Consider the following 72,089-nt stretch of genomic DNA (forward strand, 5'->3'; position numbering starts at 1 on the left):
CAGATATGTTGTATTGAGTACCTGTTTTGGTTAGGCCTTCGGCTACAGGCTGTCAGTAAAGAAATAAGTAACACCTGGTTCCTGCCCTCAAGATACTCATGACCTGTGGCATCAGAAACATTTCAATCAAACATAATATTTCAGGAGGGCTAAGAGAGAGATTTGCCTGGGGAGGGGGTGGGGCTCTGGAAGCCCATAAAAGGAGCCCCTAACTCAGCCTGAGGGCATCCTGGAAAGCTTGGTGACCTTTAAACTGAGTTTTGTCAGATGAGAAGCTAGTTAGGTGAGGAATGCGTTGAAGGACTCTTCAAGCAGAGGGAGAACATGGCAAGGCACATAGATACATGAGAGCACATGAAGCTTTCAGGAAACTACAAGGAGTTCAGAAAGGCTGAAGCACAATATATTTGGGGGAGAAAGACAGGATATATGGTGAAGAAACAGTCTGGAGTCAGGATGTGTGGAGCTCCGTGTGCCAAGCTAAGGAGCCAGAACTGAAGGCCATGGGGTCAGTGGAGGGTTTGGAGCAGGGCTGTGATATATATAATCAGACTTGTGCTTCAGAAAGATCCCTCTGGTAAAAGTGTAGAGTAATGATTGGCAGAGGCCGAGGCAAAGGTCAGCAAACCTTTCCCGTAAAGGACCAGGCAGGAAATACTGGAGGCTTTGCAGGCTATACAGTCTCTCTCTCTCTTTTTTTTTTCCCTCATATTTTCTTCTTTTTTTTAACATCTTTATTGGAGTATAATTGCTTTACAATGGTGTGTTAGTTTTTGCTTTATAGTGAATCAGCTATACATGTACATATACATATATCCCCATATCTCCTCTCTCTTGCGTCTCCCTCCCACCCTCCCTATCCCACCCCTCTAGGTGGTCACAAAGCACTGAGCTGATCTCCCTGTGCTATGTGGCTGCTTCCCACTAGCTATCTATTTTACATTTGGTAGTGTATATATGTCCATGCCACTCTCTCACTTCGTCCCAGCTTACCCTTCCGCCTCCCTGTGTCCTCAAGTCCATTCTCTACGTCTGCATCTTTATTCCTGTCCTGCCCCTGGCTTCTTCAGAACCATTTTTTTTTAGATTCCATATATATGTGTTAGCATATGGTATTTGTTTTTCTCTTTCTGACTTACTTCACTCTGTATGACAGACTCTAGGTCCAAACACCTCACTATAAATAACTCAATTTCCTGTCTTTTTATGGTTGAGTAATATTCCATTGTATATATATGTGCCACATCTTCTTTATCCATTCATCTGTCGATGGACACTTAGGTTGCTTCCATGTCCTGGCTATTGTAAATAGAGCTGCAATGAACATTGTGGTACATGACTCTTTTTGAATTATGGTTTTCTCAGGGTATATGCCCAGTAGTGGGATTGCTGGGTCGTATGATAGTTCTATTTTTAGTTTTTTAAGGAACCTCCATACTGTTCTCCATAGTGGCTGTATCAATTTACATTCCCACCAACAGTGCAAGAGGGTTCCCTTTTCTCCACACGCTCTCCAGCATTTACTGTTTGTAGATTTTTGGATGATGGCCATTCTGGCTGGTGTGAGGTGATACCCCATTGTAGTTTTGATTTGCATTTCTCTAATGATTAGTGATGTTGAGCATCCTTCCATGTGTTTGTTCGCAATCTGTATATCTTCTTTGGAGAAATGTCTATTTAGGTCTTCTGCCCATTTTTGGACTGGGTTGTATGTTTTTTTGATATTGAGCTGCATGAGCTGCTTGTAAATTTTGGAGATTAATATGCAGTCTCTTTTGCAACCACTCACTCTGCCTTGTAGTCCCAAAGCTACCACAGACAATCAGTAAACAAATGGGCATAGCTGTGTCCAGTAAACTTTTACTGGTGGACACTGCGATATGAATTGCACGGGATTTTCACGTGTCAGAAAACAGTCTTTCGATTTTACTTTTCAACCACTAAAAAAATGTCAAAAGCATGCCATACCAAAACAGGCGGCGGTGTAGACGACTCTTTTGAGAAGCTCGGTCTGAACGGGAGGAGAGAAATGGGAGGAGAGACATCGTGCGGTAGAAGAGGGGCGTGTGGACTGGAGGGGCGCGGGCGGGGTGCTGTTTCTTAAAAGAGACCTGAAAGCGGTTTTACAGAACAGGAAGGGGGGTGGAGAAGGAGCCGCTGAAGATGGTGGAGGGAGATGACTGTTGGAGTAGGTCCTAGAAGAGGCAGGAAGGAGGTGGCGGGATGCGGAGTGTAGACTGGGGCTTAACGTTTCAGAAGGGAGGAGGGAACAGCTCTGGCACTGCGGCTGGAGGGGAGGAGGAACGCGTGGGCACTGATGGTATATTGAAGGGAGACTGCAGGCTGAGGACGGTGAGGACTGTTTTCCTGAGGATCTTGATTTTCCCAGTGAAAAAGGAGGCAAGTCTCGAATTCCGTGTGACTTACCTGTACGAGCATCGAAGGCGGGGCTGAGGTGGGCAGGCGCGGGGCGGTGGGGGGGGCGGGGAGAGGAAGCTGTGAACCAGATGCCCAAGTGCTCGGTGAAAGTGCGAGAGAGACCAGGAAGTCGTTAGAAGACCGGGAAAGGAGAGGGTGTTAGCGCTTCGAGGCAGGGTGGGGCCGTAAGGCGCTTGGAACCACAATCAATGGGGAGTGAGCGGAGTGCCAGCTCCTTCAGGCCACCTGATACAGGGCGTGAGCGTGTGTGTGTGTGTGTGTGTGTGTGTGTGTGTGTGTGTGTGTAGGACAGTGGAGTGCTGAGGAAATAAGCAGCCTCCACTTGAAACAGCGGCAGAGCTTGTGATGTCCTGAGCAAGATTCAGGTACCGGGAAAAGGAGGAGATGGAGAGGGCATCGGTGCAGCACCTGAGAGGGCTGGGTAGTTTGTTCCTAGCGGAGGGTACTCCAGAAAGCACATGACAAGGATTGGCAGGGGGGAGCAGTAGTGAGAGGAGAAACTGGAGGGTGAGGGGCACACAGGGCACTGCTGGGTTGAGAAAGAAGTATATTCTGAGAGGAGCCAAGGGCTCATGGGGTTGGCCTGCCTGATAAAATTATCGGCCTCTCAAGATTCCTCCTGGAACTCTGCTCTAACCAGGTTGCTGGGGAAAGGGTGAGAGTGGGGATACTAAATTGCTGGGGCCAGTAAACAGAGGTAGAGTCTGGAGCTTGGAGACGTTTGTTAACTCCTGCCAGGCAAGCAATTTGTGACTTTCGTCTTGTTTTGTTTTCTTCTTGAGCTCCGAACACTAGGAGAATGAAAAATGGTTTTGTGCCTGGGCAAAACAGTCTTGGGTTGGGTGGTTAGGCCTGAAGAAGCAGGGATACTCCTTCGCTAGGTCTTCTGGGGTGACAGAGATAGGTCTGGGGAGGGGGGGCAGTGGGGAGACTGGGAAGGATCCTCACTTGGGTTTCTTGTCTCTACACAGCCCAGCCCTGTTCACACAGGGCAGTGAGGTTAGGCTGGAGGCAGGGTGTAGGGGACCGGCAGCCATGAGGTTGGGAAGGGACAGGCAGACCCAGGTACTAAGAGGAGAGACTGGGCTCAGTCACTGGCACAGCTCCTGACCCGACAAGGATAGAACTCGGAGTTAAGCACCATTCCAGCACTTTTTTTTTTTTTTTTTTTTTTTTTAGCTCACCATTCTCACAGAACTTAATGAGCTGGTTAATGGGAGTGAATCCACACTGGGACAGCTGGGAGTTGCCTGCATGTTGTTTGCCTTAGCAAAGAGGTTACATGGCCGTAACGTGGCCAAAACGTTTGAGAATCATGACTTCTAGGCAGAATGATAGGAATTGGATTGATAGCTAGTATCATCAGTGGTCTGAAAGAATTGAGAAAGACTATGTGTCGGTAGGGGTGAAATGAGCTCATTTAAAAACATTTTTAGTTTTGGAGATTGGTAGGAGCCTCACCAGGATATGCTCAGTATCCAACAGGTAGAGGCCTGAAGGGAGGGTGGCAGGTCAGGACTTGGGATTTGGAGTTCATTCCTGCAGAGGTAGAAATGAAACATTCTAGAGAAAGTCTAGAGGGAACAAAAAGCCCACAAAGACTAATGAGTGATCTGAGGAGAATGGAGAAAATAGAAATCCGCTGTTCTCAAAGAGGTGAGAACTGTGAAAATTCTGGTGTGCAAGGTTGAGCGGCTGAGAACAGGGAAAATACTCTTTGAGGAAGAGAGATGAGATATGGTGTCAAAGGTGGCTTCTGAGCTGGGGAAATCTGCTTTAAGATAGCAGGGAAAAGGAGCAAGAGGAGAAGGAGAAACTGATCACACCACAAAAGATTTCTTCCTGGGGAGGGAGCGGAGTGTTTGGAGAACAGGTAAATTTGAGCACAAACCGATTGAATCTTTGTGAGATTGAGGAGTTTATCTGCAAGAGATGACTCACATCAGGTAATTTACGTGTAAAGAAAACCGAGCATACAGACACACACATAATCCTTGCCTTTGAGTCAATTATTTGTGAACTACTACAGTGCTGTTGGTTTTTTTCCCTATGAGGACAGAAGAAGGAGAATCCGATTTAAATTACAGATGGAGATTTAGGCCCTTCCCAAGAGGACAACTTCTTATCCTGTTAAGAGACACTGGGGGACAATATTGAGATGGGTTATGAAAGATCGATTCCCCTGAGAGCTCTAAGAATAGGATCGAACTAGACAGAGCGCAATCTGCCACGCTTTGATTACGCTGAGCCCAGGTTTCTTTTCCAGAAGGCAGTGGGCTAGATTCGACGGTCTTTCATTGCCTGGCAGCGGAGCCTGAGCGGGGAGCTGGTGCAGTGGGGGACAGAAGGCCAAAGGCCTGGGGCCCAGCGAGCTGGGAGTGTCGCGTCCCCTTTAAGAGCGGCGGCGGCGGCGGCGGCGCGCGCTCCGACGGCTTCCCTGGGGCCCCGCCCCTTTCCCGTGAGCCTCGGGGAGTGGTCCGACCGCGGGCGACTGCGGGTGAGGAGCGGGGCGGGGGGCGGGGGGAGTCATGGCTCGGCGCGGCTGGCTGCGGGCGCCCCTCCGCCGCGGCGTCGGCGGCGGCGGCCCCCGGGCCCGCCGGCTCACGCGGCCGCTCTGGTTGCTCCTCGCAGTGGGAGTCTTTGGCTGGGCCGGGGCTTCGGACGGCGCTGGCGGAGAAGCGAGAGCCATGGACGAGGAGATCGTGTCAGAGAAGCAAGCCGAGGAGAGCCACCGGCAGGACAGCGCCAATCTGCTCATCTTCATCCTGCTGCTCACGCTCACCATTCTCACGATCTGGCTCTTCAAGCACCGCCGGGCCCGCTTCCTGCACGAAACCGGCCTGGCTATGATTTATGGCAAGTGCCTCAACCCCGTGTCCGCCCCTGGCGCTCCCCCCCTTCTCTGCTCCCCGGCTGCCTCGCCTCCTCTCCTGGCCCTGCACGGCCTACGTTCGGCTCCCCTTCCAATTCCTTCCATTTTCCGTCTCGCCTTTCTCCCCCACCCCCGTTTCTCTCCCTCGCCCCCCTTTTTTTCTGCTACGCCCCTCGTTTCTCTGCCTTACCCCATTTCCTCCTCAGCCTCGCCCCCCGTTTTCTCCGCCTCGCGCCCCCCCTTTCCTCTGCCGGTCCACACCTTTTTTTCCTCCGACCCCACCCCCTTTTTCTTCCGCACCCGCCACCCCCTCCGCCTCTGCCTACCGAGCTCGGGACCCGGGACTGAGGATGGGAAGGGAGTGGGTGCGGTGTCTCAGATTGGGCTGAGGACTGGGGGAGGGGAAGCCAGCATAGCGATCCATTTCTCTGGGTGTCAGTTCGTTTAAGGTCCATTGAAGCTGCAGTAGTATCTCTGCTGCTCAGCATCTGGCGTTCTTCTGGAGCCAGAGTCCACCTTTCCCCATCACCCAGATCTTGCTACGCCCTGTCCTTTGGAGGTTGAGAATGAAAAGCTGACTCCCGTGTACCCCAAGTAAAAACCTGAACAGGAAAGAAGCCGAAGAAGGCTTAGGGCATTTTTGATGACGTCCTGATGTATTGTACTATGCCTGTAATATCTGATATGGATACGTATGGTTGCCTCTTCTAATTCAGGCCGTGCCGCGGTGAGGACAAGAGGTAAAGATCTTCCAGCAGCATGTTGTACTGTAGGATGATCAGGACAGTTCGGCCAAACAGTAATTAGGAACACCACGCATATGCAGTATTATGGGTGACTTGCTGGTAGCATAAGATTATTGACAGATCGTTGGGTAAATGGCTTCAGTTCTCGTGTCTTACTGTGCTTTCTTTGCGAGGTTTCTTATTTATCTTTATTTTTTGGTCATGAGGAGAGAAGGGCAAATCAAACCCTGGACTCAGAGGCATTTTGGCCTCATGAGAGGAAAAGATGCATATTGCTGACTGTCTTAATCTAAGATGACCGCGGAGGCATATATGGCTGGAGAGATGAGGGCAGACAAACAATCCTTTCTGTGCAGTACATGAGTGAAGATTATCTTCATTTGGAACAGGCTTAAACTGATGAGCTTGTTGAGCTTTGTGTCTCAGACTTGCAGACAGGTGGGAGAAGCCTTGGCACAAAAGGACGTTTCTCCACGCACGCCCCCCCCCCCCCCCCGCCCCTTTCCAGTAAATACAGACTTCTGGAATGTGCAGCTCAAGGGTAGCACAGCAAGGAAAGGTAGTTGTGCCCATCAGGAAAATGCAGGAACTCAGGCTTATTTTTCATTTGTAAGGTAATAAAATTCTAAGCCTGTGTGCAAAATATCTTTGCTCCCTAGGATTCTTAGTTTTTAGACATATTGGGTGGTTTTCATATTTCATGGTTTTGTTTTGTTTGTTTGTTTTTTGCATTCTATTTGCAGTGCTCCTTAAGCTAAATTAGCCAGATAAGCTATATATCTCTATATAATTTCTCTGTATACCAGTGTGTGATTTATTTACTATCCTCAACAAACCTTTGCTACTCAGCCTACTATGTTATGCACAGAAAATACAAAGAAGTATATGATCCCCACCTTCAAGGAACTTATCCTTCTTGGGTAGACAGGTCATATAAAGAAAATAAAGGCATCTTAAATTCCATTAAATGCCAAGTGAGTATTACGGTGTTAAAAGAAGGAACTGATCACAGAAACCTCTTTCCTGTAGAGAGATATAGTGTGATGAAGTGGTTAAAGATGTAAGGCTTTAGACCAGAGGTCTGCAAATTTTTTCTGTAAAGGACCAGAGAGTAAATACTGTCGGCTTTGTGGATCACATCAATCTCTGTGTTGTGAAAATGTGTTGTGTTTTCTTGTTTGTTTTGTTTTTTTCCTTTCTATAAACCTTTAAAAATTTAAAAGCCATTCTTAGCTCTTGGACCATACAAAAACAGACCATCATTGTGATTTCCAACCCCTGCTTTAGAGTCAGACCTGGGTTCCTGTCTTACTATGCCGATAACTCTGTGTGATCTTAGGCAAGTCCCTTACCTTCTTACACTGTCATCTATAAATTAGGAACAATGATAGTAGCATTATTGTGAGGAAGAAATGTTTCTAGCTTAGTACCTGACCCCTAAGTAAATGCTCATTAAATGAGAGCTGCAATACTATTATTATTATTGCTGTTATAACTGCATTTTCTCAGGTTAGGCTCAGAATAGTTCTTTTAATTATTCAGTCTTGTAAGTTAAGAGGCAGATATAGTATTTTTTATAAAAATCAAATAGGGACTGAGAATTTCCCTGAAAATATTTGCTCTTTGGTAGTTGATAATCATTAACCTCCTCTAACTCTTGGGCTAAAGGAGAAAAGTGGGATTACTGATTGCTTTCCCTGATGTTTCTAAGTTAATGAAAAGTGATGGAGTACCTTAGTGTTGGTATTTTGTGAAGGAAAAGCAAGGGTATCTCTTGTGGAATATAAAGTGAAAGAGTGTTATCTGTGAGTCAAATTGGGTTGATTTGCCACGACTTGGCATTCTTTAGCCTGTCCCATTTTCTCAATATGGGTGATGGGGACTGTGGATGAACAGCCTCCTGACCAACTCCCAAGTCCAGTTTGAGAAAAGATGGGGCTGGGTCAAAGTATTTTCAATGCCATGGAAATGGACATTTGCTAATCCTAATTACCGTCTGCCATTTACCTTTTTTTACGACTCTTGTACCATTATAGCTATTACGTTAATATATTATTTTAAGACCTTTATTTTTCAGCTTGACTTCCCGATGAAAGGGCTTCTTACTCTGGGAATGTCCAGACCTCCAAGATTCAGCCCACTGATGATTTAGCTATCTAAATCCCAGAAAAATGCTACTTAAAATAAGCTTCTCCTTTATTTTTTTGAGAAGCCAGGGTAAAAAGAGAGAGAGAGATTAAGTTGCCAATGTGGTCAGTTTCTAGATTGTAATATAGCCTAATTGCCCCAGTTACAGTGTCGAAGCACCCAAGTGTTCTGTTCATTGGGCTAGCTTGCTTAAGAAGCTTAAAAGTGAGTCACCGTTAGTAAGTCTGAAAAGTGATCACTCACTGCAGTATGCTTACAGATGGTATAAAAAGCAAAAGACAGGGAAGCAATATTTATTATGCCTTAAACTACAGCATCCAGAGTCCTAAGTTTAGCTAATGTGATTTATCAATAAATATTTATTAAGTGTCTTTGATGTATGAGATATGATGAGAAATACAGATATGAGTCATCATCCCTGTCCACAAAGCACTTACAATCTAGTGACTGAATAGGTAGTGTTTATTGAGCATTATAATGTGTTAGACACTGCTTGGGTGCTCAACAAATATCATCTCATTTAAACCTCATGACAACCCTGTGAGATGGGTACTATTATCTTTCCCATTTTACAGATGAGGAAATTGAGGCACAGGGAGGTTAAATGACCTGCCCGAAGTCACATAACTTGTAAGTATTAAGGCAGGATTCAAACACAGTCAGTCGGCCTCAGGAGCCCCATTCTCTTAGCCCCTTAAACCATATTGCCTCATGTTGAAGAGATAAAACTTATCTATAAAGACAAAACAGGTTGGTATTATCATCACTACATATGAGGAAACTGAGGTTCAATGAGAAGTTATGTACCCTAGGATCACAGACTAGAACTTGATAGAGCCAGAATTCATACTTCTATCTGCCTTCCAAACTTGTGCTTTTTCTCCTACACTCTACTGTACTAAATTTAATAAGATTGGATATGAAGGGAGTTAATACTTAAAGTTACAGGGGTTTTGGAGGTGAGTTGTGAGGGAAGCTTATGAGAGAATGGAGACATAACCACCGGAGAGCAAGTTAGTAGTGATGAGAGAGCAAGGAGGTGATTAGAAAATTATAGAGACTTTGGAAATAGAAAACCCAGATTTCAGTTCTGGTTTTGCCACTTAATGCCAAATAATGTTGGGCAAGTCATTTATCCCCATTTTATAGATGAGAAAATAATGACTGAGAGATTTGTAGTAGTTCAATTAGCTTTTCAGACAGAATCTAACAGCATTCTTCAAGAAGTCGATAAGTGTTATATATGTACATACACACAATATACACACACACATAAATAAATACACACACACACATACATACACTTTTTAATCTGTAGAAATCTTATCAATTTTGGCCACACTCAATACCCCCAGTGATGTTCCTTCCATATTTTTGACTATTAGAGGCTTCTAGTGTGATAATCTGGAAGAATGTGCTGAAATCCATTAGAAAACCAATTTCCACTGTGAGACTCATACAGTGGTGGGGCCTTGGGTGATACTGAGTTCTGTATCCCTGGGGGGGGTCTCCAGCACAAGAGGGTCAGGAATGTGTAGGAGGAATGGGACTTCTCTGTTTTGTGAAAGATATCTCTTTGTGGTTGTACTCTTTGTTGCCTGTTAGTGGTAATTTTAAATTTCATGATATCAGTAGTTTTTGTGCCTCTGTCTATGTAGGAGGCTAGAATTTTCTGCCTTATCCCCTTAACAAAGCACTCCTTTTGTGTACTTTCTGTTTAGTGAGAATTGCTTTAACTCCGTGATTAGGATTTGACCTTTCACAGAACCCAAGTTAACTTGATCTGTCAACTGTATTCAAAGAAATTCCAATTTTTCAGCTGTCTGATGCTGTAATAAAAGGATCTTGATTTTTTCCAACCTAAGTAATTATTCTCCTTGCTGGTGTTCTAACTGCCAAGGTGTGTGTTTCAGATTTGTCCAAGTGCTGAGCCCTCCTCAGGGCACCCAGTGGCGTTTCAGCATTGGGTCGGGGCACGGTAGAACCAGTGGGTAGTCTTCCTTACACAGTCAAGCTTGGGGATATGGAAAGAATTTATGCTGATATTTTTACTGTTTGTAGTAGCTTAACTGTGATTTTTACACATAAATGTAATGGGACAACTTAGTACTACTGAACATCTTAATTAGGAGGTCTTGTGAGATAGTAGAGAAAAGAGCTGTTCCTATATCATACAGGCAGGATGACTATGGAGTGATAGCCTTTTCTCTCCCAGGTTATGTTTATCAAACATGGTTGATATCCAGCCATCACTTTTTAATTCTGTTTTTTTTGGAGGTGAGATATTTTCAAAGTGTATCTTTCATTTATTATTTTTAAATTTTAAATAAATTTATACCCCCTTCACCCATTTCTACCACCTCCCATCCCCGTCCCCATGTCTCTGGCAACCGCCAATCTGTTCTCTGTATCTATTGAGCTTTGTTTTTGATTTTTTTTTTTAGATTCCACATATAAGAGAGAGAATACGGTATTTGTGTTTCTTTGTCTAACTAATTTCACTTAGCATAATGCCCTTGAGGTCCATCCATGTTGTTTCAAATGGCAAGATTCCATTCTTTTTCATGGCTAAATAATATTCCATGGTGTATATGTACCACATCTTATCCATTCATCCATCAGTGGACACTTACGTTGTTTCCATATCCTGGCTATCGTAAATAATGCTGCAATGAACATAGGGGTGCATATATCTTTTTGAGTTAATGTTTTCATTTTCCTTGGGTAAAAACCCAAAAGTGGAATTGCTGGATCATATAGTAGCTCTTTTTTAAATTTTTTGTGAAACCTCCATACTGTATTCCATACTGGCTGCACCAGTTTACATTCCCACCAACAGCACATAAGTGTTCTCTTTTCTCCACATCCTTGCCAACACTTGCCATTTTTTGTCTTTTTTATAATTGCCATTCTAACAAGTGTGAAGTGATATCTCATTGTGGTTTTGATTTGCATTTCCCTGATGATTAGTGATATTGAGCATCTTTTTATGTACCATTGGCCATCTGTATGTCTTTTTTGGAAAAATGTCTATTTAGATCCTCTGCCCATTTTTTAATCAGATTGTTATTTTGCTTTTGAGTTGTATGAGTTCTTTATATATTTTGGATATTAGCCCCTTATCAGGGTATGATTTGCAAATATTTTATCTTTCATTTATTTTAAATCTGAACCTTTGTTAAAACGTTTTTTAGAGTCGATGTCATTGTACTGTTTACCAGTTACTCGTTGCTGCTCACTTAAAAAAAATACATGTGACTATAAGTTGACCAGAAGGATCCTTCATCTCTGCTTCCTCCTCCCTTCTCAGCCAACTACTGCTCTTACACTCCCCGTTTCTGCTTTATCACTTCCCACTCTGGTCTGGCTTCTGCCCCCACCTCTTCACTCAAACTGCTCTTAGCAAGGTCACCTATGACCTCCTTGTTGCCAAACCCAATGGACACTCCTTAATGCCTGTCTTCCTCGACTTTGCTGCAGCATTTGCTAGTTTTCACCACTTCCTCCTCTGTTCTTCCTACTCCTGTGGCTTTTCTTTCTTAGACTCCTTCATCATCTCCTCCTCCTCTACCAACCCCTTAATTTTGGCATAAAACTCCGAGCATATATCCATAGTCCTCTTCCCGCTTTGTTTGCTCCCTCAGTAATCCCATCTGTGCTTCACTTCAACCATCTTATGACTGCTAAGTGTATATCTCCAGTCCAGATCCACCCCCTTCCTTGAGGTCCGGATCCCACATACTCAACTGTGCATGTGTCACAGGTACATCAAACTCAACATGTCCAAAACGGAGCTGCGCATTTCCCCCTGTAAATCTGTTCCCTTTCCCACTGACTGGCCCTCCTACCCCCCGATTGCCTAGGCCAGCTTACCCACCTAGTTGCCAAGTCAGTTTAGGTTCCTCTTAGCTTTTCATCTCCCTTCCTCCCAGTCCAGTCAGTCACCACATCCTTCTACAAGATAATACTTTCTAAAAAAAATCCCCATCTCTCCCTATCTCTGCTCTCTTAGATTAGGCCCTGCACTCTTAGTGCGTGAATGACCTCAGTGGCCTTCTATCTGGCCTTTCTGACCCTCTGTAGTCTAGACCAGTCTTGCTAAAATAAAAATCTGATGTCAAGCCCTTTTACATCTATGGTTCTGTGGCTTCCTTTTGCTTTCAGGATAAAGTCTACACTCCCTTCCCCAACATGCAAGGTCTCTTGTGATTCAGCTCCTGCCAGTCTTTCACACCTCAACTCTTGCCACTTTATATCCCAGCCATACTGAACTATTTAAGATTCCCTAAACGGGCTGTGTTTTCTCACTCGTCCTTGACTGGATATGTACTACTATTCCTCCTACCTGGGAAACCATTTTCTCTTACTTTGTTACTTGCTTAGGTGACACCTCTGGAAAGGCTTTCCTAATGTCCCACTCCCTCAGGCTTGCTTAGGTACATCTTTTCTGTTTTTATAATACCTTGTATGTATGTGTATGTGTGTGTGTGTGTGTGTGTGTGTGTATATATACATATATATATATCTATATCTATCTATCTATCTATATATATATACACACACACACATATATATCGTGTTATAATTGTTTATTCAGTCTGTTTTCACCAACTGGACTGAGAGCTACTTGGAGGCGGGACCTTGTTTTCATCTGTGAACCCCGGGGGCCTACTTAGCATAGTAGTCCATTCACATATATTAAAAGAAAGGCTGACTGGTTAGGGTGAAAGAGAAAGGAGAAAGGAGACAGGAAGGTAAAATGCCACTAATAGTGGAGTTAAGGAAAGTTCCAGACGTTTGAGTTCAGTTTGCAGTTGAGGTATATCTATACAGTGGAACATTATTTGACCGTAAAAAGGAATGAAGCACTGATACATGCTGCAATATGGATAAACCCTGAAAACATTATGCTAAGTAAAATAAGCCAGATATAAAAGGTCACATATTGTAGGATTCTACTTATGTGAAATGTCCAGAATAGACAACTCTATATAGAGAAAAAGTAGATTCGTGGTTGCCAGGGGATGGGAGTCGGGCTGGGGGAAATGGAGAGTGACTGCTGATAGGTCTAGGGTTTCTTTGTGGAGCAATGAAAATGTTTTGGAATTGGATAGTAGTGATCAATATCCAACTTTGCGAATATACTAAAAGCCACTGAATTGTACAGTTTAAAAGGGTAAACTTTGTGGTATAGAATTATATCTCAATAAAATCATTATTAAACATTTTGATCAGTATAGGTTTATAGTACCTAGATCATTGTGCATATTTGAATGTCAATATGATGATCCAAGTAAAATTCCAGCAATACATTGATATCATAGTGTCAAAGTCAGGACTTCTGTTCCATGTTTTGATTTTGAAACATATTTTAAAATTAAAATCTGACCTTTTAGTATTAGAAGAACTCAATCAATCTCGAAAAATTATTGACTTTCCAATTTGTAAAATTTGTGTTATTTGGCCAGCCATGTGATTTAGGAATGACTTGAGAAATGCATGTGTTTAAATCTTGTGAATTGATGGATGGAGGTGGTAAACACATTTCTAACATGATTACACAGTTAGGTTGGGACACCTTGGAGCATATTCTGTGTACAGATGACTTGAAGGTATTGCCTCATTTTGTTACCTTCCTAATCACTTACTTATATCTTGATCTAGGGATGCAATGATACACGTTGTTACCCTAGGGAATGTTTTCCCTTCCTGTCCCACTGGCTTATATGAATATCGAACTCTTAGATTTGTGATTTTAGTAATACTTTAAAATGTAACTTCATTTGGTCTAAAAATGAGTTTAGAATCACAAGGGACTATCATAAGAGATTTTCTGTTATCAGTTCAAAGGTATGTGTGGGGTACAAAAGAAGTAGTCTCTGTCTGAAAGGAGAGCTTATATTATTCTTTTATTATTTCCAGGTCTTTTGGTGGGCCTTGTGCTTCGATATGGCATTCATGTTCCAAGTGATGTGAATAATGTGACCCTGAGCTGTGAAGTGCAGTCAAGCCCAACTACCTTATTGGTAAATGTTAGTGGAAAATTTTATGAGTATACGCTGAAAGGAGAGATCAGTTCACATGAGCTCAATAACGTTCAAGATAATGAAATGCTTAGAAAGGTAAGTTCTTCGTTAAAGGGAATCTTTGGATTTTTTTTTAAGGTATATAATAGCAGCAAAGTGGTTCAGGAGAAAAATAATGAATTTTTAATGATATTTAGAATAATCAGTCTTTCCAAATGGAGTAAAACCTCAATTAACGAATGTAATGCAAGGCTAAGGAAATTGACATGTCTATAGTTTGCTTTTCTGGTTGAGGCTAAGTACTACAACCCTTTTTGTTTCACTCTGTAATGTTTACACTTGTAATAAATGGTGACCAGCATTGAGTGAAGCAGAATTTATAAGTGTTTCTTTCAATCTGCTTATGGCCCTTAGAGTTTTATAGTACTTTAGCACATTGAGTTTATTTGATAATACCTAAAATATTCCATTAACATTTTTTTGAATTCTTTCTTGCCTTGATTGTGTTCTGTGCTGAGCACAATTTAATCTTTCTTTGATTCATAATCTGGCACAACTTCAGGGGCCTCAGCCTGAGTATCAGGTACTGTACCACGGTGTGCATGAAGCTTGATGTAGGTTGGGTTGCAGTCTTACTGGCTTCCAGACATTCCTGGAGCTGCTTTCTCCTGTCCTCCCCACAGTTGCCATCCTGAAGCTTCTCAGGGCCTCTTTGCTCATGTCTCTGTTTTCGCCCACCCTTGGCCATTTGCCTCCACTTCTGCCTTCTACATTGGCAGGACTTGGCTTTTATAGCTGCTTGGTTGTGTTCCTGACCATCTTTAATGCTTTTAAAAATTTCATACGAACTTACAGTTTACTTTGCAGAAAGAGTTTTTTTTTTCCACCTGTGGAAAATTCCAGTTCCTTAAAAGTTCTAGGAAATTAAATTTTAGCATGAGTATGTGTAGCTGCTCTGTGTTCATGTCAAATACTACGGCCTTATGAACAGAAGGGGGCGTCTGTATTATTATAGGGAATAGGTATTAAAAGGAATGGGCTGTCAGGACTAGAAATTTGACTTGTACAGAAACTTTTAACCACAATATTATGTTATATACCTTTAGAGATGTTACCTATGCAAGAAGTCTGTTTCCTCTTGCCAACAACAATGCTGTACCCCCAAATTTTATGTTACCAGTTTTGGGTCTCTTATTTAAAGCAGACATGTTCATACTTTCTCTTATTTAAAAAACTTTTGCTATCATAGTATTTTAAGATACTTTGCACAGATAGGACTTAACTGATTGTCCCAACGCTATCATCTCCTTGTCATTTGGTTGAGAAGTGGAATAACAGCTATCCTATATGAAATATTTTTCACTTACCACAGTGGTAATATTCTTGCCTTTTGCCAGTTTAACATTTAATCTTTTTTTCTTTTTGCTCATTTGATAATGTAATAAGAAATCTTCTCAGGGAATTCATCTAAAAGAACTCTTTATTTTAACAGGTTACTTTTGATCCAGAAGTATTTTTCAACATATTACTTCCTCCTATCATATTTTATGCGGGATATAGTCTGAAAAGAGTAAGTGCTTTTGTATTTCATATTCTTTGAACAACCTTAAACTCCATGGGCTTTATCATCATTGACACTTCAGAAACAGGCAGTTCTTTCCAGGTTCCCCTCCCTCCTCCCTCTCCTTATCCTTTTGACATACTGAAGTTTATGCCTATACAAAAATTCTTTCTCTTACTTATTTCCTTTAATGAATAATGCATTTAATATTAGCATAGCACACTAGAATAGAAAACCTTTTCTTTTTTAAATAATTGGTGAGTATTCTAACATGGTGTAACTTTTTTTTTTTCTGTCAGAGACATTTCTTTCGAAACCTTGGGTCTATCTTAGCGTATGCTTTTCTTGGAACCGCAATTTCTTGTTTCGTAATTGGGTAAGTACTTGAAGCTTAAAACACTTTTAGCCTTCAAATTATCATTTTAAAATAATGCATGTTTGACTTCTGCAGTATTGTATTCTCGAGTGTGTCCAAGAACTTTTGCAGTAAAATGTATTCACACAGATAAGTTGTTTGAATTTTCCTTAAGGCTAAGGCATTACCATATTTAAATGATATGCAGTAAATTTGGGATTAGTCACAAAGTACTACAGTAGACCCATCTTTCTATTCTTACTGTATTGTAACTTCTTTAACAGTTGATTTTTTTTCTAAAGTAGACATATGTTTATTGAACAGATCAATAATGTATGGCTGTGTAACACTGATGAAAGTAACTGGACAACTTGCGGGAGACTTTTACTTTACAGATTGCCTGCTGTTTGGTGCCATCGTATCAGCAACTGATCCAGGTATGTTTTACATGAGTGTGGAGCTTAAGTACTTAAGTTGTACAGTGGTTTTCCATGAACACACATGTACGTATTTCTTCCTTTGAGGTGTAGAATTCAGGATTAGGTACTCCCCATCTTACTATACTTTCCAACTGTGGAGGAAAAAAACAAAATTAATGGCTCCTTTTGGCTTAAGCACACATTTTTTTCTTTTTACTATATTTCCTATTACTAGTCCACAATTTGATGATGTTTAAATGAGGACCGTAAGGTATTTTCTTCAGAATTTCAGGTTGGTCTCTATCCCTAGTGACTGGGTATAGAAGATGAACTATATTAGTTAAGATGGGTAATAATTATACATTTCCTTTCAAGCTTCTAGAAAACAGATCCCTAAAAATCTGTTTACATTCAGCTATCTGCATTTAAGAGTAAGAAAAAAAGTTTTTAAATGATTGTTAGAAGGCTGTTGTGCTAGAACAAGTGTGATTTTGGGTCATTGGTGGGCAGTAATATACATTAAAGAATTGTTTTTATAAAATTGGCTTTCTGATTATAAAATAGTTTTGATATTAGCATGACTAGAGAATGAATTTAATTGTATTGAGTTAGATGAGTTAGATTGTAGTTTTTCTAATACAGTATTGGTGAGCTTCACAGCTACATTCAGATTAAGAACTTAGAGAATATATAGGCTGAAGAGCAGAGACTGCATTTTTTGAACTAAGGATGCAAGTTTTCTTCTACTGATACTAGATTTTAGATCCTTGGTAGAGGTTTGTTCTGTTTTACCCTTTGACCTTGTAAGTTAATAATCTTCTTTAATTATCATCCAGCATAGTCAAAGGTTATCTCTGAATTCCTGTGTTAACTCTGATAACACAGGGTGTTATAGAAAGTAGGAAAATATGCTTGTACTCTATAAGAGATGATTTTAGAAGCTCAGAGGACATTTTAGAGAGGTATTTGTATAGTTTGGCATTTTTAGAACTGAAAAGCAAATCACCTCCTTAAAGATAGTCAGGGCTGCCCCCTTACTGTTTGTAGCTGTTCCCGTTATCAGTATGAAGGTGGGATGGTTTTTGCAGGAAGCCAGTGGTCTCTGTTTTCCGTGTTCTCTTACTAGAAGCAAGGTCCTCGACTTTTCAAAATCTATGAGAAATCCGAGTCAGTTGGACTGGCTACATTACTTAAAACTGGTTTTGTTTTGGTAGGAGTATTGCCTGGATGGCTCAAGCAAAACTGTTCTGCTTATATAAAGCTGGATAGTTATATTTCTTCTGAATTATATAGGTATTTGCCCGTATAATAATTCTATTATTTTGCAATTGTTCACTTGATAGAAGGATGAGCCATAGGTTCTCTTTTTAAAATTCTACAGCATTGCTCCTGCCCTCATTTCCTCCTTCTCTTGGTTAGCTTTGATATCAGGATATTCCAGATGAAATGCTTTGCAGTAGAGACTATATCTTTTAAAATACAAGCTTCCTGTTTTTTGGTTGGCATTTGAAGAGGCTCTCCCAACTCTGGTTATAATAATCTTTCATGTCTGCTTGGGTTTATTTAGCAAGCGAGCTGTACGTGACTCAGCAATTAAAGTTATAATGCAACTTCAGTCTCTTCTGATTTTCTAAGAATTCTCATGTAATTGTTTCCTAAGAGAAGGTTTTTTTTTCTTCTCAAGCTGTTATAGCCTGATAGTTGGCTTCTTATTAAGTTAAATATAGCAGCTGTAATTCTGGTCATAAATTTTATCCCAACCGAAAACCAAACTTGTGTTTTCATTTCCTACTGTCTTTGCTAAACTGATGTGCTTGAAATTTGCAAGTCAAATAGAAGTGAGTTGTAAGGCTCCGAGGAAAAAAATGAAGCTTGCAGCAGGAAATGCTTTTCATAATAGTCTTCTTCATCAAAGATTAATGATCACCTGGTCTGTAAGAAATTCTGCATGTATTTTTTATGGAAAAGAAATGTACAAGACAAGATTATTAGCATTTGCATGAAGAATGTAGGCCAACTCAGTCCTCCAAGGTTATTTTCAGCTGTTTGTAAGAGAGAGAAGGGAGATATTACAGGTACACAGTTATGGAAAAGAAAAATATTGACATAAAATTACTGAATCTTTGATATGGTAAGAGAATGTTTATTAGGATTGAATTCTGAGAGGAAGAAATGAATTTCTAAATAGCTATTACGATCATCTGTGGAGGGAAAAATGTTATATTTGTAATGTCTTAATATTCCTCTGACTCCTTCTACTTGCTAGTGACTGTTCTTGCCATATTCCACGAGCTTCAAGTTGATGTTGAACTCTATGCACTTCTTTTTGGTGAAAGTGTCCTCAATGATGCTGTTGCCATAGTGCTATCTTCGTAAGTGTTTGTTTTCTTATTATATTCTGTATATTGAATGTTAGGGTTCTAAGAACCAAAAGTCACTTATTGAGTGAAGTGCATTATGAATGGAAACATTTGAAAAACTGAAGCATTTGTTTCCTCTTGAAGAAATATATACTTATAGATAACATGGAAAATGCACGGAAGAAAAGGAAGGGAAAAAAATGATATGTACTCCTGACACCTAAAGACAATTACTGTAAACATTCTAGGACATTTTTAAAAATTCTTTTTTTTCTATGCATAGTATTTTTACATAGTTGTGATTGTAGTGTATGTACAATTTTGTATTCTGCTTTAACATTATAACATGGACATTTTAGTTTTTCATCAAATTAAATTTTTGGCGTAGATATATATTCACATGGTTCAAAAATCACAACGATATAGAAAGGTACACATTGAAAAGTCACGTTCTTACTCCTGTCCTCATCCACCTGTCCCCGTAGCCCCTTATATAGGTAACCATTTTATTAGTTTCTTGTGTATCCTTGTATTTCTTTATTCAAATGTAAGCACACATATGAATAAATATTCTTATTTGCCTCTCATTTCTTATTTTAAAAGTAGCATGCTGTATATGTTCTATACCTACCTGACTTTCTCTCACATAATTATATTCCGGAGATCTTTCTGTATCAAAACAAGGAATTTTCTCATTCTTTGTTTGCAGGCACATAGTATTCTATGTACAATACTATGAACTGTACTATAGTTTATTTAATCAGTCTCCTATTGGTGGAAACATAAAGGGTTTTCAATTCTTTGCTATCCCAAATAATGCTGCAGTGATTAACCTTGAACTTAACCTGTTTTATACATGCACTGGTATTTTGGTAGGATAAATTCCCAGAAGTAAGATGAGTGGCTTAAAGGGTAAATACATTTGTAATTTTGTTACATTGCTAAATTGCCTGTCAAAGGTATTATGCTATTTTGCATTTTAACCACCAAATTGTGGGAGTGCCTGTTTCCTCATAGCTTCGCCAACAGAGTATTTGTCAGACTTTGGTATCTTTGCCAATTTGATGATTGAGAAATACCTCGTAGTTTAATTCATATTTCTCTTATTTAACATAATCATTTCAGAAACTTTTTAATTTTTAGAAGTATTAAATTATACACTTTTTAAAGACAATGAAAATGAGCAGTATTTTAATCTAATTATAGAAATTACTATACATGCTACCAGAAGGTGTTTGCAGGTGAAAGAATGGGTCTGAACCTCTGAGGAACTCAGTCCTGCCAACTCACTCCTACTAAGCAAATATCTAACCCTATAGACAGTTGCCTTTACTCCACACTAGAACTTTCTACAGGAGAGAATTAAAATCCCTTCACCTTTCCTCCTTACTTTTATTTCTCTCCTTAATTTCCACTTCATTAACTATAAAAGAGTAATCAGTCACTGACTCTGGTTCACACAGCTTGATTGCCCCCATTGTCTAACTGCAAAGTGGAAAATTATCCTTTCTGAGATGTAACACTAATCCCTTAAATGTTGTTTATGAAGATGTGCAAAAGATCAAATCTTCTTTTGTGAATGTAATGTATATAAATTCTACCCCCTCCACCATATTTATTGCCAGAATTTTTTGCAGCTGTCTACAACTAATGTAAATTTAATTTAAGAAATAAAGCCTAAAGGCTAGAACTAATATTGATACTAAATGTATGTACCTTCAAGGATGATAGGTGCAAAGTAAAAGTTTTCTATTGTTTGAAGGGAGGAAGAAATGGATAGTGTGGTTATAACTTACGTGTTAGAAAAAAAAAAATGAAGCTACAAAGATTGTTGAAGTTTTCAGCACATAAGAACATGTAAGATCACCAGTGCTACCAGACGAAGAGAATAGGGTTCAGGCAGTTACTTTTAGCATCAATTCGCCATCCTAGATAATTATTCTGCTACTTAATCATCTTTACTAATACGTGTTCCTTCCTCATTGCCCTCATGGATTAAGAGTCAGAAAAATCTCTTTTCTGGTCCTATCTTAAGCTGATGTGCCCTGTGCCTTAGTTTTTCCATTAATAAAGTAACTTATTTCCTGCAACTTTAAGAACAGTTGAATAGCGTTAAAAGAAGAAAACTCATCGGAAAATTTTGAGCTTGGGGGTGTACGTATCAGTGTTGGTGAAGAATAAATGTGTTAGAAAGAGAATGCCCTTTCCGTTACACTTCTCACAAAGGGGAAAGGACTTCTTGTCCTTCTGTTGCAACCTTTCTCAAACAGGGTCGTGTGAGAGAATTTAAGCCTTGTAGAGAACGATTCAAGTGATTCTTTCCTCGATTTTCCCAAGGATGGTACATAGCTAGTACTATTCTAGATTCACAGGCGGTGAGTTAACTCATTCCATAGTCTGGTGGAACTGTGGTGGAGAAGGACTGTATCTAAAGAGTATCATACCCGGGGAATCGTTAGCTGTGTAAGTATCTTAATAGAAGTGAGCAAATGAGTTCCTGCCCAAAAGATGAAGGGAAACCAGTGATGTTGCTGGCTATGGGAGGTCACTAGCTGGAGCGCTCGGCGTTATGTTTTTCATCATCTTTCATTTGCCTCTAGAAGTACGTTAGATAGAAATAGTCTACCTTGTGTTGACTTCTGTTTGATGATTTTCTAATGTGTATATTCTATAGAAACAGCCTTTTACAAAGAGGGGGGGCCCCTTTCTGAAGGACTTCTGCTTGGCAATTAACAGGTTAAGACATCTGTTCTTGAAATTTATGTTGGAAGTTGTTTTTGTTTGCTTTTTGACCTGTTAGGTTAGCAGTGACTTTTTTTTGGTTAATGTTAATGCTTTTCATCTGGTGAGGGTGGAGTGAAACTGGTTCCCTCATATATTGCTGTATGAGGTAGAGCTGTGTGTACTGATACAGTGTCGTACATATCTAGTTAGAGATGAAGTCTAAGTTGCACAGTATACCTCTGAATGGATATACCATGATTACCCTGGAGACCTAAATTCATACTACTTTAAAATATGTTTTTAGGGTCATTTACATTTTATAAAATATAAGTGTGAGTAAACAAACATGGCTGACAAACTGTTTAACTTTACTGGTTATCAGAGATATACATATTAAATTAGTGGCCATTTTTACCTATTCAGTTAACAAGAAAAAAAATTGTTAGTGAAAATAGTTACTGCTGGCAATGGTCTAGTACAGTCGTTCTTAACCGGGGACAGTTTTGCAGCCCCCCGCCCCCCAACCAGGGGATATTTGGCAATGTCTGGGGACATTTTGGTTATCATGAATGGGAGGAGGTTGCTACTGGCATCTAGTGGGTAGAAGCCAGGGGTGCTGCTAAATATCCTTCAGTACACAGGACAGCACCCACCACCCAACAAATGATTATCTGGCCCCAAATATCAATAATGCCAGGATTGAGAAACCCTGGAGTTGTAAAACTATATCACTTGTACATTGTTGTTGACATTGAAATTGATATTACCTACTCTTTTATATTTTATCTTTTATCATTATGATAATAAAATTAATATTCAAAGTGGTTGACTTAGAAAGTAGAAAATTCCTGAAATTTCAGCTCTCAGAAATAACCACTATTAAGGTTTTCATCCAGATTGTTTCCATTAGGATATTAGCATACATATAAATATATTAACTTTTAAACAAAAAGAGGCGTAGCACTATACATACTTTTCTGTAACTTGCTTTTTTCACATAGACATTGTACTGTATTAATACCTTCATTATCCCATTGTATGAATGCACTACAAATTTACCCCTGCAACCCCCTGTTGATTAATATTTGGTGTTTTCTAATATCGTACTATTGTGAATAGCACTGCTGTGAACATATTTATGTGTAAATCTGTGTGAATTCTTGAGAGTATTTCTGTAGGATATTTTTTAGAAGTAGAATTTCTAGGCCAATGGATATGATCACTAAAACATTGAGAGATGTAGTCATATTTCCCTCCTGAAATGTAATACAGATCTATTTGAAAGCCATTGTTCAACATGTAAAAGGAGCCATAGGTATAGTACTACCCTATTTCTAGGAATGTAGCACAGGAAAATCGTCCAAAATTTGTAGAAAGCACAAATAAGTTCTTTCACACTGTTATTTATAGTAGCAAAAATATTAGAAGCAAAACTTTTAAACGTCCGAGAGGAAATGGTTAAATAAATTATGTTATATCCATTTGGATCATTTTTGAAGTCTTAAAAAACCACGGTTAGAGAGACTGTAATAGTTCTTATGTCATTGTCAGTTGAAGAAGCAGAATTCAAAACCATATGTTCACTATGATTACAACTAAACATGAAATAGCATGCATGTAACAAAAAGAGGGGAAAGAAATACAGAAGGAAAATAATAGATCTGTCAGGGTAGTGGAATGATGGGGTGATTTTTCCCCCTAAATTGTACCTTGTTTTACTCTCAGAATTTTTTTTAAAGTATTCATAAAAATGCTACTGCCTCAAGATAAAATGTTGACTGATGTAGAAAAGATGAATTAAGATTTCAATCCAGAGGCCAACATTTGACTGAAAAGGAAGAAAACAAACCTGTCATCTCTTCTTAGCCCGCCATGCTTTTCCTGTGTTCTTATACATTTTAGTGATTAAAGAATAAAATAATGATTAGTGTGAATCTTGAATTTCCATGAACCAATCCAGGGAAAGCAGTCTCAGGAGGCATGGCATCCATATTTTGTTCTTGCCAGCATTTTGAAAACTGTCGCCAGGGAGGAAGGTTATTGTAGCGATATCCTTTCTTTTCTCCAGCCAGCCGCTATATTTTCATGCTATAATGTAGTCAAATCTCATTTACAGTGGTGGGGCCCTTTATGTGTAGGTAAGATAGCATGACATTAAAGGCCATTTCCTATTCACTGAAATAATATCAAATCTACCGGTCCCAAAATGATCTGGTCACTTTGAAGATTTAAATGCAAATGTTTAAATTTTTCAATTCAGATTGAGTCTCAGAAATTTCTAGATGCCATTACCAGAAATTCATGTTAGAGTCATACTTCAATAAAATAGGTAAAATTAGGAAATTTTAGCTTGGTCTTAGATTTTGTTTTGTTTTGTTCTGTTTTTTAGCTTAACCAGGGAGGTATGAAGAGAACTTGGTAAACATGGTATAGCAAGGCCATTTTTTAGCCCTGAACCGTAAAAAACATTGCAGTAACCACAGGGAGAATTCATTATATTCTTCGGAATGTGTTTTTTCTGCTTCTTTTCTTCGACATGACTTGCGTGATGTCTTTGAGTCTGGATTTATTATAAAAGCACTGGCACCTCAATTAACTGAGATGAAAACTGATTTAGTAATGGTAGGCGCTCTTGCCAGAGACCCACTAGCAACAGTGATTTTCTCCGCTGTATTTACTTCCTGGGACGACTGTTTTAAAAGAAGTGTTTTTAGACTAGGTTTGAACTGTGAGTTCAAGATGGAGAGTGTCCCTTCTAATTGCTTGTCTTGGCCTCTTACAGAGTGACTTTCTTTCAGAAGTTTGAGGTGGAGGATCCAGCTGGGTATGCTAAAAGTACTGTCAAGTGGATTCTAATTCCTTGGCAGGCCTTTCAAGCCCTTTTATCTATAAAAGTCCATTTCAGTGAATGAATAGATAGGAGGCATTGGGCCCATTCTGGTATTCTAAAAGTTGAAAGGGTACTTTAGTCATCTTTTTTTTTTTCCCACAGGAAAAACAAAATGTGACCGGGTTGAGTATTGAACAATATTCTTTATATTCTTATGCCTCTGTTGGAAATACGGGGAATTTTTCATTAGTTTGTTCACATTAGTACATTAGGGCTTTCAGGCACTCAGTACCAGTAAGTCGTAAACAGAGTCACAAAAGAATAGTACTGCACAGTATCTTGAGGCTGGAGGAAAATGCTTGGTCCAACCTTATTTTGGCAATTCAAATCCAAAGTTTTTGGTTTTTACGCCCTCTGATTTCATCTTCAAGCTCTACACTAGGTAATTTTTTAAAATTTATTTTACTCTTTTTTTAGATAATGTTTTAAAAGTAAAAGTTGCTTCTAGAAGTAAGAACCATCTCTCTTTTGTAGCTCAATAGTAGCATACCAGCCCGCCGGAGACAACAGCCACACCTTTGATGTCACAGCCATGTTCAAGTCTATTGGGATTTTCCTTGGAATCTTCAGTGGCTCTTTCGCGATGGGTGCTGCTACTGGAGTGGTGACAGCTTTAATATCCTTTTATTATATTTATCTTTTCTTGTTAACCTCACAGAGTCATTGAATACTGTGTTCCATGGTCTCCACTAGTTCCATAATCGACATCGTGTTATAATTATGAACCTTATAAACAAGTACTTTGAAAACATTAGGCAATCATCTTTACCAATAAATAAATAAAAGAATTTCATTGTTTTGTGTAGGACTTCATGCCCTCAAACACTCACTACAGAATTCTAATTGGACACAGTGACCCTTTGGGGGTGAACTTTTTTTTTTTTAAAGATCCATCCACTTTATTTTTTTATTTTTTAACATCTTTATTGGAGTATAATTGCTTTACAATGGTGTGTTAGTTTCTGCTTTATATGGGGGTGAACTTTAAGGTTGTAGACTAAATTCATATAAAGGTAGATATATTCCAAAGAGCCTCTGCTTGTTCTATGCGGCTGTTCAGCCTGGCAGTCTTTTGCTCTTCGTTTAATAGGACAAATAGGAATGTATGACCTCGATGCCAGTTGAACAAAATAAGGTTCCCAGGTTAGGATAGCTGGGAGTTCATCTCAGCTCTCACCGATTTTAACCTTCTGCTCTTGAGTCCTACGTACTGCCACTAATTTGCTGTTAGAAATATTGAGCAAGTCATTCTTGTATTCATTCAAAAAAAACCCTCTTTTTTTCTTACTCATTGTAGTTTTACTTCCATAAGTTAAAATATAATAGAAAATGATAGTTTAATAAATGGATCTAAATTTTCTGTTATTGGATTCTTTAAGTGCAAATATCCCTAAAATTCTGGAACTTCAGTTTTCCTTTTTATATCAATGTTTCATTCTTCAAAAAAAATTCTTGATTGCCTGCTACATGCCACATGCTATGCCCTGTGTATCAAAGATAAACAAGACAGACGTGGCCTCTGCCTTTTGGAGCTTCTGCTATAGAAGCGTTGACACTTCACCTCATGGGACCTCAGTGTAGGAAGGTAGAGGGCTGGGACAGCAGGGAAGATGAGTGGGGCTTGATCTCTAAAGAGCTTCCAGCTCTAAAACTTCTAAGGTACTTTCATATAAAACAAGTACTTTTTCTGAGAATATATTCATTTTCTATACTTCAGCTTTGTGGTGGAAGAAACTTGTCTTCGGGCTTTTTACAGACGAACTGAGGCGTAAAAGGACAGTGAAAAGAGTTCTGAAGAAGGACCAGGATTTCTTCCCTAGCATAAGTTCCTTGAGGAACTTAATCTTTGTGTTGTAGTACACACTTGTTGAAGTGAATGTAGACTCCAGCCTGAGATTCGCCACAGCTTGACACGGGCCCTTCCACTGGCAAGTAACATATACTTGTTAGACTAGTATGAGTGAGGGACATGCCTCAGTTTCTCCATCATGGAATACTCCACATCACAGAGGTGTTAGAGGATTAAATAAACATGAAATCTCATGGAAATGACATATTTTTTAATAGATGTAAATTGCTATCATTATGGAAGCTGTCTTGCTTTGGGTCACAAATTAATAGAGTTGGCATGTTGCATATCTGATCTGTCACTCCTGTCCTTTACTGTCATGTCTATTCTTTACTGTGTGGTTTCTAGCAAGGCATGTGATACCCGTAAAACAATTGGATGGACTAAGCTGTAGGACTTTCTCATGGAAGGGAAGGCTGCTGACTCCTTAGTACAATGCTTGTATTCAGAGTTTCTTTGCTTTGGTACCTCCTTATTCTGTGACTTTTGTGTTAGAGACTGGAGAACGCTTCTTTTGCTTTTATGCTTGCCTTGCTTCGACTACTATTTTTTCTAGTCACACTTCTGTATTATGAGATCTTGTTATCAACCTTGACAGTCTTACGTGACAAAGTTCACCAAATTACGAGAGTTCCAGTTGTTGGAGACAGGCCTGTTCTTCTTGATGTCCTGGAGTACCTTCCTCTTGGCTGAAGCATGGGGTTTCACAGGTAGGTTACTTTTTCCTTTTAATTGTAAACCCTTACAAGGGGGGACTTAGCCAGTGATTTTTTTTACGTGTGTGGACCAACTCCTCTAGTGTTTGAACACACTTGTTATGGTTGGGATTTATGCTGTCACTTTAGAATGTAAAAGATTTTCAATGGAAGCGGTTCCTCTCAACAAAGTAAGTCACAACTGAAAATTTTAACACTAAGCATCTAATTTACTTCTATAAAATAAGAGCCTCCGTATAAAAGTTGGGAACTCCCCTTTTATGTGAACTTGGAACTTGTTGTATTTATAGGTGTGGTTGCAGTGTTGTTTTGTGGCATCACACAGGCCCATTATACATACAATAATTTGTCCACGGAGTCTCAGCATAGAACTAAACAGGTAAGAGAAACTTTATAGTTTGTGAATAAACTTTTCCTCCTTGCAGCAAAACAAATTTTTTCTTTACTGAAAAATAATCTTTGTTCTGTTCAAAGTGATGTCTGCTCATTTCAACTCCTCTTCTGTTGACTCCAGAAATAGATGGGATTGTCAGATTGAAGGGTGACAGCTTTTAGGGTATAGATAGGTCAGCAGAATAGCCGGGGGCTGTTATTATTGTGGCTCCAGTGGTCAGTCAGTTAGCTTCCTTTCCTTGTTTCCCTTGTCTAATGGCTTTTTTTCCTTCCAGTTTTATTGAGATCTAATTGGCATACAGCACTGTCTAAGTTTAAGGTGTGCAGCGTAATGATTTGACTTACATACATCATGAAATGATGACCACATCATCTCATATAGATACAACATTAAAGAAATAGAAAAAAAATTTTTTTCTTGTGATGAGAACTCTTAGGATTTACTGTCTTAACAATTTTCATATATAACATACAGCAGTGTTGATTCTATTTATCATGTTGTACATTACATCCCTAGTACTTATTTATCTTATAACCGAAAGCTTGTACCTTTTGACCACCTTCATCCAATTCCCCCTCTCCCCACAACTTGCCTTTGGTAACCACAAATCTGATTTCTTTTCTATGAGTTTGTCTGTTTGTTTTGAAGTATCATTGACCCACAACACTATGTTAGTTCCTGTTATACAACATAGCAATTTGGTTTTTCTATACATTTCAAAATGATCACCATAAGTCTAATTACCATCTGTTACCGTACAAAGATATTACATAGTTACTGACTATATTCCCCACACTGTACATTTCATCCCCGTGACTCATTTATTTTGCAACTTGAAATTTGTACCTCTTAATCTCCCTCACCTGTTTCTTTCCTTCCCCCACCCCCATCTCCTCTGGCCAGCACCTGTTTGTTCTCTGTATCTATAACTCTTTTTCTGTGTTGTTATATTTCTTCTTTTTTTTGGTTTTTAGATTCCACACATAAGTGAAATCATATAGTACTTGTCTTTCTCTGACTTATTATACTTAGCATAATACCCTCTAGGTCCATCCATGTCGTTGCAAATGGGAAGAATTCATTCCTTTTCATGGTTGAGTGATATTCCATTGGGTATACACACACACACACACACACACACACACACACCACATCTTCTTTATCCATTCATCTATTGATAGGCAGTTAGGTTGCTTCTGTATCTTGGCTATCGTAAATAGTGCTGCAGTGAACAGTGGGATGCATATATTTGCTGAGCTCTTAGGTTCAAATGCATTTTACCCCCACCACGTTTACTATTTTTGACATCATATTTTACATCCTTTTGTTTTATGTATCCCTTAACTACTTATTGCAGATATAGATTATTTTACTACTTTTGTCTTTTAACCTTCCTACTAGCTTTATATATGGTTGATTTATTACCTTTATTGTATATTTGCCTTTACCAATGAGATTTCTTCTTTCGTAATTTTCATGCTTCTAGTTGTGGCCTTTTCATCACAGTGATGTGAACAGGTGGAGGTGGGCAGGCAGCAGGGGAGGGTACAGAGCACCAGACTATAATGTGTAAGCCCTTACTCCCTCAGTGAGGGCTGAGACCCATGTAAAAAGTGAAATCACATGGCAAGGTGGTGTTGTGAGAGTCGTCATGAAGCATTCTGTGCCAGGATAAAAGGATTTGAACTGGATCTTACAGCCCGTAAAGAGGGACGTGTCTTGGAACTGCCATATTTTTAGGGATTGCAGGGTTACCAGTTAGGGCCCTTTCACAGCGTTATGGGTGGGAAGTGACGAAAGTTAGACTAAGGCAGTGGCAGGGACAGCAAAGAAAAATTGGCAGGGTTTGCAGGATGAGGATAAGAATGACTGAATATGGGGATTGAAGAAGGGAAGCTGATTGGAGAAGTGAAGGGGTAACATTTCTGGCTTTTTCTGTGGGACCAGAAAAATGTCATCTCTACATTTGCTCCCCTCTGAATCATGAGTTTTGGGGGATATACATGAATGTTACATATTTGAAGTATCTGTTTCAATATCTTAGTAATACTCATGTTTTCAAATTATGTAACTTTATTTACTGGACTAACCTTTTAAAATTTCGTTTCAGTTGTTTGAGCTTCTCAATTTCTTGGCAGAGAATTTCATCTTCTCCTACATGGGACTGACACTGTTCACATTCCAGAATCATGTCTTTAACCCAACATTTGTAGTAGGAGCATTTGTATCCTTTATTATGTGTTCCATTTTGGAAACTTCTTTTTAAATTGAGATTTGCATGGCTTTTCTGGAGGGGTGATTGATAAGAATACACTTAAATATATAAAATTTTCCTCTGAGTAAAGCAAATAAGGATTTCAACTTTTTTATCTATTCTATTCTATTTCCAGTTTTGTTTATCGCACAAATAATACTGACAGATTGAAATGACAGAAAAAAAGTCTCCTGCCATTCCGCCAACCCCAAAAGATAAAACTGTTTGTCCTCTATTACTGAAGGGAAGAAAGAGAGATTGGATGGTGGGGAGCAGTTTGCAGTCTGTGCCACAGGGCAGTAGTTGAAAGATGATGAAAGATGGAAGGAGGCTCACCCACCCCTCCCTCCTTCCCTCCCTCCCTCCCCCCATGTCTCTCCCTCTCTCTCCCTCTCTCTCCCTCTCTCTCCCTCTCTCTCCCTCTCTCTCCCTCTCTCTCTCTTTCTCTCTCTCTCTCTCTCTCTCTCTCTCTCTCTCTCTCTCTCTCTCGTTGAGTTTTTAAAACCCAACTGAAAAGGAGAAGCTGATTACATGAAAGACAGCAATCAATAGTGCCAGCCTCCTGAGAAGGCAGGAGGAGATGGAATCCAAAGCACGTGGGGAGGGGCGGGCCTTCAGTGGGAGGGAGCACAGCTCCGCCATTGTTCCAGGAAAGGGTAGGGTATGTAGAGATGAGGGTACATTTGCAAGATGGCGTTCCTGTCTGATTACTTCTATTTTTATCTGTAAAGTAGGAGGTGAGATCATCTGCTGAAAGTGAGATAGGAGCAGGTGGCCTATCAGTTGTCTATTATATAACAAATTACCCTAAAATTTAGCAGCTTAAAACAACAAACATGTATTATTTCACATGGTTTCTGAGAGTCAGGAATCCAGGAGCAGCTTCACTGCTGGTTCTGGCTCAAGGATCCCTCATGAGGTTGTAGTCATGCTCTGGGCTGGGGCTTCACTCTCTCGAGACTTGACTGGGGATGGAGGAGCCACCCCAGCCTCACTGACACGGCTGTTAGCTGGAGGCTTCAGTTCTTCTCCACGTGGACCTCTCCATGGGGCAGCTCACAACATAGCTTTCCCCAGAGGGGGTGAGCTGAGAGAGCACCAAGATGGAGGCCAAAGTGCCTTTTATGACCTAATCTTGGAGGCGATGTACCATCATCCCTTCTGCCATTTTCTATTGGTCACACAGACAAAACCTGGTACAGTGTTAGCGGAGGCTACGCAAGGGTGTGAATACTAGGGAACCCTCTAGGAGGCTGGCTCCCATAGGTGATAGGAGTTTTGAGGAGAAGGTTTGGAAATAGTGGTTGCAAGAGTGGGAAAGTGAGTTGACCAAAGGAATGCAGTAGAATCGCTGAGCAGTGTTAGGGACCCATTTGAGTTTGAGGAATAAGTATTAACAGTAGAATCAATCTGCCCCGTTGTATGACTTTGTCCAGGAGAATTTAGCTGTAAGCATGGAGAAAATAGATAGCTGAGTCCTTCTGAGTTTGGAGTTTTGTCAAGTCGGTGCAATGAAAACAGAGGGGTAAGTGAATGCAGGGTATTGGAATGAGTTTTGTTAAGATGTGGCTAAAAAAGAAAATGAAGAAGGGAGAGGACTGACTGATGGAAAAGTAGCAGGATCTTTGGACTGGAGGTCCCAGTGAGGTGGAAGAATTATCCGGGATAGATGAACATGAAACACTGTGGTCAGAGAGAGGGATGTTTGAATTAGTGATTTTCAAAAGAAGTACTGTTTTAAAAAAAACCACCTCAGAATGAAGATTCTGCCAAAAGAGATTGGCAGAAATATTTCTTTAATTAAAGCTCTAAGTAGGATCTGTGTTAGAAAGTGAAGTATTACTGAAATGCCATTCTGCAGAGTCTTAGTCTTCTGAGAATTAACTTCAGGCAAAAAAAGATAAAGCCTTATTCATAAGAGAAGAACCTTAGCTGGAAGACTCCCATGAGATCAGTAACTTCATATCCTGCTAGTCTATGAGAAATTTTTTGAGCAGTCAAGTGGCTTGATCCACTATACTTATCCAGAAACAAGGCTAAATATTCTCTATAGGTTTCTGAGTCTGTTAGGAATTGAAGTTCCTCAATACAGAATCCTACCATGGAAATTGACTCTTACCAGGAGAGAGTTGTTCTCTTGCTGGCTATATTTGTTAGGATATAGGTTTGGTTTCATGTGGCAATGACCCAAGTTAACCAAGGTTTAAAGAGGATAGAAGTGTGTTTCTTTCTCATGGGAAAGTCTGGACTGATGTGGCAAGCTCTGCTCCACAAAGTCATCAGGGACCCAAGCAGCCTTACGAGCATCCTTAGGGAGTTGCCCTTGTTCTTAGGGTCCCAGGTGGCTCACCCCCACCAGAATATGCACACATCACTTCCACCTAACACCCATGGGCTACGCCTCCCAGCAGAGGAGGCTGGGTGTCTATATACTCAGATGAAAATTGGAGGTGACGGGGAGGAGTATCTACTACTATTGAGGGAAGAAAAAATAGATATTGGGGATATAACTAGCGATCACTGCCACATTGACCCACATGTTTTGTTGTTACTGTTTTATTTTCTTGTTTCTTGTTTTTTTTTTCAGGGAATCACTACTTTTAATAACCTTTGGATTCTAAACTAGTTTTAGATTTACAGAAAAATTGTGAATACAGAAAGTTCTCATATACCCCACACCCAGTTTCCCCTATTATTAACATCTTACATTAGCATGGCATGCTTGTCACAATTAATAAACCAATATTGATACATTATTATTAACTGAAGTTCATACTTTATTCAGATCCCCAGAGTTTTTCCGTAATGTCCTTGTTCTCATCCAAAGTCCCATCCAGACTGCCACATTTTGTCAAGTCATCATGCCTCTGGAGGTTCCAGTTGACTGTGACAGTTTCTCAGACATTCCTTGTTTTTGATGACCTTTGACAATTTTGAGGGGGTACTGGTCAGGTATTTTGCAGCATGTCCCACGATTGGAATTTGCCTGATGTTTTTCCCGTGTTTAGACCGGGCTTGTGCGTTCTTTGGGAGGAAGACCACAGAAGTAAAGTGCCATTCTCAATACATCGTGGCAAGGGCACATACTTATCAGCATGTTAATAATGTTGGTGTAAGTCTTAGTCACTTGGCCTAGATAGTGTTTGTCAGGTTGCTCCATTGTGAAGTTCCTCAATTTCCCCCCTTTCTATGTTGTACTGCTTAGAAGGGAGTCACTACAGGGAGCCACACTTAGGGACTGGGGAGTTCAGTTCCACTGCCTCGAAGACAGAGTATCTAGAAAATGATGTGACATTCTTTCCACAGGAGATTTTTCTATTCTCTCCCATTTATTGTTTTAAGCTATCACTTATTGATATCAGTACGAACTCATTGATATTTATTTTATACTTCAGGTTATAATACAGTACTTCTTTTAAAATTGTGTTGCTTGACCTGTTCCAGCTTTGGCCACTAGAAGCTCTTTCAGTGGGCTCCTGTGTCCCTTGTGTTTTTTTGTTTTGTTTTGTTTTTGTTTTTGTTTAAACTTTTGTGAGTGCTTCCTCACTTTCTGGAACTGTGAGGTGCTTCAGGCTCATCTTATATATTTTCTGCCCCAGCCCTAGAATCAGCCATTTCTCCAAGGGGCCCTGGTTCCTTTTATTGGGGAATGGTATTAGAAACCGAGATCTGGGCTCTAGGTATGCTCAGTGCTACTGGGTGTCCTGGCATCTAAGCCCTTCCAGCTGACAGAGAAGGAATATATATGTATATATTAGCTCCTGAATATATGTGTATCTATAAATATTTACATAGGTAGCCGTCTGTATTTCTATTAAGCCAGATACCAATGTCTCCAACTCTAATCCGTTACCATATGGGTCATTCTAGCCTCCTCCCCTGCTGATCTGTGAATCCCCATTCCAATAGTGGGAAACCTGGCTCCCACCTTCTACCATCCATTACTTAACTGTTCCATTCCAGCATGCATAGTAATATCAGGATTGTTACCCAGTGCTCCCATGGGAAGCAGCTTTATCAATGAGCATATAATGCTTATGTGCAGTTCCTTTTGCCTTTAGTCCTACAAACTCCACCCATTTCCAAAATCACTTAGGTCAGCACTGTTTTCCCCCACCTTCTTTTGTTTTGTTTTTTTCCCACCTTCTTTTGTTTTTAATCTTAGATTTTCCTTTATATTCCTTTCAGAAAATGAGGTGGAGATTGTATTGTAACCCCTGAAACCAAAATTGTATTTTAAAGCAAGAGTCTCTATAGAGAGCAAACTGGAGAAAAACACACTAAAATTGGTTTCTAGTTAAAACCATTCTTAATTTCAATTAAGCCTTCCCTTTGAAGCAGGGTGAAGGTGTAAACTCAGAGGAGTACATCAAGGTTAGCAGGAATTGCAGTGGTATGAGGTGTTTGAGCTGCCCTTTGTTCTGAGGAAGCAAGGGCAAGTTTAGCCAGTGTTACTCTTCTCCCTACCAACATTGTCAGTTAAGATGAACTAGACTGTTATATTAGTAATCTTAAGGTTATGCCAAAGAAGCTCTGTTTTTAAACATGTTCCTATTCATCCAATGAATGTCCTATATCTTAGACCTGCACTGTCCAATTTGGTAGCAACTAACCACATGTAATTATTTAAATTTAAGTTAATTAAAATGAAATTAAATGAAAATTTCAGTCACACTAGCCACACTTCAGGCACTCACCATGTTGGACAGTACAGATATAGTACTATCGTGGCAGAAAGTTCCATTGGACGGTGCTGTGTCAGACAGTGGAATCTAAAGACTGTTACAGGGAGGGGAAAGGGTAAGCTGGGACGAAGTGAGAGAGTGGCATGGACATACATACACTACCTAATGTCAAATAGATAGCTAGTGGGAAGCAGCTGCATAGCACAGGGAGATCAGCTCAGTGCTTTGTGACCACCTAGAGGGGTGGGATAGGGAGGGAGGGAGGGAGACGCGAGAGGGAAGAGATATGGGGATATATGTATACGTATAGCTGATTCACTTTGTTATACAGCAGAAACTAACACACCATTGTAAAGCAATTATACTCCTGTAAAGATGTTAAAAATTGTTTTTTAATTAAAAAAATAAGTAAATAAATAAAGACTGTGTTAGAAACTGAACTCCTGAAGATAGTGTTTCACCATCTTGATGGTATAATATAAAGAATGTTAATAATAAAAAGAATTATCCTTAACCTATTAATAATTTTAGATTGCTATTTTCTTGGGAAGAGCTGCCAATATTTACCCCTTGTCCCTCTTACTTAATTTGGGTAGAAGAAGTAAGATTGGATCAAATTTTCAACACATGATGATGTTTGCTGGTAAGTTATAACTCCCTCTCTTGCTTACTCCAAGAAACAACTCACGGTGCATACACCAGCTTGGTTTTAGACGGAAATGATATGCTGGTAATGTGAGACTCCCTTAAATATTAAAGTTGCAACCTCCAGTAGAAAATTCTTTTTAAAAGTGTGCCATTCCCTTCTATGGGAATTTTTTCATGTTCTGGTTCCAAATTCCCAGTTCGGAACTATGTCACGTGTAGTGGAGGAGGTAAAGATGATGCATTTTCACACAAAAACCTGTGTGTGAATGTTTATGGCAATTTGTAATTGCCAAACCCTGGAAACAGCCCAACTATCTGTCTTCCAGCGAGTGAGGGAATAAGCAAACTGTGGTACATCCACGCCATGGAATGCTCCTCAGCACTAAAAAGAACAAACTAGTGATGCACACAACAACATGCGTGGACGTCAGAGGCATTGTGCTGAGTGAAAGAAGCCAGGCTCAAATGGTTACATACCATATGTTCCATTTATGCGACATTCTCAAAAAGACAAAAGCCCAGCGATGCAGAGCAGATCAGTGGTTGCCAGGGTTTGGTAGGGTGACGAGAGGTTAGACTCAAAAGAGGGTAGCACAAACGAATTTGGGAGAGGGGCGATAAAACCGCTCTGTGTCTCACTTGTAGTAGTGGTCACACACCTCTATACATTTGTCAAAATTCATGGAACTGTACACCCAAAAGAGTGAACTTTAGTGTAACTAAATTTTAAAACAGATTTCAAAAAATTGTTAAATGATCAATGCCTGTATCATCTACTAATTCTTTTTGTATTTGTTTGTATATACTTTTGTATGTTAAAATATATTATGTATTTGTTCATGCTCTTCTAAGGTCTCAGAATGTGCCCTATTTCTCTGAATTTATGAAGCTCACATTGTCCTTCTTCCATTCCCTTGTAGGCCTTCGTGGTGCAATGGCATTTGCCTTGGCCATTCGAGATACTGCCACTTATGCCCGCCAAATGATGTTCAGCACCACACTTCTGATTGTGTTTTTTACTGTGTGGGTGTTTGGTGGTGGTACGACCGCCATGCTGTCATGCTTGCATATAAGGTAAGTAGTGAGGGGCCCTCATTTTAATATTAAAATATAATGTGGGTTGTTTTCTTTTAATCATGAGACAATTTTGAGCTTTGACAGGTCCCTAATATTTCATTTCTTCCTTTTAAAAAGTATATAACATGTAGTACAGAAAAAAAATGGAAAATATGCAAAAGAAGAATAAAAACTGTTGTTAACACTTTTGAGGGCTGTCTTGCCAGACCTCTTGCTGTGCTTTACATATTTTTTTTAACAAAAAGGGGCAACACTTCAGGTACTCTTGTAAACTGATTTTTAAATGTAATATAGCATAGACATTTATGTTAGTAAATATCATTATTTTAGTGGCTGCATATATTATAATTTATTAACCAAATCCCTACCATTGGACTTTTGTACTGTTTCTAGGATTTTGCTGTTATGGCTAACAATTGAGGATTTTGCTCTTACTAAGTGTGAACGTTTGTAAATGCATACACAATTGTGTGCTCATCTATTTCCTTAGGATGCATTCCTAAAAAGTGGAATTGCTTGGTCAAGGGATATGCCTCTATTTAAGGTTTATGATCCATATTACCAGACCGGATCAAAAATTTTCTTACATTTGCAGCATATGAGACAGTCTGGTTTATCCCAACCCCAATCACAACTGGATATTGTCATTCTTTCTCATCTTCATGATCAGCATGGTTTCTGACCTGACAATCCAAGGCCAAGGTTGTGACGTCTTAGTCTTGAATGCACACTAGTTAATGTATTCAACTGGAAAGCTCCCTTGTATCTCAAGAGTTCTGCCTTTGTTTCCATGGGTATAGCAGTGTATGTTGCTAAAGCCTTTGTAGATTTTACTTCTGTGTTTGGCTGTAACTTCATAGACCTTAAGAGCTACTAAGCTTCCAGCATGTGTAAGGTTCATTAGAGAAAACAGTATTTCACATCTTATAGAATCTGTTCTCCATTTTTTTTCATTCTATTATGCCTTTCTCTTAACACTCTAAATAGCAACCGGCGCTCAATCAGACTTTGAACATTGTTACTGCCTTTCTCTCCCTTTACTGTTCAAATCCCTTTCTTACGATTCCTGTGCTGTTATTGTAGATAATTGAAAATACACCAAAATAATGTTCTTGTAACCCTGATTATTACTTCAGGGAAGACCTGGCATTTGTTGAGCACCTACTATGTGCTAGGCATTGTGCTAGGTACATTTTACATATTTATCTAATGACAGTCGCTCCATTTTACAGGTGAGGAAATAGAGGATTAGAAAGTTTCTAAGTTATTCAAGGTCATACATATCATTAAGTGGTGGACAGAGGAGCCTCCAGTCTCACTTAATTTCTCCTAGAATGCTGCATCAAGAAATGAGGGTGGTCCATTTTCGAAGGATTAAACTCCTTTTTTTCCTCAAGAGCTTGTAAATGAAGGCTCTTCCTTATTCTACTAAGAACAACAAAATTAAATGTAAGATAATTTAGGAAAAATAACACTCTTAAGTGGAGTCTCAGTGTTTAAGTAGAATCAGTTCTCTTCCGTAACTGCCTTCCACATAAACCAAACCAAATACCCACGCTTACCCGCCCCCCCCCAAAAAAAAACCCCACAAAAACCTACCTATTCACGTAAAGTCGAATCTACCTCACCGGCTTTGCAAGCTTTTTGGCTCCATCTTGCCTGTCCTGTAGCATAGTTTGGCATTCAGTTGTATCCATTACCTTACAGTCTTAGGTTAACTCTTGTTACTGTTGTTGTTGTTTGGGGGGATTTTTTGGCCTCTTTTCAAACAGAGACCGGAATTTAAGTTTTTCTTACCTCCCCCCAAATTTGTCTAGTACAATTGTGAGGATACTAAAAAGTCCTTCAGGTTTAAGATTTATGCAGGATCAGACTTAACTTTGAGTTCTTGCCCCTTCGTTTAGTAATTCTGTGATCTTGAGAAAGTTCTTTAACCTTTCTAAGCCTCTCCCCATTTGTGACGTGTGTGACAGTACCTGCCTCCCAGGGTTGTTGTAAGGATTCAGTGAGCAAATGTCTGTAAAGCCTTTTATTCACTCATTCGATAAATACTGATTGAGAACCAACTATGTGCCGTGGTGCTCTAACTTAGTGGTTCTCAACTGGGGGTGATCCCCCCCGCCAGGGACATTTGGCAGTGCCTGGAGACATTTTTGATTGTCACAGTCTAAGAGGGGAGGCCAAGGATGCTACTGAACGTCCTCCAGTGCCCAGAGCAGCCCTCACAACAAAGAATGATCTGGGCCAAGATGTTGGTAATGCGAAGGTTAAGAGACCCTGGTCTGCAGAGGTGCACTGATAGTAATAAGATAGAAAAGGTCCCTGGTCTCATAAAGTCTATACTGTGGTGGAAGAAGACAGATAGTAAGCTAGCAAGTAAATAAATGAAGATGACAATTTTAGATGATGTTAAATGCTATGATGGCATACAAGGTACTATGATAGTAGCTGGGGATAGATGTATTTTATAGGTGGAGATCAAGAAAGGTCTCTCTAAGAAGAAGATATAACAATTGTAAATATTCATGCACCCAACATAGGAGCACCTCAATACATAAGGCAAATACTAACAGCCATAAAAGGGGAAATCAACAGTAGCACAATCATAGTAGGGGACTTTAACACCCCACTTTCACCAAAGGACAGATCATCCAAAATGAAAATAAATAAGGAAATACAAGCTTTAAATGATACATTAAACAAGATGGACTTGATTGATATTTATAGGACATTCCACCCAAAGACAACAGAATACACATTTTTCTCAAGTGCTCATGGAACATTCTCCAGGATAGATTATATCTTGGGTCACAAATCAAGCCTTGGTAAATTTAAGAAAATTGAAATCGTATCAAGTATCTTTTCCGACCACAACGCTATGAGACTAGATATCAATTACAGGAAAAGATCTGTAAAAAATACAAACACATGGAGGCTAAACAATACACTACTAAATAACCAAGTGATCACTGAAGAAATCAAAGGGGAAATCAAAAAATACCTAGAAACGAATGACAATGGAGACACGACGACCCAAAACCTATGGGATGCAGCAAAAGCAGTTCTAAGAGGGAAGTTTATAGCAATACAATCCTACCTTAAGAAACAGGAAACATCTCAAATAAACAACCTAACCTTGCACCTGAAGCAATTAGAGAAAGAAGAACAAAAAAACCCCAAAGCTAGCAGAAGGAAAGAAATCATAAAGATCAGATCAGAAATAAATGAAAAAGATATGAAGGAAACAATAACAAAGATCAATAAAACTAAAAGCTGGTTCTTTGAGAAGATAAACAAAATTGATAAACCATTAACCAGACTCATCAAGAAAAAAAGGGAGAAGACTCAAATCAGTAGAATTAGAAATGAAAAAGGGGAAGTAACAACTGACACTGCAGAAATACAAATGATCATGAGAGATTACTACAAGCAACTCTATGCCAATAAAATGGACAACCTGGAAGAAATGGACAAATTCTTAGAAATGCACAACCTGCCGAGACTGAACCAGGAAGAAATAGAAAGTATAAACAAAAGAATCACACGCACTGAAATTGAGACTGTGATTAAAAATCTTCCAACAAACAAAAGCCCAGGATCAGATGGCTTCACAGGCCAATTCTATCAAACATTTAGAGATGAGCTAACACCTATCCTTCTCAAACTCTTCCAAAATATTGCAGAGGGAGGAACACTCCCCAACTCATTCTACGAGGCCATCATCACCCTAATACCAAAACCAGACAAACATGTCACAAAGAAAGAAAACTACAGACCAAATCACTGATGAACATAGATGAAAAAATCCTCAACAAAATACTAGCAAACAGAATCCAACAGCACATTAAAAGGATCATACACCATGATCAAGTGGGGTTTATTCCAGGAATGCAAGGATTCTCCAATATACGCAAATCAATCAACGTGATACACCATATTAACAAATTGAAGGAGAAAAACCATATGATCATCTCAATAGATGCAGAGAAAGCTTTTGACAAAATTCAACACCCATTTATGATAAAAGCCCTGCAGAAAGTAGGCATAGAAGGAACTTTCATCAACATAATGAAGGCCATATATGACAAACCCACAGCCAACATTGTCCTCAATGGTGAAAAACTGAAACCATTTCCACTAAGATCAGGAACAAGACAAGGTTGCCCACTCTCACCACTATTATTCAACATAGTTTTGGAAGTTTTAGCCACAGCAATCAGAGAAGAAAAAGAAATAAAAGGAATCCAAATCGGAAAAGAAGAAGTAAAGCTGTCACTGTTTGCAGATGACATGATACTATACATAGAGAATCCAAAAGATGCTACCAGAAAACTACTAGAGCTAATCAATGAATTTGGTAAAGTAGCAGGATACAAAATGAATGCACAGAAATCTCTTGCATTCCTATACACTAATGATGAAAAATCTGAAAGAGAAATTAAGGAAACACTCCCATTTACCATTGCAACAAAAAGAATAAAATATCTAGGAAAAAACCTACCTAAGGAGACAAAAGACCTGTATGCAGAAAATTATAAGACACTGATGAAAGAAATTAAAGATGATACCAACAGATGGAGAGATATACCATGTTCTTGGATTGGAAGAATCAACATTGTGAAAATGACTATACTACCCAAAGCAATCTACAGATTCAGTGCAGTCCCTATCAAACTACCACTGGCATTTTTCACAGAACTAGAACAAAAAATTTCACAATTTGTATGGAAACACAAAAGACCCCGAATAGCCAAAGCAATCTTGAGAACGAAAAATGGAGCTGGAGGAATCAGGCTCCCTGACTTCAGACTATACTACAAAGCTACAGTCATCAAGACAGTATGGTACTGGCACAAAAACAGAAATATAGATCAGTGGAACAGGATAGAAAGCCCAGAGATAAACCCACGCACATATGGTCACCTTGTCTTTGATAAAGGAGGCAAGCATATACAGTGGAGAAAAGACAGCCTCTTCAATAAGTGGTGCTGGGAAAACTGGACAGGTACATGTAAAAGTATGAAATTAGAACACTCCGTAACACCATACACAAAAATAAACTCAAAATGGATTAAAGACCTAAATGTAAGGCCAGACACTATAAAACTCTTAGAGGAAAACATAGGCAGAACACTCTATGACATAAATCACAGCAAGATCCTTTTTGACCCAGGTCCTAGAGAAATGGAAATAAAAACACAAATAAACAAATGGGACCTAATGAAACTTAAAAACTTTTGCACAGCAAAGGAAACCATAAACAAGACCAAAAGACAACCCTCAGAATGGGAGAAAATATTTGCAAATGAAGCAACTGACAAAGGATTAATCTCCAAGATTTACAAGCAGCTCATGCAGCTCAATAACAAAAAAACAAACAACCCAATCCAAAAATGGGCAGAAGACCTAAATAGACATTTCTCCAATGAAGATATACAGATTGCCAGCAAACACATGAAAGAATGCTCAACATCATTAATCATTAGAGAAATGCAAATCAAAACTACAATGAGGTATCATCTCACACCAGTCAGAATGGCCATCATCAAAAAATCTAGAAACATAAATGCTGGAGAGCGTGTGGAGAAAAGGGAACCCTCTTGCACTGTTGGTGGGAATGTAAATTGATACAGCCACTATGGAGAACAGTATGGAGGTTCCTTAAAAAACTAAAAATAGAACAACCATATGACCCAGCAATCCCACTACTGGGCATATACCCTGAGAAAACCATAATTCAAAAAGAGTCATGTACCAAAATGTTCATTGCAGCTCTATTTACAATAGCCAGGACATGGAAGCAACCTAAGTGTCCATCATCGAATGAATGGATAAAGAAGATGTGGCACATATATACAATGGAATGTTACTCAGCCATAAAAAGAAATGAAATTGAGTTATTTGTAGTGAGGTGGATGGAGTTAGAGTCTGTCATACAGAGTGAAGTAAGTCAGAAAGAGAAAAGCAAATACAGTATGCTAACACATATATATGGAATCTAAGGAAAAAAAAGAAGTCATGAAGAACCTAGTGGCAAGACGGGAATAAAGACACAGACCTACTAGAGAATGGACTTGAGTATATGGGGAGGGGAAAGGGTAAGCTGTGACAAAGTAAGAGAGTGGCATGGACATATATACATTACCAAAGGTAAAATAGATAGCTAGTGGGAAGCAACCGCATAGCATAGGGAGATCAGCTCTGTGCTTTGTGACTACCTAGAGGGGTGGGATAGGGAGGGTGGGAGGGAGGGAGATGCAAGAGGGAAGAGATATGGGAACATATGTATATGTATAACTGATTCACTTTGTTATAAAGCAGAAACTGACACACCATTGTAAAGCAATTATAGTCCAATAAAGATGTTAAAAAAAAAAAGAAAGGTCTCTCTGAGGTTAGATTTGAGCTCAGTGTACCTGAATGACAAGATGATGCCAGTTAAATGGTGAGCAGGAGGAAGAGCAGTCCAGGCAGAGGGGAGAGCATGTGCAAAGGCCCTGAGGTAGGCACAAATGTAGCCTATCGAATGAAAAGAAACAAAGCCCACCTAGCTGGACTACAGTGACTGAAGGGTAGGTAGGAAACGAGGTGGGCAAGATCCTTTAGGGGCAGGGGTTGGCAAGCGTGTCCTGTAAAGGGCCAGAGAGTAATATTTTAGGCTTGGAAGGCTGTATGGTCTCTGTCTCAGCTACTCAACTCCAGCGTGAAAGTCCCATAGACAATATGTGAATCAGTTGCCATGGCTGTGTTCCCACAAGACTATTCACAAAAGTGGGAGGTGCACCGAATTGGCCTGTGGGCTGTAGTTTGTGGACCCCTGCTATCGGGTCTTGTAGGACACGGTAAGGAGTTTGGATTTTAAAATCCAATTGGCAATCTTGTACGATTTGAAAGCAAGAAAGTGACATGATCTGTCCTGTTGCGTGGACAACGGCTCCTCAGTGAGTGAGAGCCAGCCAGCTCTTCGTAGGTCCTTTCGCATAGTCTGTGACAGTCACCTTTGGCTCCTTGTCATTTGCCACACATACTTTGCATTTCTCCATCTCCGAACCTTTGCTCACACTGTTGCCTCTGCCTGGAATTCTCTTTCACTCCCAGGAGATGACACAGCTCAAACGCCTCCTCCTTTTGCCCTCTTCTTTTCTATCAGCACCACTCTTCCGTCTGCTTAACACGGGGTACCTCTGTTACAGCACTTGTTTCAGTCAGCCTTGTAATAATGATATTGTTATAAGACCTACCATTTAGAGAATGTTAGTGATGTATGGGACACTGTTTTAAAATCTTTAGACACATTTTCTTGTTTAATCCTTGCAGCGACTCTGTGTGGGGTCTGTCATCCCCATTTTCCAGGTGATCGAACTGCGGTTCATAGGGCCGCATAACTTGACTGAGTTCAAACAGCTAGAAAGGAGATGAGGTCAGATTGGAACCCAGCTCTCCTGGATTGCAAAACCCTTAGGGATTACGCTCTAGTTGTGTCCGTCTCCCCCACTAGTCTGTGAGCTCCTCGAGGGCAGGGCCGTGTCTAATTCAAGTCTATGCCCTGTGCTTAGCACAGTGCCTGGCAGATAATAACTGCTCTGAGAAATGTTTATTACCTTGACTTGGCCTCCAGTACTGTTCCATCTGAGAATTACAAATGTGCTGTCTTCAAGACCACTAGATGTCACTTGAGATACACAAATGTGATTAGAGTTTAATCTGGCTAAGAAGATATTATACAGCTTCTGGCCATCTTAACAAGGAAGAAATGAGCGTTTCTTTGAATTCTGAATCTGGTCGTGGCCATCTGTTTTCAAATCTTTGGCCCTGATTCACTTGCCTTCCAGATAAGGTCGTGCATCATTTTCCTCCCTTCGGTGTTACTGGGCTGCTCCTGCTACAGCTTCTCACATTGCTATTTTTTCTGTGTTGTCTGTAGTAGTGACCTTAATCGATAAACATTTGAGCACCTATTGTGTGTCAGGTACTGTGCTAGACTCTGGGGATACGGAGATGAATTGGGACATGGCCTTTACCCTCAGGGAGCTCACAGTGTTTTTGGGGAGACTGATAGGTAAATAACTATACTGTGCTAAGTATTATAATAAAGGAATCTAGAAAATGCTGTAAAAGCACAGAGGAAAAATGATCCCGCCTGAAGGGGCCATAGAATGGTTCCTTTGGAACTTGAAAAAGGAGGAGAAAAATAAAAATAAGGGGCAGTACATTTCCGATAGAGGGAACACCATGAGCAGAGGCGTGGAGGCTCAGGAGAGGACAGGATTTGGGGAGAGGAGCAGTCGGGTCTGGCTAACAGCGGGTATGTGGGCGAGGATGAGGGGAAAGCTAGGCTGGAGTGGCGGGGGAGGCTAGTTTGTAGAGTCTTGCATGCCACACAAAGGACTTTAGACTTGACCCTCTGGGTCGCAAGCTGCTCTCAGAGTCTTTTGTCCAGGGAACAAGCCAGTGAGTTAGTTCTCCGCTTTAGATGGCTAACTCTAGGGGAGAGCCTGGCAGCTGGGCAACCTTACAGCCAGTTGCTCCAGACCCCATGAGTCGGAATGAGGCCCGAGCTTGAGCAGTTGGAAAGGAGAGAAGACCTGAGAAACGGTTTAGAGGAAGAATGAGCAGAGTTGGCGAGTGCTCGTGCTGAGGGGGTCGAGGAGCCAAAGAGAGCTTCTTCGTAATGAAGCTGTTCCCTGGGATACGGAAAGCAGATAAAAAAGAATTCTGAAGAACCAAGGCTGATGTCTATCCATTAGCCTATGGGAAAACCCCTGTAATTGGACCCTCTCTGCAGTCACCATAAGAGGGTGTTGCTGTGAGAGCCGAGAGGTCCGAAAACATGCAGCTCCCTCCTGGAACTGCATTGGGCCAGCCTTGTTTTTGGAACTACCTTGTAGTTCTTATTCAGCCACTGGGGCAATGCTGCTTTCCCTGACTCCTGCTTATAGTGGACTTAGAGAAGAAAAAGTTCTTTTTCTGAAACTGGTAAGTGGGATTGGATTGCAGGCAGAGAATATTAGTAGACCCTGCTTGCCTTAGGGTCCAAGCTGCTGCTAAGGAGAGTGGCAGGAGCCAAAAGTCTACATCACCAGCCATCGAGAAGCACGAAAATATTAACCATTGCATAGCTTCTGCGTTGAGAAAAGTAGTTGCCTGACAGTGCCCATCTGTGAATAGACAATTTTTCTTTTGACTTCAAGATCTCATTTTCCTTTTGTGTTTCTCCTTTAGGGTTGGTGTTGATTCAGACCAAGAACATTTGGTAAATATGCATTTGTGTTGTCTCTGGCATTTCTGTCAAATGTGCAGTCGCTTGGAAAGAAAACAAATCTACTGTAGACTTCATGTCACTATTATTTAGATCCTGTCCTATTTGCATCAGCTTTTAACTGACATCATTCCTGGCTTTTCTCACTGCTCGATAGAGACAAAACTGAATTTTAGGCAGCGTGTGGTTATCAAGGGTGACAGCTCTCCTATCTTTGGGCCAACCTGGGCTTTGGCCACAGACGAGAGCAGTCCCTTAAGTGCTCCTGGGTTTTCAAGTGACTGCTCTGGCACAGGGAGCCTTTTTCCACTTCGGTTTGCGCATGAAGGCTCGTCTCTGATGTAAGCCCCACTCCAGCTGCTCTTCCTGTGTGACTTTCAAATTGGATGACCAGCAGCTGCCCTTGAGAACTGCCCAGAAGCGTTGGACTCTTCAGCCAGTCTTCCCTGCCTGTTCAGGAGAATGCGCTTTCTTACCCCGTGCCTCAGCCTTGCCCGTGTTTCCTTGCTTACTTCCATGTGTCACTTTCTCAGTTGTTCCTCTGAACCTGAACCTGGTAGACTGAGTGCAGTGTGACTCAGTGCCTTCCCTAGACTGACCACCCTTTTCTGGTATTTTCCCGCCACTTGTTAATGCTTTCTGAGCACCACTGACTATGTGCCTCTGCCCTAGACATGAGATGGGGAATTACAGAAATGAGGCTTTTGAAGATGGAAAGCATCTCTTTAAAAACACAGTTCTTTTTCTTGTCTGAAACAAGCCCTGGTTTATTTGTCTTCAGAGTGCAGTTTAAAAAATCTTTTTATCAGATTCATTTCCTGAATGCTAATTTTGCTAGCTATTGAGTGCTGAGTGTGTACGTGACATAGTAAGTACTTGCCTCTTTTGTGGTCAGAACCTTAAAGTATAATTTCATGGGCTTGAAATATTTGTACAACAAGGCTGGATAAATTCCCATGATGGCGAGCTGCTGGGGTAGTTTCCAAGGGGTAATAGCTCCTCAGTGCCTCCACCCCCACGGCCAAACAAGGAGAGTTACCAAACAGGTCCCCAGACAAATGCTTGATTACCATCTGCATAAGTCTCCACCTGCTATGTCCCCTCTGTCACCACAGAGGACAAATGGAAATGGAGTGACAGAGAGAGAGCCAGGTAGGTGAGTAGCAGCTGTGACATCCAGAAAAAAAAACATCATTTTTACCTTGCCCTCAAAACCGTATGGATGCCTTGGCTCAGTATATTGTTTACTCAGTATTTTGAGTGTCCACTGGGAAGCCCAGAGGAAGATTTTAGTAACCACGGAGCGTGTGGGAGTGGGGTGTACAGGTGCTCATGTGGTGAGGGGATCGTGTGAGATTTACAGATTCGTCGCTCTTCAAAAAGCGGAGACATACAAACCCAATGCCTCCTGATGTGAAAGGAAATATGGGTGATTCTCCGCTCTTGTAAGCCCATACAGTGTTCTCAAACATTTTTATATTGTCTGTGTTTTGATACATGTTGAGAGGAAGATTCATTTATTTCGAAGATCAGGAAGAACAGGAACCAAAACCCAGAATCTAAACTCCGTACTCTTCGAAAATCCCGGATACATAGAACATTCATGCTGGAAAGAGCCTTCGAGTAACATTGTATACATGAAAAAACTCCGCTGGAGAGAGGGAAAGGGAGTTGCCCAACTAGTTCATGTCAGAGCCGAGACGAACCAGGTGGCGTAACCACGCCACTGCTGACCGACCGCATCCTATTACACATAAGGACCCAGTTTATGTTTTGGGGGAGCTGTTTTTGAAGAGGCCTGCTTGCTGTGTTACTTTTCCCTCCTACCCAGTCAGGCTTAACATGGAATTTCCCTACTTACTTACATTTTGCTAGTGTTCTAAGAACATAGGAGCAACTTTGAAAATGCCAGTTAACTTTGGGACCCATGACAACTCCCAAAGATTGGGATGTTGATGGGATGTTTTCTACTTAAGGTGCAGTTCACGTGGGTGTAAGCCTTTCAGATTTAGGGGGTGGCTTATCCCACACTGATTTTTTTAAATGCCAGTAGACTCATAAATCAGTAAGCAGCCTGAGTAGTAGAAGTGTTCAGAAAAACACTTCAATTTCTTATTCCCAAGCCGCAGTGTACAAGCTATTAAATTTCTCATGTTATCCATGTTGGAGAGTATCTCGTATGTGGTAGGCTATGTTCCCGATTCTACAAAGAAATGACTCTTAAATAAATGTGTTTTTATCTTTGTGTATGTATTGATTTAGTATCTCTTTGCAGGGTATTCCTGAAAGTGAAAGAAGAACTACCAAAGCAGAGAGTGCCTGGCTTTTCCGGATATGGTATAACTTTGATCATAAGTATCCTTAACTGAGAAAAAAAATGGTAGTATGGACATGGACAACTAGAGTTTAATGGAACAACGGTTTTGACCACTCTCTTCCTGAACTGGAGTATAAAACCTGCCTTTGGTCTTCCCTTTCCCCTTCAGTGTAGTGGAGGTTACCAGAGGAAACCCGCACAGATGAATCCTCTGAAAACCCATGGAACCAGTAGGGACTGGTTATTGCAGAAGCTTGCTGTGTACAGGGACTCAGGAGCCCTTATGATAGACTTGTTTTGATATATAGGTTTATTTTTAATATTTTAATAATTTTAATATTTATTGTCCTTTAGCTAACTGAGTGAATGCCGCAAAAGGGATTTGTTGGTGCTTGTCAGTGTGCTTGTTAGAGTAAAAGAGGAAAGACTGCCTTAGGGAAAAACATGAGAATGAGAAACTCAGTGATGCTAGGTACCGCAGTAGTCAGCGATGTCTTTTTTTCTCTGACCTTTCCAGAGACTGGGAGATTCTCCTCTCCATTCAGAATGCCAGTGCTTCATTGTTTACCATATTTCTTTCTTGTCCTATCGTAACAGTCTTCTTCATAGCTATACTTTGGGTCGGGTTATATATAATAACCTGTTTAAATCATGCCTTTTAAAAAACATTTTATCACTCACTATTTATTAAAATTAATTTCTTATTTGAAAGTTGAACTAGGAAAAGGGACCATGGCATTTTTTCTGGCTGAGACTTATCAGTAAGGGAATCAAAACCTGGTTTATGTTCCATTGAAGCAAATTTGGGACAACCATGTAAAATGTTTTTCCCTTGCTTTTGACTTTCTGATCAAAACCTTCTATGTTTAAGAAGAATGCGCTTGACAATTATCATTTGAAGCTACTATTTACTATATTCTGTTTGCTAGATTTTTACATTCACTTTTTGCGAGGACTCAAAATTAATATATGGAAACATGAATGCTCACTTATCTATGGTATTAAGACTCCTATTAGAGAGAGAGAGATCCTGGCTCCTTAAAATTGTTTAATGATTATGTCATTACTTTTGGCTCCATTATCAGCATTTTGGGTATAAGCCACTCCCATATCTCTTGGGACTTTTTCAGCCCTCTGATTTAACAAAAATTGTTTAGTTTTTCCTGCATAAATGTTTTGTATATTTTCTGCATAATATACAAAAGAATTACATGATCCTAATGTAGAGAAAGAGTAGAATAATATTTTTTTATATTTTTATAGAAGTGACCACCAAGAATTGTTTGACTCAGTACTACTAGACTAAGACTTGGTAATTTTAATACCTAGTGCCCTAGTGGAATTAATCATTCATCATTCTAGATTTCAGTTCCTTTGTGCAGTCAGTTTGTTCATTTGTTATAATTGAGATATAACTTAAATACAGTAATGTATACAAATCTTAAGGGTACGGCTTAATGAATTTTGACTTATGTATACACCTGTGTGCCTGCCACCCATATAAAGATATGTAGAACATTTCAAGTACCCCAGAAGGCTCCCTGTGTTCCCTGCAGTCAGTAATGCCTTCCCTGAAGGCCTACCCTATCCCAGCCAAAAGGGCGGCCACTGTTCTGATTTCTTGCAACATGGATTAGTTTTACCTATTTTTGATCTTCATATAAATAGAATTATATATTATTATATTACTTTATGTTTTGCTTCTTTCAGTCAACATTGTGTAACTTATCTATATTGTTGCCTGTACCAGTAATTCATTCTTTATCATTGCTGTGTAGTGTTCTATAAATAGTATGAATATACTACAGGGTTTTGGTTTTGGGGGGGTTTTCTTTTCTTTTTTTTTTTTTTTTTTGGTCAAGGATATCTCAGAAACTATTGTTGATAAACATTTAGGTTGTTTCCTGCTTTTGATGACTATAAATAAAGCTAAACGTTTGTACATCTTTTTTATTTTTTAATAATCTTTTAATTAATTTTTTTATTTATGGCTGCGTTGGGTCTTTGTTGCTGCACGCGGGCTTTCTGTAGTTGCGGCGAGCGGGGGCTGCTCTTCGTTGTGGTGCGCGGGCTTCTCACTGCGGTGGTTTCTCTTGTTGCAGAACATGGGCTCTAGGCACACGGGCTCAGTAGTTGTGGCTCGCGGGCTCTAGAGCATAGGCTCAGTAGTTGTGGCGCACGGGCTTAGTTGCTCCACGGCATGTGGGATCTTCCCCGACCAGGGCTTGAACCCGTGTCCCCTGCACTGGCAGGCGGATTCTTAACCACTGCGCCACCAGGGAATTCCCTGTTTGTACATCTTTTGATGAACATAGGCACTCATTTCTCTTGGGTATATACCTAGGAGTGGAATTTGGAGCAAGTGTATGTTTAGCTTTAATAGATATTGCCAACCCTTTTTCCAGAGTGGTTGTAACCAATTTACACTCCCACCAGCAAGTTAAGTTGTTCCACATCTCCTCCAAAACTTGGTATTTGTCAGCCTGTGAAATTTTAGCCATTTCAGTGGGTGTGTGGTGATATCTCATGTGGTTTAATTTGCATTCCTCTGATGACCAGTGAGGTTTCCTTTCGTATGTTTATTGGCCATTTGGATATCCTCTTTTATGAAGTGTGTCTGTTCGGTTCTTTTGCTCACTATTTAATTGAACTGTCTTATCTTTTTTTTATTTACTTGTAGTTCTTTCTACATTCCTGAATTGAGTTCTTTGTTAGTTATATGTATTGTGACTATCTTCTCCCAATCTATAGCTCATCTTTTCATTTTTGTAATCCTCTGTTTTAAGGAACAGAAATTCTTCATTTTAATGAAGTTTATTTCATTAATCTTTTCTTTTATGGTTAGTGCTTTTTGTGTCTTAAGAGATCTTTTATATCCCAAGGTCATGAAGATATTTTCCTATGTTTTCTTCTAAACATATGATTGTCTTAACTATCACATTTAAGTCTTTGATCCATTACAAATTAATTTTTGTGTATAGTGTGAGGTGTGGGTCAAGACCTATTTTTTCCCATGAGTATTCAGTTGACCCAGCGCCGTTTATTGGAAATGCCATCCTTAACCCACCGTATTGCAGTGGAACTTTTGTTGTAAATCATTTGGCCGTATAAGTCGGGGGGCTCTTGTTTCCAGACCGTCTTTTCTGTTTGTCTATTTTTACATCAATACTACACTCTCTTAATTATTGTACTTTTTAATAAGTCTTGCTATCCAATAGGAGAAATTCTACAGGTTTGTCATTCTTTAGTATTGCCTTAGCTATTTTAGGTCCATGGCATTTTCATCTAAATTTTAGAAACAACTTGTCATTTTCCATACACACATGCACACTCACGCTCACACACACACACAAAAAAACCTGCTGGCAAAGTATTGAATTTGTATTAAATCTGTGGATGAATTTGGAGAGAACTGACGTTTTAACAATATTGAGTCTTCCAATCCATGAACACGGTATATCCCTCCATTTATTTAGATCTTCTTTAACTTCTCTCATTAATGTTTTATAGTTTTTAGTGACAGGTCTTGCACATCTTTCATTATATTTATCTCTAAATATTTGGAATTTTTGGTGCTATTGTAAATGGTATGTATTTCATTTTATTTTATTTTCTACATTTTTTGCCCTTAATATATAGGTATACAATTGGATTTTTTATATATTGACCTTGTATCCAGAAATCTTGTTAAGTTCACTTACATTTCTAATAGTTTTTAGATTCTATTTTCTATGCATATAACCAAGTGAATAATAATGTTTTATTTTTTCTTGTCCAATACCTTGTATTTTTTTTTATGTCTTATTATATTGGCTGGACATTCCCAGTACAATGTTAAATATAAGTGATGATAGTGGGCATTCTTGTCTTATTCCTGACCTAAGGGGGAAATTTTTCAATATTTCACCATTGAGTATGATGTTAGCTGTCAGTTTTTGAGATATCCTTGATCGATGTAAGAAAATTCCTTTCTATTTCTAGTCTGCTAAGAGTTCTTATCATAAACAGGTATTGAATATTATTAGACGCTTTTTCTACATCAACTGAGATGATCGTGTATTTATTTTTTTCTCCTTTAGTGTGTTATCTTGCTGATTTTCATCAATTGTTTGAATGTTAAGCCAATCTTACATTGCTGGAACAAATCCCACTTGATTATGATATTATTCATTGTGTATGTCACTAGATTTAATTTGCTAATATTTTGTGTCTGATTTTTGTGTCTTTTCATGAGAGGTATTGGCTCGTGATTTTTTTTTTTTCTTGTAATGTCCTTGTCAAGTTTCTATAGGAAGATTGTGCTAGTTTTATAAAACGGGTAGGGAAGAATTTTTCTCTTTTTCTATTTTTATGGAGGAGTTTGTGTAAGATTGGTGTTATTTCCTAAGTGCCGGGAAGATTTTAACCAGTGAAGCCTTCTGGGCCTGGAACTTTTTGTATGAAAAGGTTTTTAGTTTCTTTAATAAATACAGGACTATTCAGATTTTCTTTCGTCAATATTTGATAAGTTTTAGTTTTTAGGGAATTTGTTCTTATAGAGTTAAATACCAAGACTTAGTAGCCTCAGTACTAGCCTGTTAAGTACCACTAAACTACGATCTGGTACTTTCTGTACTTAATGCACTAGTAGAATTCATCATTCCAGATTTTCAGTGGTTTTGTGTGGCAAGATGTTTTGTGAACTATGTGAGTGTGTTTATGTGAAGTACTTTAATCTTAGAGTTTATAAATATGTGAATTTATGTAAATTTCTTTGGCCTCCTCATTTTTAATTGAGAACAACCTTAAGTTGTAATTTTAGAAAGTAACGAATATGTATGTGTCCTTCTCCCTTCTTCTGCTTTTTCTCATGATTCCCTCTTTTTTTCTTCTGAGTATCAAATATATTGTTGCATCTGTTTTTATTTTTATTTTTGGAGAATAGATGAATACTGAAATAAGAGTCTATGACAGAGGACCTCATGATGCATAATTTTTTAAAATGTTTTTAGAATTGAGTTTCCTTTGATACTAAAGTTTCAACTCATTGAAGAGGCCAGCTGAATCTACAATAAATAATTAAAACCATTTTTATTACTATATTCTACTACTGGAATATTTAATCTCTTTTTAGGCTCTTACCATTCTTTACTTTCTTCCGTGTCTCCTTCAGCACTAAATTGAGAGTGATTTTGTCTTCCTTTTGGCTTTAGTAAAATCAGAAAGGCAATATGATGTAGTGGAAAGGGCATAGGATTTGGAATCAAACCAATCTGGGTTCGAGTATTGGTCCTCCGTTTACTTAATTGTGTGACTTTAGGCAGATCATTGACTTCTATGAGCCTGAGTTTCCATATTTGTAAAACAGAGATAATAATAAAATCTCCCTCCCGTTGCATAATAGGGTCATGAAATGGGACAACATTTGCTATCTGAATTGGTAGGTACACTGTGACAGTGATTGTTATCAAACAGATTGTTCTTTTAAATTGGTAAAGAAAGGAATGCAGCTCTTCCTTAACTGGCACAGCTATCTGAAGCCTCTGCTGACGCACAGTGGGCCTCCTCTTACGACAACCCTCCCTGCCTGCTGTGGACCCGTTGCGAGATGCCTAACCAGCCCCCAGGCTTATGAGGTAAGTTGGTTTTATCCAGAACCTAAGTTCTTCATTAAGTTAAATTTAAAATTATCTGCTCTATGGATGGGTTACTGGGTTTTTGTTTTGTTTTGCTTTGCTTGCGTTTAAGGTATAAAATCCACAAGCAGGAATATAAACATATTTTGCTCAGCCAGAAAATGCACCGAAATCTATAAATATAATTCACAGCCTTTGAGCCGTCATTTGAAAAAAGATATAGAATAGCATCTCATCTTACTGTCAGTGATTTTAGTAAATAATTCTATTTCCATGCTGGTTTTCATTTATTTGCAGCATGTGGCCTGAGCTTAGTACTAACTGCGTATATTGTAATCTATAAATCAGGGTCGTCACGGTCATGTGGAGAGGATTACTAAAACATTTTTTGATGCCCCTAAAGTGCAACAGATGCTCTTTTATTTCGGGTATTAGGGAAAGTTTATCTACCTGTGTTCCATATCGCTGGGAGGCATGGATATATCTAGATATAATCTAGATTCCATATTTTTTCCTTAGCTGCCAACATAAGATTAGTGATTCAGCAGCTATTGCCACAAAGAAAGAAATGACAAATGCTAACCAGTTTTTATTTTAAAATATGAACATTTAATTTTTCAAGTTCTTTTTTAAAAGCCTTTACTTCTAACCCAACCCTTCAAAAATAATCTGGTGCATCAAATAAAGTGCCCATGTTAACAAAACCCACCAATTTTGACTACTCTGATGCAACACCTTGAGTTGAGAGATGAGGCTGTGGTAAAGCAGTGTAGACGTGCACCCTCCAGTTCCCTATGACCGCCTCCGTGGTGTTTTAGAGCAGATCCCACAGAGAATGGATGGGGAAGAGGGGTCTTAGCAGGGGTGGCACCTGGGTCAGGGAGGAGTACCCTGCAGCGTTGTGTTACGTTGAGTCAGTGCACAGTTCCGACAGACTACTGGTGGGGTGGGGGGAACACCCCGTGTCTTGTCCCTCCCTCCCACTTCGCCCAGGCTCCCGTATCAAGCACGGCCCCCATTCCCTCTTTACCCTGTTAGCCCATGTGGCTCTGTGCTGAGGGGTCAGCCAGCTTTGTCAGTTAAGTCAGTGAGGTCTGGCTGTGGGATTCCAAAGACCCACTCGCCATCACCAAAAGCCAGAAGAGTTCCACAATGCCTGTGTGTCCTGTGGATAGCAAAATACGGCATTGTTCTATTCGTTTCCTTGGGCTGCCATAACAGAGTACCCCGAACTGAATGGCTTAACAACAGAAATTTACTGTTTCAAGTTCTGGAGGCTAGAAGTCTGAGGTCAAGGTGCCAGTAGGGTTGGGTCCTTCCAAGGGCTCTCTCCAGCTTCTGGTGGTTCGCTGGCCATCTTTGGCATTCTTTGGCTTGAAGATGCATCACACAGATCTCTGTCTTCATCTGCACCTGGCATTCTCCCTGTGTGCGCGTGTGTGTCTGTGTCTCCAAATTTCCCCTTTTTATAAGGACACCCACCAGTCATACTTGATCAGGGCCCACACCAAGGACCTCATCTTAATGTGATCACCTGCAAAGACTCTATTTCCAGATAAGGTCACATTCACAGGTACTGGGAGTTAGGATTTCACATCTCTTGGGGGGTGTGCGGGGGGGGGGGTGGATACCATGTAACCCGTAACAACCATAAAACTTAATTTTTTAATTTTATTTTTTGCTATGTTAACTACTTATTAAATTATAAAAGTAGCATGCTTGCAGCCAGATAGTCAAACAGTATGGAATGTACAAAGTGAAAAATAAAAGTCGCTCTCTTTCTCCCACCTCCATCCCCCAGAGGCAGTCTTTATTAAGGGTTTTGGATACTCCCTGATATAGTTTATCTACACAAACTTATATGTGTATATATAGCTTTCTTTGTTATTGTTTTACACAAAGGGGATCATAATAAGAGTGTTGTCCTGCTACTTGCTTTTTTCACTTAATGATACAGCATGGATATGTTTCTAAGAGTCCATGAGATCCCTTACCTTCTCTCTATTGGTGGCTGCATAGTGTGGTTTTGCCAAGATTGATTTAATTAGTCTCCTATGGCTAGACCTTTACATTGTTCCTCCTTTTGTGTTTTCGTTATTACAAACAGTGTTTACAGTGAATATCCTTGTGTATATAAATTTACCCAAGAATATAAAGTTTTAAAGAATAGATTTTAAAGGTTAAGTTGCTGGGTCAAAAGGCATATGCATTTTAAAATTTGGTGGATATTGCCCCAAACCTGAAACTTAATAAAGGCATTAGAAGGTGCTGAAGAGCCCCTGCTGACGAGTGAAGGTGCCACAGAGCTTTGAGTATTGCTGAATTAAGCGATAGACACGCTTGTTAGACTTAACTGTTATAACTGGATTGGGCAGGAAGGGATTATGGCTGGTTGGTGGAATGGGTTTGTTTGGTTTTTAATTCACATGTCTTTGTCTTTGAGTATTTAGGCAAATTTCTAGCAACAGCAAATTTTTTTAAAGTTTTAAAATTTTTGTCCAATCGTGCCCTCAGTCTATTTGACCATCTTAGACAAATTTAAAGATTTTAAACACGCACAGGATAGGAGAGCTGAGTGTAGGATGTTTCTGTCAGCTCTACTTCCCTCAAGGAGTATTAGTCACAGACTTTTTTTTGCTAGATCAATATGAGTATTTAGAATGATTCTTACTCTACATTTTAAAAAATGACTTCCTGATTTTTAAAAGTAATATGTACTCATTATAATAAAATTTCAGATAGTACAAAAACATAAGAAAATAAAAACCACTAGCAATTCTGTCATGCAGAGCTAACTATCATCATGTTGTTGAATACCTTCTAGACTTTCCTGTGCACATGTACACTTTTTAATTTGCCACAATGGCACTATATATGCTAGACATTTTTTCCCTTTTCTGGAACTTTATTTATTTATATTCTTTTTGGCCTCAAAGTTTCCATTAGAACCAAAGCCCATTGAGCTGGGTGACAAATGTGTAGTGAGGGTTCAATATTTCTAGGTATTGTTGATACGGCAGTAAAAGCTTCATTTATATAAATCTGTTCAACAATCAATTGAACTTACATTTAACGAATACTTTCTCTGTGCCCCCAAACTGTTAGGTGATTGAAGTACAGCGTACAAGGGACTTAGGGTCTAGTGCGGGGGGGGGGGTGTGTGGCGCAGACCACTGCCTGAGCAGTTACACAAAGGGGTAAGTGCCACTCTAGGGAGAAGACTAAGTACAGGACGCTAGGGGAGAACACAGGAGGACACCTAAGCTAGCCTTGGATGATCAAGGAAGACTTCTGGGAGAAAGTGACTTTTCAGCCAAGACCTCAGTGATAATTAGGCGCTAGTTACATGAAGGAGGGGAGAGGGGACAGGACATAAGAGAAAGCACGAGAGATTTGGGGCAGCTGTCAGCACTTCAGTCTTTGGGCACGCAGTGGGGCGAGTGGGGTCAGAGAAACAGATGGTGGTGGGAGATGAAGCTGAGGGGCCCAAGTCGCACAGTGTCTTTTAAGCCAAGGTGAGGACTTTCGACTTTATCCTGAGGGCAGGGAGCGGCCCCTGAAGCGTTTTAAATAGGGCATCCTTGAAAATTCTGCTATTGGAAATGTTTCTTGAATTTCATAACAATTTGCAAAACTTATTTTATTTGAATTTAGAACCAGGAACAGTTGAAAGATGATGACTCCGATCTTATTCTCAATGATGGTGATATTAGTTTGACGTATGGAGATTCTACTGTGAACACTGAATCAGCATCGTCCGGTGCCCCTAGGAGATTTATGGGAAACAGTTCTGAAGATGCCCTGGATCGGGAACTTGCATTCGGGGACCACGAACTGGTCATTCGGGGAACACGCCTGGTTCTTCCTATGGATGACTCTGAACCCCCGTTAAATTTGTTAGATAATACAAGACACGGTCCAGCCTAAGCTTACTAATTACTCACTTAGTGATCTGTAAAATTTGCACATGTGATTGTGAAGAAATTCGTACTACCTAAAAAGTCCCAGTGCATGTCTCTGAATGTTTAAGCTGTATAAATGCTATTTATATGGCATCGAAAGACTATAAATACCCTGTACAAGGCAGATTGTGAACAAACTCTTATGTTTTATTGGCTGCACTATGTAGACCGGATCTGTTTTAGAAAGTTAATTTCAGTGATGTCGTGTGTCCAAGCTTTATGTCCCAGTTCAAGTATACAAGGTGACAGATTTACTCTTTCTTATATTTACCTGACACTTAACCGGAGTACCGAGTTCTCGTGATATGAATTAATTTTAAGGCAATGAATTTGTGGGAGGGGAGGGAGAGGAAGGAGGGAGTGCTAGCAGGAGAAGTTCCTTTGTCGGGAAACTTGTGTTGATTGCTGCTGCCTCTGTCGTGACCTTTTCCTTTCCTTTTTGTCCGGTGGCCTGTTGTGGTGCGAGAGGCCAGTGGCTTTGGATCTTGCCCCATTCAGATTGGGGAGTGAAGTGCGGGGGCCCTTTGCCCCCCTTGCCGTGAAAAGAACAGATTTGTTGGCTACAGTACACTGCTACTCGGAAAAGAAGGCTGCACATGACTTCCAAGACTTTGTTTCTTTTCTTCCACTCCAAGACCTGGGAAGGAGTCGCGCCATCCAGCCCACTTAGCCAAAGTACAGTTGTATATAGTTCAGAGCACTTGATTTCGATTTGGAGGGGCTGGGGCAGGTGGAGAGGGGGCAGAGGCCAGGAAGGAGAGTAAGGAGCATGGTGGTTTCGGAGAGCTCTCCCCCCAAATATGTAAATACTATATACCAGATAAGTTTAAATAAGAAATTCAATTGCTGCTTACTTTTTGATTATGTACTTTATCTGTATAGCAAGCTTTGTGGTCAGAAGTTTTTATATCGATTTAAATCGCTGCTCATTAGCAGCCAAACAGGAGCAAAATGTAAAATTTTTGAACTTACTTGTGTCTAATTGTCATTCATTAGTCTGTAGTTGATATTAAAAGTTAATTTATGAATCCATGACCGTTCCACACTACACCACAGCCAGTCATGAGAGAAATACAGCGCTGCGGAGAGCTTGCTGTGAGGGCGGTTGCTCCTTTGTGTGCACCAGGTGTAGTTGTCTTCACGCTCATGTGACTTTTTAATATGAAATACCTAAGCTGCCATGTTTGTTTTGTTTTTTTACAGTTTTCAAGGAAGAGTACATAACATTGCCCGTTTCATATTCAGAGTATGAAAGTGGATTCTATTTTGTAAGCTGCAGATACCTAATGGTGCATTGAATGCTTAGCAGGGGGATCCTTTCCGACATTGATTCTGACCCGTCAAAGTTTCAGAAGAAAACTAGAAACTTCTGTGGGTTTTTTCCCCCTCAGGTCTGAGTAACATTGCCTTAAATCGTACCCAATTCAAAAACGGATTTGTTTATGTGATGTTCAAATTGTCCAACACAAAATATCTTTGCAAACAAAACATGTACTTGTCTTCCCAAAGGTTTCCTTGCTGTGATGCAAACACTCCTTGCGATTTTGAGGGAATTCTACTGTTGGACCCTTGAGTGGCAGCTCTAACTGTTGGCATAGCCATTTGTTATGTAGTGGTAGCGACTTTCCTGCTATGCAGGAACCCCGTGAAGTGTGCATTTTCTACGATGTGTGCCTCTTCATGCAGTCAGTAATTTCTTGTTAATGTGTGTTTGAGGGGCTTTGAACTTCAGCGTCATTTACCCACGAAGTCATTCACGTTGTAAAAGGTTATATAAGAAATTCACAACTACCTTTTTTATCCTGTCAAGTTACTGAGCTCACTTTATGAAAATGGCTGTAAATACTTAGCATGACAAATTCAGTAACTCGTCTGTTTCAGCATGCATAAGACTTTTTCTTAGGGAAACTGATAAAGCTTGAGTCAACTAAATCTGCCTTCGTACTTTATCAGAGGGGAACCAAGCCTGCTGCGCTTACATCAGCATCTGGAAGATTCTCCTCTCCTCTAATCTGCGTGCGCATCTCCAAGCAAAGAAGAAAAAAACAAACTCTGCTCATACATCTATTGGTTTGCGACACCTGAATGAACTTGGATGAGGTACAGTCTGAGTTCCCGTCATGCACAAGTAGAACTGTTCTCGGACTTGTTTTTCTGTTCTTTGTGGACCCTACACGTTTGAATGACTTGAACGTTGCATCTTTTCAAGTTATTTTTTAAGGTTCCTTGGCATTTTATCCTAGTTGTCCGTGTTTGGCAATGTGCTGTTAAAGTAATAGACTTTTAATCTTTTATGTATTTTTTGTTTTCCCTTGGAGTTCTTGGACAGATGTTATAGTGGTTTCTTTTAGGAAAATCTGTCATTAAAAAAATTATAGCCTTGCAAATAACCACTCACAGTGTTTGAGTCACAGTTTATTCTAGTGAGAAGTAAAGAGTGCTGACTTCATTTATTTTTCTACCTATATACCTACTGGGAAAGGGGGAAGACTGATGTTTTAAAAAGCAACAAACAGAAACCTAATGGAACGTAACTTACGGGGTGGCAAATTTTTGGTGCTTATGTGTGAGGCTGGATGTATTTGCTTATGGGACCATTTAAGAAATACGACTCAAAGCAGTCGAATTCTGTTATATTGATTTGTAGCCTGTTAGCTCAGTGGTGGATAATGTCATGAAAATGTTAGTTCCATTATATGGGGGGAGTAAATTCTGTATCCAGTTAGGTAGAAAGGCAGTTGCAAGTTGGGTTGAGAGCGCGATCACACAAATAGTCCTTTTTCCAAGTTAAAGACAGGTCTTTCTCTTTGTACGTAAGAAGTTTTGTAGGTTGGGGTTTGCTGACAGCAACTTCGCCTAGTCCAGGATTGGCGCCAAGCACGCCATGATTGTCTTTGGGTGCCCCCCACCCCAGTGAGAGACCCGGCTGGTGGCCTCCACACCACAGGCTCGTTTCTTGAACAAACTCACGTTTTCTAGTTCACAAATAAAACCCTGCATTAGATTGGAGCAAGTCTATTGGTTTACCTGACTCAGTGCACAGGTGTAAGGAGATGAAAATGTAGATGTCTTGACTTAATCAGAAAGTCCTTGCTAGGAAGTACTGCACACAGATGATGCAGCATTGAGGTATGAGGCTTGAAATAAACTGGGAATGATAAAAATAGTAGTTCTCATTTTTTTGAGCCCCCTTAGATCCAGGCAGTGTATATAGGAGGTGTTCTTTTCATCCACATTCTAATCTAATCTTAATCATGCTTTGTGTTATTCTCCTTTCACAGATGAGGGAACTCAGGTGGAGGGAAGTTGTCACACTGCTAGTAAGTGACAGATCCAGGATTCAAATCCAAAGTCTAGATTTGTTACCTGCTACTCTTCCAGCTCCAGTAGCATGCGATGGGCTAGGCCATCTTGAGTATAACTAGAAGGACGATGAAAGGAGTTGCAGACGTCCATCCTGCTGCCCATCCACCACCTGCTTGTCATCAGGCCAGGGTAGGGCATGAAGTCTCAGCTCTGTCCTTCCGTTCGCTGCACTGTTGGCTGCCAGACACAAGTTCCCCTGGTTGGGAAGTTTCTCGAATTCTTAGTGAAGTGCCCTCCTGTATCTCTTTGAGCCCATGGGTGAGGCAACCTGGCTAGTGCCATGCCTTCACACTCTGCCTTCCAACATTTTCACCAAGGGGCCCACCTTTTATGGCAGACCGCGAGGTCCTGAACAATGGCTCTGCACCCGCAGAGTTTGGTGTAGTAGAAAAAAACCCAGGGTTTGGAGTTACACAGACCTGGGTTCAAATCTAGACTCTACTGCTATGCTGGCTTATTGTGTAACGTCGACCACTTACATGTTGCTGAGCCTTCAGCAATTCTTAGTTGTAAAGTTAATTCATTCAAGAAATATTTGCGTACTTGCTTTGTGCCCCACGCGATGGCTATAGCAGCAAATAACAGCAGTTCCTGCTCTCACAGAGCATATTCTACAGGGGATGCCAACAGCCATCTCACGGCATTGTTGGGGATCATTCAGGCAAGAAAGACTGAGTGCCTTCGGGTAGGGGAATATCTACCTCAAATAACCAGCAAATAACATCAAATACAATCATCACACGATGGAAAAATACAGGAGGCTCTGAGAGGGGACTGTAATTTGGTGATAGGGGGATAGGGAAGCTTTTCCTGATGACGAGATATTTAAGGTTAGACCACAGAGTAACCGGAGGGTCAAGCAGATGACAGGCGGCGGGGGGGTGAGGATGAGGAACATTCCAGGCAGAGGGAACAGTGACAGCCTCCACCTGTAACTGATCTTCGACACAACATTCACTCAATCAAATAGTTATGGAGTGACAAACGTACCAGGTACTGCGCTATTTACATATAGAGAGGAATAAAATGGATGCCGGCCACCGTCTTAGTACTCACACATTAGTGTGCGAGACAGGAAGTACCCAACAATCCTAACGAGGAGCACCTTGAACCCAAGCCTGCCCCTGCAACTTCGTCCCTCCAGCCCTCTCCCACCGCCCCTCTGAGGCAAGTCCACGGCCCTCTTCTGGGTCGCAGCCTTCAGACATCGGAGAAGAAGAGCTGGTGTGTCTTCCTTGAGTCTTTCCGCCCCCATGCTGACAACCCCATCACCTCCCTGTCTTTCAGACACGCACCGGAAGTCCACTGTTCTGGACATCTTTATGAATGCACCTGAGAGCACATTGGCTGTTTGTTTCAGTGGCCTCGTCTCCCTCATCTTACGGCGTCACCAGAAAGCCTGAGCCGGCACCCTGCCATCACGGAGCTTCCAGTTGGGGAAGGCCAACCATAAATAGACAAATACGCACATCAAGTAATTAGAGACAGGGATAAGTACCAAACAGGAAATGGCATAGAGGGTACTGGGTGCGAGGCGGTGGCGGCCCGGTGGCTGTGGAAGGGCTCATCGAGGAGGCCTTGCTCAGGAGGTGACACTAAAACCAAGGCTTGAAGGAACTGCCCAGGCAGAGGACAGCGAGGAGTGGTGGGAAGTTCTGCTTTAGGGTAGACGCTCAATGAATGTTTATCGAAAAGGAGCGAAACGTCCTCCTGCCCTTTACTGAGTTGGATTTGGAAGGCCAGCATGGTGGAGTGGGAAGACAGAGAGGCCGGAGGCTGAGGAAGCTGCTTAAGCCTCTCGGAGGCTGTTTCTTCCTTTATAAGATGATGACAGGTCACGGATCCCGCAAACCTTTATTGAGCTACTGTCATGTGCCGGCCCTGTGGTAGGTACTGGAGTATGATTCCAGCCCCAAGTAGCTGCCAGGCCTGTTTGAGGGATCAGATGAAGTGATGTACCTTGAAACGTTTTGACCGGGATTCAGAAGGCTCTTGACATTGAACTTGAGTATTCTGTCAGGTTTTGCTGATGAGGTGCTGTATGAATAAAATATGGAAAACTCTCTGCAGACCGTGCTTCTGCTGTGGATGACTTTCCTTCAGAATCTCCAGTTCAGCAAGTTGGAGGTTTCCCAAGCCGTTGCCACGGTGAAGGCTGAACTCTGAGAACCGGCTTAGCCGGGGCTGTCATTGCTGGAGCCTGAACTCCATGAGACCTGATAGTTTCTGGACAATTCTGTCTGCTGAGTGAAAGAGCCCCTCTCCTTTACCAGGCACCCGTACTGCCAGTGCAGCCTGGGAGCCCTGCCCCCTGGTGTCCTGCTCGTTTTAAACTTGCTGCTGTCCAATGGGCGTGGGATCCCACTCGAGAGATGCAGCTTAGCTGTGCAAGTTCTTTCTTTCGCCGTGATGGAAAAACGCATTGAAAGCTCTGTGAGCGCTTCTTGGAAACAAGGTTTAATTTCTCCAGATTTGTTGGAACCGAGGTGGTTCACTGTGTGTTTAAACACTAATCCTACCAAAATTGCTTGAGAAGTATTCAGTTCTTGGTTGCTTGGGGAGTCACAAGGCTTTATTGCATGATTTTTTTCTTTTGTTCGCTTGAATTTCCTATACAGCTGTGTTCCCATGTGGACTAGGCAGAAAGCATGTGAGCTGTTTTTTCGTCTGAAAAATCTGGAAGACTTCTGTCAGATCAGGGAAGCTGACTGTTTTTCCAATCTGAGAGCCGGTTTAGTGTGAGAAAGCAAGATAATGACGATAGGACCCCCTGCTTGTGCTACAAAATTGGTTTTTTAACACTTTCTTGAGACCAACAATCAAAGCTCCCTTTTCTAAGGGGAACCAAGAAGTTGCTATTTAAACATTCCAGCCAACCAATATTTTACTTCCTAACTTCCAGGCAGCAAACACTGAGCACCTCACGGGGTCTGAGCCCTGGACCAGGCACTAGGAACACAGAGGTGACTTGAATCATGGTTTTGATCTAAAGGCAGCTGCAGCCAATTAGGTAAAAGCATTGCAATCATGTGAAAAGCATTAGAAAGGGACCGCTATATGGGATTCAGGGCCCTTACCCATTACTGCTTATGGTGGGCAGAATAATGAACCCTAAAGATGTCCACACCCTAATGCCTGGAACCTGTGAATAGTGACATGGCAAAGAGAATTACAGTTGTAGATGGAATTACGGTTGCTAGTCAGCTGACCTGGAGATGGGGAGATTATCCTGGGTTATCCAGGTGGGCCCAGTCCAATCACATGGGCCCACAACATTGGAGAACATTTCCTGGCTGTGTTCAGAAAAAGATGGCCAACAGAAGCAGGGGCAGACAGATGCTGCATTCCTGGCTTTGAAGAGAGAGGAAGGCGGTCTCTAGAAGCTGGAAAAGGCAAGGAAGCAGAGTCTTCCCCCAGAGCCCCTGGAAGGAAGGCAGCCCTGCCAACACCTTGATTTTAGCCCAGTGAAGTTGTGTCAGACTTCTGACCTACAGAACTGTAAGATGACAAGTGCAGGTTGTTTCAAAGCACTATGTTTGTGGTAATTTGCTATAGCAGCAGTAGGTAACTAACACATTGCCTTGGAGGAAGAGGGTATTTTGTCTCTTATTATTTAGTTTTGAATGTCTGCTCTGTGTCAGGCACTGTGCATGGTGCTGCAGGTACAGAACTGAACAAGATCCAGAGTCCACCGTCCAGTGAGGGAGACTAGCAAGTACACAGACAACATGGCACCGGGATGGAGGAAAGTCCGGATGATAAATGCCCAGCTGGGAGAGGGGTCAGGAGGCTGGGGAATGCCCTGCCATTTCTGTGACTTTAGCCTAGCTTTCACGGACACTTCTCACCACTTACTCACTGGTGTAAGGGATTTTCCCAGGCCTCCACGCCCACTATCTGACCAGGGAGTGGCAGTGTGTGGAAGACATGACCATATTTGGGTTCTAGAAGGATCACTCTCATTGTGGCTGCAGTGGGAAGGATGGCTTTTCCGGACAGAGGAGGAGGGAACACAGGGATGATGGTTCAGGTGAAAGAGGGCGTGGCCTGGACTACAGAAACGTCAAGGGGAATGGAATGGAGGGAACAAACGCAGGAGACGTGTCGTCAATAGACTCAACAGGACTTGGAGACTAAATGCGGTGAATGAGTGAGGGGGTGAGGTGGGTTACGATGATTCCCAGCGATCTGGGTTGGGCAAATGGGTGTGTGGAATGGTAGTACTGCAATTTTAGAGAATACCTTTTATGACAAAGATGTTCAGAGATGTAGGCAGGAAAGGTGCAAATCTAAATTTGCCTCTGGAAGGTGAGGGGAGATGGAACCCAAGCAGGAAAAGAGGGGTGAGAGAAAGGAACTCAGGGCTCCAAACGAGAAAGTTGGGAGAGGATGAGAGGATGCAAACTTGGAAAACACCAGAACTTGCAATCCATTCTCCCATTATGACCAAAGAACATCTGGAGCTTTCTGCTTGGGGTGGTGTCTGGGGAAAATAATTGCCTTAACCAAAGTACAATAGATGGAGGAAAAAGTAAATGATTTTCCCTCACAAAAAACAGAATGCTTCCGAAGCTCTCAGGGAATGATGGGTGGTATTACTAGGAAACTTTAAAAAGTGCATCACTCTGGATTTCGGTGTATCCTCCACTGGTCTGGCCAGGAGAATGAAAATATATGTTGTGGGCACTCTAAAATGCAGTTCTTAGCATTTTCTGGGAGGGTCAAGTGCCAAAGAATGAATCCTCGATCTCGAAAGGAAGCCTCGGCTAGTTGGCCAGACCATTTCTGGTTCTGGGGAGGTTTACGTGCGAGCAAGGAGACTGCTTCACTTTGTGCTTTTCCCCAAAGGCTGTTGCAGGAGTTCTCTAGCAAATCCAGTGTAGCGTCCAAAGCCCTCTGGTATGCTGTCCTCAAGCACTGTGTGCCATTCGCTTGCTGAAACCGTCGGTGCCGGAGCTGCAGTGTTTGTGGACATTTGAGCCAAATAGCAACTGTGGGGACAGAGTTCATCAAAAAACGCAGAGAGATTCAAACTTTTTAAAAATTGATTTTTGCCCCAAGAGAAGGAAACCAGCAATTGACAGTATAACTGACAAAAGAAAGCATAGAGGCCTATATTAAGATGAAGGAAACATCTGGTTTTTGTTTTCTTAACTTTTATTAATTCATCTGAGGTGTGAGTCATCAGCTCACCCAGCCAATGTTTCCAAAATGAAGTGTTCGTTGCCTCCGGAGTTGTTGGGAAAAGTCAGTTCAGAACTACCTTGAGAGAAAGATGATCCACAGAGAGCTGTTATTTAAAAGAAAAAAAAAGTAACGTTGATCCCGATAGGTAGTTCCTAAAATTGCTTTTATGTTAACTTATGATTACGTTCCTTCCTCAGCAGGATTTTATTCCCCCCATCCAGAGATTGTAGGACTGATGTGCTGATCTAAAAATGTATATTAAACTCAGAAGCTCACAAAGTATGCCCTTAACCTATACAGAAAACTTCATTGGCTTACCTTAGTCCTTCCCTGTAGATGGCGGGGTTAGATGTATAGCCCCTGGGGACACTAGGAAGGAAAAAAGTCTCCTCTCCCTCTCCCCAAGGTTTTCTTCAGCCGACACCAATCCCACCCCAAAAGGGGGCTCAGATGGAGACACCAATGAGAGAAGAAGATTACTTACTGGGGTGAGACCCTACCACCATCTGGGTTAGTGATGCTGCATTCTCACCCACTCCTCTTGATGACTAACATTATGTTTTCAAGACAGCTGGTCAGAGTTCACAGTTGGCCTAGAGTTACCGTCCAGGACAAATTTGGCTAGTCTGGGTAATAATGTAGCCAGCAACTTTGCTCTCATTACAGTATACTTTATCCAGCTGAACTCTACTCTTTTTGACCCAATGGTAGGGATGTCAGTAGGGGGATTCAAACCTCTACCTTTCGTAGGAGACCAGTTACTTGATTCTACTAATCATTCATTCATTCAACAAACTTTATCTGAGCACCTATGCAAGGTATTGGGAATTCAGAGGTGAATAAGGCATGGTTCCTGCCCTCAGGGAGCTCACAGTCTAGTAGTAGAGGCAGACTTGTAATTAGATGAATTACTATTCTATGATTCCTGAGGAAGGTCATGTTGAATTGAGCCTTAAAGGATAAGTTAGATATATAAGCCTAGAGCACAGGAGAAAAATCTGGACTTTGGGAGCAGATGAGATCCCCAAGAGAAAGTATATAATAGAAAGAGTCCTAGAAAAAAATACAAAACAACAACAAACAAACAAGCAAAACCAGTGATGTTTAAAGGGACTAGAGAGGTTGGTAGAAAATGAGAGCAGTGTTACAGATATTAAAGGAGAAAGAGTTTTCATTAGGAAAGGACGGCCAGTAATGTCAAATTCTGTAAAGAGATCAAGTCATACAAAGACAGGAGAGCATCCATTGGATCCAGGAATATGGAGACCAGTGGTAACAGTAAGGAAATGGCAAAGCAGGTTTAGGGGAGACCTTTTGACTGCTTGCATATGGGAGGTGAGGAAGAGTGGGATGTTAGGGATGACTGTCAGGTTTCTGGACTGAGTGACTGGTGAGTGGTGGTTCCATTCACCAAGATGTGGAACCCGGGAGGAGCAGAGCAGGGAGAGAGGGAAAGGGAAGGAATTCAGGTTTGGACACACTGAGCATGATGTACCTATGGGATACCCAAGTGGAGATGTCCAGTGGGCCGTTGGCTTTATGGGCCTAGAGCTCAAATTTCCTAGTTTGTAAATAAAATAGACTAACATGGCCTTTTTTTTTTTTCTGTAGAAAACTCCATGCCATCTTTTCATTTTGCCCCTAACCAGGACCCATCGCTTAGATATTTTCTAATTTTCGGTATTTCTCTGTGATTTCTCAACTGATTTTATCTGAACCAGGAGCATCTGTACATGCAGTTTCTGTACCACGCATTTGAAGCCACTTCTGAGGAGAAACAGAAGAATTTACAGGTTAATAAAAAGTAACTGGAACAGCCCTTCTGTCTGTATTGAGCCTGTTGCCCATCTCCTTTCCATAACACTGATTTATTCTAGAATCTCCTCTTGTTATCGTTTACCTAAGGAAGAAATGAAAGTAGCTTCGATGCTACCTCAATTATAACAGCATCTAATGTCAGTATTTATGGACGATGATCTGATCTGATATTAAATAAAGGGCAAAGCAGTCTCAAATATTTAAATGATATGACTGAATTTGAACAGCAGTGTCTACCCTGGTCACTCAGGACAGGAATTGTAGCACCCATCCCTATGCCATAGACACAGGGGGTCCTCAAGTCCTTTTGTGTGAAGGAGGGTCTGTGTCTAGGCATCTCTCTCTCCTTCTACAGATAATCTTAAGTTCTTGCCAGTTTCTGGTCATGTAGTTTCCTACTCAAAGATAGTCTTTATGTTGTGTCCCTTGCAGTAAATGAAAACCCCAATCTTCGTAAAGAAAATTGTGTCAGTGGCTTGCCCTTTTCTCGATTCTCCATCAGACTGAATTTACTTATTTATTTATTTGTTTATTTATTTTTAAGATTTTTTTTTGATGTGGACCATTTTTAAAGTCTTTATTGAATTTGTTACAATACTGCTTCTGTTTTATGTTTTTGGTTTTTTGGCCGCGAGGTATGTGGGGTCTTAGCTCCCCGACCAGGGATCAAACCCGCACCCCCTGCGTTGGAAAGCGAAGTCTTAACCACTGGACTGCCAGGGAAGTCCCCTGAATTTAGATATGATACTGGCAAGAGCAACAAGGTAAATGATCAATTTGTGATGTGTCTGGTCCAAGGGGGATTATTTTGACAGTCTGTTCTAACCATGCAAGCAATGTTTCTAATAATAATAAAAAGTTTTATTAGATGTTGTCACAGATGTAAATGTTTCATAAAGTTATCACTCCAGTTATAAATCATATACTTGAATTCATACTCAAGTCACCTCATTAAACACCAAGAAAAACTATGTCTTTCATATATCCTGGTCTCAGGTCACTTTAAAAAAGGAGTAAAACCAAAACACCAAACTCAAGCCCCAGCCATTTATGGCTGAACTTGAAGAGACTGAGAGGAATATGAAAATTTTTTTTATCTCTTTCTTTAATCTTCCTTTTGAGATCATATCCTCCAAATTTGTCATTATCTTCCTAGGTCCATTAGATTCTTCAAAAAATGATAGAACCGGAGAAATGATCCAGACGCTAACAAAAAAAAAATCTGATTTATTGAGGAACAATTTATATATGATAAAATTTATCCTTTTAAGTGTGCAGTTCTGTGAGTTTTGAAAAACACATACGATCATGTAACTATCACCACAATCAAGATACAGAACATTTTAATCACTCCAAAAAATCCTCCTGGGTCCCTTTGTAGGTAGTTCCTTCCCCACCTCAGGCTCCTGGCAACCACAAACCTGTTTTCTGTTTATATAGTTTTGCCTTTTCCAGAATGTCATATAAACAGAATCACATAGCAATGCAGCCTTTTGCAGACTGACTCTTCGCTTTTAAAATTAACATTGTTTTTCAGATAACAAAGATTAATACATGTTCATTGTAGAAAAATGAAAATATTTAACTAAGAAACAAGAAGATATAAAAATGCTTCCCAAAGAGAACCATTGTTAATGTTTGTATGTGTTTCCTTCCAGTCTTTTTTCTGTATGTGCATTATGAACTCCCACGTACAGAAACAAACAAGTACAAGATTGGAATCCTACTGTATACAGGATTTGGGATTTTTATTTTGGATTTTGTAACTTAATATTGTGAGCTGATCCAGCAATCCTACTCCTGGGCATATATCCAGAAAAAATGAAAACTGTAATTCGGAAAAGTATACACATCCCAGTGTTCATAGCAGCACTATTCACAATAGCCAAGACATGGAAGCAACCTAAATGTCCATCAACAGATAAATGGATAAAGAAGATGTGGTATACAATGTTCATTGCAGCTCTATTTACAATATCCAGGACATGGAAGCAACCTAAGTGTCCATCGACAGATGAGTGGATAAAGAAGATGTGGCACATATATACAATGGAATTTTACTCAGCCATAAAAAGAAACAAAATTGAGTTATTGGTAGTGATGTGGAAGGACCTAGAGTCTGTCATACAGAGTGAAGTAAGTCAGAAAGAGAAAAACAAATACCGTATGCTAACACATATATATGGAATCTAAAAAAAAAAAAAAAGGGTTCTGAAGAACCTAGGGGCAGGACAGGAATAAAGACGCAGACGTAGAGAATGGACTTGAGGACACGGGGTGGGGGAAGGGGAAGCTGGGACGAAGTGAGAGAGTGGCATGTACTTATATATACTACCAAATGTAAAATAGATAGCTAGTGGGAAGCAGTCACATAGCACAGGGAGATGAACTCGGTGCTTTGTGACCAGCTAGAAGGGTGGGATAGGGAAGGTGGGAGGGAGATGCAAGAGGGAGGAGATATGGGGATATATGTATATGTATAGCTGATTCACTTTGTTATACAGCAGAAACTAACACACCACTGTAAAGCAATTATACTCCAATAAAGATGTTAAAAAAAGATGTGGTATGTATGTATGTATGTATATATATATATATATATATACATACACACACACACACACACACACACACACACACACACACACAGTGGAATACTACTCAGCCATAAAAAAGAATGAAATAATGCCATTTGCAGCAACATGGATGGACCTAGAGATTATCATCCTAAGTGAAGTAAATCAGAGAAGGACAAATATCATATGATATCACTTATATGTAGAATTTTTAAAAGTGGTACAAATAAACTTATTTACAAAACAGAAATAGACTCACAGACATAGAAAACAAACTTATGGTTACCAAAGGGGAAAGGGGGTGGGGGAGGGATAAACTAAGAAATGGGGATTAACAGATACACACCACTATATATAAAATAGATAAACAGGGTCCTACTGTATAGCACAGGGAACTATATTCAATATCCTGTAATAACCTATAATGGAAAGGAATCCGAAAAAGAATATATATATATGTATAACTGAATCACTTTGCTGTATACCTAAAACATCATACATCAACTATACTTCAGGGCTTCCCTGGTGGTGCAGTGGTAGTTGCTCCCACATGCCGCGGAGCAACTAAGCCCGTGCACCACAACTACTGAGCCTGTGCTCTAGAGCCCGCGAGCCACAACTACTGAGCCTGCGTGCCACAACTACTGAAGCCTGCGTGCCTAGAGCCCGTGCTCCACAACAAGAGAAGCCACCGCAATGAGAAGCCCGCGCACTGCAACGAAGAGTAGCCCTCGCTCGCCGCAACTAAAGAAAAGCCCACGCACAGCAACAAAGACCCAACGCGGCCAAAAATAATAAATAAAGTAAATAAATTAAAAAAAAACTATACTTCAGGGGGCTTCCCTGGTGGCACAGTGGTTGAGAGTCTGCCTGCCAATGCAGGGGACGTGGGTTCGAGCCCTGGTCCGGGAAGATCCCACATGCCGCGGAGTGACTAGGCCCGTGAGCCACAATTGCTGAGCCTGCGTGTCTGGAGCCTGTGCTCCGCAACAAGAGAGGCCGCGACAGTGAGAGGCCCGCACACCGCGATGAAGAGTGGCCCCCGCTCGCCGTAACTAGAGAAAGTCCTCGCACAGAAACGAAGACCCAACACAGCCAAAAATAAATAAATATAATTAATTAATTAAAAAAAAAACTATACTTCAATTAAAACAATATTGTGAGCATTTTCTTAAGGATTAAGTCTTTCTTGAGGGTTGGAGGCAAGAGCCCAATCAGCAGGCTCAGGAATGGACAAGAAATAGCAGCAGAATCACCATGACCCAGAGGAACAAGATCCAGAGCTGCCTTTGCAGGCCCTGTGCCCTCTGTATTTGGTTTCCTGGGCTGCTGAGTTCCATTTGTTTTCATCAAAGCCTATTTTCTGTTGTTGTCGCTGGCTTGTTCTCAGACTAAAACAAACATACTCCCAGGATGAGTTCAGTGCCCATTCCTCTGGGGCCCAACAGCAGAGAACTTTCCACACCATGTGACAATTGCTCATTTATTTTGTCCATCTCCCCCAGTAGCTGGTGCACCCCTCGGGCCCAGGCACTGTTGTCTTATTCGTCTCATTTTCCCCATACCTGTGGCATATTACTCAGCCAAGAGGAGATACTAAGAATGCCGTGAATGAACAAATGCACGAACCAAGATGAAACATTCTCTTCGCAGGACTGGTGGCTGCCACTCTCTTTTTTTTTCTCTCTCTCTTCTGCTTTACACTCAGAAGAAGAAGGGAAAAAAATACCTTTGGGGGCATTATTTTTGGTGGCCATCACAGAAGGTGTGGCTTTTGCTTTCAAATGCCTTGGTATTTCTGATTCACAGCTACACAGTCTGGCAAG

At 40.6% G+C, this 72,089-nt stretch overlaps 1 protein-coding gene across 1 annotated transcript; it reads left to right on the top strand.

Moving 5' to 3' along the window:
• Window positions 1-4,967: 4,967 nt before the first annotated feature.
• SLC9A6 (solute carrier family 9 member A6) lies at window positions 4,968-59,651 on the top strand. The gene is made up of 16 exons (XM_061178547.1): window positions 4,968-5,295; window positions 14,128-14,327; window positions 15,724-15,801; window positions 16,092-16,168; window positions 16,472-16,584; window positions 18,833-18,938; window positions 25,015-25,156; window positions 26,994-27,099; window positions 27,396-27,484; window positions 29,610-29,723; window positions 34,970-35,081; window positions 36,007-36,160; window positions 45,386-45,416; window positions 47,698-47,777; window positions 53,249-53,354; window positions 57,009-59,651. Exons 1-16 carry the CDS (start codon window positions 4,968-4,970, stop codon window positions 57,279-57,281), a joined length of 2,109 nt encoding a protein of 702 aa, XP_061034530.1. The 3' UTR covers window positions 57,282-59,651.
• Window positions 59,652-72,089: the final 12,438 nt, after the last annotated feature.

The sequence above is a fragment of the Eubalaena glacialis genome, chromosome X, assembly GCF_028564815.1.
Source record: "Eubalaena glacialis isolate mEubGla1 chromosome X, mEubGla1.1.hap2.+ XY, whole genome shotgun sequence".
Classification (NCBI taxonomy): Eukaryota; Metazoa; Chordata; class Mammalia; order Artiodactyla; family Balaenidae; genus Eubalaena; species Eubalaena glacialis.

What these genes read in the sequence shown, in the direction of transcription:
- SLC9A6 (XM_061178547.1), top strand. Translation starts at nt 4,968, where the DNA reads ATGGCTCGGCGCGGCTGGCTGCGGGCGCCCCTCCGCCGCGGCGTCGGC. An exon ending in CGGCCTGGCTATGATTTATG is followed by an intron (nt 5,296 to 14,127) that starts GCAAGTGCCTCA and finishes TATTATTTCCAG; the next exon opens with GTCTTTTGGTGGGCCTTGTG. An exon ending in GTTGCCATAGTGCTATCTTC is followed by an intron (nt 18,939 to 25,014) that starts GTAAGTGTTTGT and finishes TCTCTTTTGTAG; the next exon opens with CTCAATAGTAGCATACCAGC.